This window comes from Cavia porcellus, unplaced genomic scaffold, assembly GCF_034190915.1.
Source record: "Cavia porcellus strain 051 isolate PalLab524CR breed Dunkin Hartley unplaced genomic scaffold, mCavPor4.1 scaffold_18, whole genome shotgun sequence".
Taxonomy (NCBI): domain Eukaryota; kingdom Metazoa; phylum Chordata; class Mammalia; order Rodentia; family Caviidae; genus Cavia; species Cavia porcellus.
The window spans coordinates 47,369,422-47,432,200 of record NW_026947501.1 but is presented as its reverse complement, the minus strand read 5'-3'; the positions used below and the strand labels follow the sequence as shown (position 1 = coordinate 47,432,200).

At 43.4% G+C, this 62,779-nt stretch overlaps 1 long non-coding RNA gene across 5 annotated transcripts; it reads left to right on the top strand.

Annotated features, from left to right (window-relative positions):
* The first annotated feature begins 7,575 nt into the window (after positions 1 to 7,575).
* On the top strand, positions 7,576 to 41,427 carry LOC106028066 (uncharacterized). 5 transcript variants are annotated; one of them, XR_010040745.1, is made up of 4 exons: positions 7,576 to 7,873; positions 8,239 to 9,468; positions 29,101 to 29,180; positions 39,477 to 41,427. It is a non-coding gene; the product is annotated as an uncharacterized LOC106028066 (long non-coding RNA). The 5 variants fall into 5 exon arrangements; XR_010040744.1 differs by lacking the exon at positions 39,477 to 41,427 and adding an exon at positions 36,100 to 36,959; XR_010040742.1 differs by lacking the exon at positions 39,477 to 41,427 and having other exon boundaries at positions 7,594 to 7,873; positions 8,239 to 8,691; positions 9,275 to 9,468; positions 29,101 to 36,959.
* Positions 41,428 to 62,779: the final 21,352 nt, after the last annotated feature.

Here is a 62,779-nt window from a genome sequence, read left to right as displayed (position 1 = left end):
GCTTGCAAGTAAGCACAAAATTCTAACTTTTACTCTGCAAAATCCTATAATACAGAGGCACAGATGGACAAATAAGGAGAAAATGATGAACAGAATGAGGACAAAAAAAATTCACCTTTTACTGTATTAGAATTACATTGTAAGACACATTCCACACTGTCCAAGATAACAAAATAGCTTGTATTTGTCTGTATATTTCTTAGTCTGCTTTTCCAATGCATAGTCAAGATACAAGTGTGGATATTCCCCTTTTGTGTGCTTTAAGCACAACATAATTTTTTTTTAAACAGGCTACCTCAGCTTACCCATGATTCTTAGAAAAATGTTTTCCAGATGACAAATTTTAGAACAAAACAAAAACAGCGAAGGTTTAAATTTGCATCCGGGTATTTCACCATACGTTGTTTTTAATCACGATGCCCACACTGCCTTGCACTTTATTTCCCATAAACCTTCAGGGCCAGTTCAAATATGAGCAGCATTCTGCCAGAACAGGACACCTAGTAGACCCCAAGCGGCCTCAGAAATTCAAATCGCATGAGCTGTTCCATGGGTAAGCCAAGGAGTTAATTAACTGGGTTCAGACAGCACCTAGTCCTCAGGACCACAGGCTCAGGCGGGGAGAACAGGGACATGGGTTGGAAGAGGAAGGCTCCAGGCAACTCAGAAAGGGCTGCAGAGCATGGCAGGAAGTCCTGGGGCAGCAGGTGGGAAGGAGTGATCTAAGGTGGGAGTCTAACCAGAAACTGCGGGGAACAGTTTCAACCAATGAGAGGGAGCAGCCAGGACGCAGCTTTTCTTCCTAGTTTCCTATCGGTAGTGACCACGTTGCAGTTTCTGATTTTTATGTCAAACCCTACACGCATGCGAGTACACTGGTATATGCATTATAACTTCAAACGAAAACAACTTTGAATATTTAAGTAAAAAGTCAAAAGCGAAAAGTTTCAAGAACTCTTTAAGTTGCAAACATTGCAGCAGGAAGATAAATTGCCTCCAAATGACTGCGTTATTATTTACATACACCTCTAGATTTTCATTGCTAAGTTTGCTAACTTTCTCTTTACACGATTCTGGTTTCTCATCATCAGTCTATAAAAATCATAAAATCACAGGAACAAAGTTTTGAAAAATAAAAGTAGTACAAAGAGGCAAATATTCTCCAAAGTGTAACTTAGAAAGGAACATAAGCCAAGACAGGGCTTCTGTTTATTCATCTATTCTTCCTCCACGTAATGAAACAATTAAAAGATGTTTTTGACACGGATCTATCTGTAAATTCAAATATGTCAGGGTTTAAAAGAATTGCATATTAGCTTTGAGTGGGTTAAATGGAATTATAGGTTTATTTACCAAAATAAATCATTCAAGGCAGCATTAGAAAAGGAAAATTTCTGTACCAAGAATTTTTTTCCAGAAAGATATGGATGAATTAACGCCATAAGCCTGAGATGGTAATTTTATGTTAATCATCTTTACATTTCAGAGTGCATCAGTACTTGGTGGGTTGGGGATGTGGTCTCGTGTGTGCCTATGTATGTGTAAGTGTGTGTGTATGTGCAGAAATGTTTGTGTGCATGAAAGCATCCATATAGATGCTAACTGTCAGTGTGCTTCTCCATACAGGCTGAGTGCATTTTAGCAAATTCCAGACCAAGGAATAAATGTCCTTGACATTCCATTTAATAGACAGTGGGTGGCACCATCTTAAGGAGCAGATGATGGGAGTGTGCATTTGGCACTGCTTTCTTTATTTGGGCTACAAACTCTATCCAAATTGTGAAGGACTTTCCACATTAGTAATTAATAGGCCCCCATTATGCTAACTATCCTCCAACTTAGGACATCTTAGAGGAAAGATAAGAGATGAATAATTTGAAGTAATTTTCTTGTAATCATGCCAATCACTTGAGCAAAGTAGTTATTAAAAGAAACAGTATTATGATGAATTATAGGACACCTAACACTCAATACCTTTTCTTATCAGCTGCTTATAGTTTCTGATGCTTAAAAAAAGCAAACAAGTAGAAGTCTATGCCGAATCACGCTCCTCTTACTGTAAATAATAGTTTGCTTGGTAAACCCCGAATTTTAATGAGGCTTGCAGGGCAGGCTTTACCTTGGTCCCTGCTCGTCTCCTGAAAAGGGGCTGAAGATCAAGGCTTCACCTCTCCTTCCAAGGTAGACGAGCAGTCACGAGTCACCTCAATGACTCAGGAGACTTCCAGTTCGGATTTACTGAAGTGATTAGACATTATTTATCTAATTAAATGTTCAAAACACATCATTATTGGAAGGAATAAATTCAGTACATTTGTGGAGCGGTGTTAACTGAAATGTAACTGCACATCATTTGACTTTTTAACATTTTATTATATCTATTAAGTCTTTCTGTGCTTAATTAAATCAACTTATTTTTTACAGTTAATTTAACGTGATTTCATTTTCGTTACAGAGTCTGAAGCAGATATTATGGAGAAAGCCAACTGTATACACACATCAGGCTCTGATTCCTCAGGTGTGTCTCACAGCCCTCGTGGTGATGTTATTCTCCCCCTGGTAGGAAGCTTCCTCCTGTCTCCATTGTCACTCTTTTTGAACACAGCTGTTTCTTAAGGCCAGAGTCATCCAGTGATCAGGTTTATGTTTTTCCCTGGTCCACTAGGTCACAGCCACCATTTGGATAATTTTAGCTTTTGGGGGCAAAATTGTCAAAAATGAGAGAATATGGGGGCTTGGATAGTAGTGCTACCTCGCCTCTGCTTCAGAGCTGTACTTTTTAAATTATCCTTCTAAGAACGGGGTCTCCAAAGAATAATGTTCAGCCCATGAGAAAGGGCAAAGGGTCCGAGCAGGGTGACTGGGGACAGTGCATGGAGGAAGTTATTTTGTGATTATTACTGTGCTCAGTGAGCGATAGTTAGCAGCTTTGATTTCTTCCCAAGAACCCCAAACTATAAAATAGGGGAGGGGGCGGAGCAGGATTGAAGCCACAGAATGTCTGCTGTCAATCAACGGCTGGGAATTGTGAGCTACGATTTGGAACATTCAAACCTCCCCCAAAAGTGTTCAAATGGAGATGGGGGCGGGGGCGGAGGGGGCTGCAAACAAATGGGGCAGGGACATTCAAAGGTTGCAAGTGCTGGTGGTGGAAAATTCTAATTAGACATTTACGTCAGCTTGCAAAGCTCCTTATTCTCCCCAAATGTTGGAGTGTTTCTTATTCCATCCGCTCCCATGGAAAACCCTAGAAGGAAAGGTTCCTGGGCTCTTGTGGACCCATAGGATGAGGAGTTTCAAAAGTGGCCACACAGGCACTGGCTGGAGGTTCCCTAGCTGCTTGGACACCAAATTGGGAATAGAGAACGACGCAACGCAAGGGAAGTCCTGTGTGCCCATCCGTCCATCCTCTCGGCCCACTTGCAGGCCTGCTGGCCCAGCACAAACAGCTCCCCACTTGGCCCCAGGTGCCCATTTCTGGCTACTTTATGGTCACTTGGCCCAGCTTTGATTCCCGGGAGTAAGTGTTCATGATCGCAAATTTGGCCAAAAGATTTTTTTCATTAGCCTCCAACATTTCCTTTCACCTCCAACCTCCAGGCTGGGCAGGGCCTTTCCCTTTGGAGCAGGGGGCAGAAAGCCTGGGGGCTGTGGGGCTGACCCGGAGGCCCTGCTGTCAATCACCCGCTCGCCAACCCCGCTCCCTTTCACGCCGGGCAGCTGGACCCATCGCTGTCAACCAGGTAACAACCCCCAGACAATAGGGGCCTGAAAGCCTGGTCTAGACACTCTTTTAGCCACTTATTCGCTGCTCTTGGCAGCTGTTGAAGCATAAATAAGCAGTTTGTAATCAGAAGGCTGACATCATCGCAGCTCTGCTGAGAGGGGATTGTTCCCCGGCACTGAGCAGGGCTTGTGTGTGTGTGTGACAACAGATTCCGGGGTGGGGATGCAGATTTGTGCCATGCTAAGCTGGCCTTTCTTTGATTTACAGGAGACAATTGGATCAGGTCCGCGGCTCCAGGCCGCACCGGAATGATGGTTATTATTTTTTTCCCTGCTCAGTGTTTGAGGAGCAGTAACTCGGGGTGATGTGCTGTTTGGGAGGGGGTGGCATGGGCTAGGCTTGGGGGAGCTGGCAGGCCCGCCAGCCAGGAAGTTTGATGCTAGACATCTTCTGGGCCTGGGGACCCACAGCCCCTTGGAAAGTGCCTGTGGGTGGGGTTTTGGGGAGACATCAAGGGCAGGTTTGGTACTGATGTGTGTGTGTGCACATTTTGAGAAACAAATCTTTCCCACAAGGCAGCCGAGGAGCGAGTGCTTCTTCCTGCTCCTATATATATGCCTGTGCTTCAGGATCAAGTTTGCCATTCAGAGTGATTGGCAGTCATCCTCCCACAAGGCACAGCCCTGACCCATGGCCGGAAACCCAGCTCTGGGTCACCTGAAGCACTGGCTAGGACATCCCCTGGCTTCTTCCCCCTCCTCCAGTCCGCTTTGTTACCAGGAGTAGAGATGGCAGACCTTCTTTATTTACCACAATTGATTTTTTTATGATTGTCTGGAGGGTGCTCCCGAAGCCAGGGCAGCGAGCTCCTCTGCTTCCTGTAACAGCATGGTTCGATTGCCCTACTGTTCCCACTGACCCTGACCCAGGGCCTGCCCGTACCTGGCCCCTGGTTACCTGCCAGCATTTCGCACGGGCTGCTACCTGAGTAGCCCATTCAGGTGGTTTTGCCCATCTCCAATTTCACTTCCTAAAAAAAAAGTCCAGTTCAACAAAAATATTGACTTTCGATCTCCCTGAAGGTTTCTGATGTTCGTTTGCTGTAAGTAGCTCGTGATGTGGAGCACAAAGGCATTTCCAGAGTGCGTGTTTCACAAAACGACACAGCAGATAATTGAAATTTATTTGCAATTTTCAAACTACAATAAACACAATTCTCCTTTTCTTTCATTAATAATCGCACGGCTAATGCATAGCAATCCCTCCACAGCTTTTACAAGCAAACTTGAGCGGCTGCGTTGTAATAGCTGGAAAAGTTAATGTAGCTTGAACAAGGTTTCTAATTGTCCCTGTCTCTGTCATATTTGTCTACTTGAATGGTCCTAAATACCACAGCGATTAATTACTACAGAGCAGGTATTACAAGATGTTATCATCTTCCCCAACTGTCTGGGTGAATGGAGAGAAGGGGAGATTGCCAGTGTTTCATCTTTGCTCTTCCTGTAAGGCACTTTAACCAGAAGATTTAACGTGTCAAAGTTAACTGCGTTGTCTAGCAGATATTCACATTCTAATTAAAGATTAAGAACGTAGTACATTACACTGTGATTTGTCATACATGGCTTGTTAAATAGGAAACCTACCGGGATTCCCTAACATTTTATAAACATTATTCAGGGCTTTTAATGTGGGCAAAGCGAAAGATTATTCAACTGCATTGCAGTATGGAAAGCCAATCGCCCCCGCTCTGGCCCCACACCCAACCCCCCATAAATAACGAGATGCCACCCCTCGTGCAGTTTGGAGACTGTTTTGCCACAGAAATTTTGTTCAAACCATGAATCACCTCTGGCTTGTCTCTGGCAGCGGAGGGAGGATGTTTATTATTAACCCTGGGCATTTGTATTTCTTTATTTCTTTTCCTTCGGCTTTCAGCTGTCGGCTGTCAGGGAGTAGAGAAGGTGAGAGTCTTTGTCTGTGTGCGAGGGCCATAGGACCCGAGGAAGAGGAAAGTGTTTCAATATGCAGCTGAGCTTTCGGCGGAGGCTCGCAGCCCGGCCAGCGCCTGTGCCAGTACCACCATGCCACAGGCCTGCTCACATCCTATGATTGCCTGAGGAATAAATTAATGAGGTTACTGAGACACCCAGCATTTGCATATTCACGGATGCTTATTAGGTAGAAAGTGGATACCAGGTGCGCTGAATTTGGGGGAGAGAGAGCCTGTTAAGGAGGCATACCTTCTCGTTCTGCAGAAAAGGGGTGTTCCGTCACCAGAAAGATACCATGCAGGCAGAACTCCTACTTAATGATAATCTGGATAATTGCAAACGAAAGGCCAAGCAGAAGAGGGTCCTGCCTGAGAGCAGCCGAGCAGCCTGCACGGTGCCCTTATTAGAGCAGACCTGATGCAGTGGTTCTGGGGCAGAAAGGAAACAAACTCCATTTGCTCTTCTTGGATTTTAGGCTATAATTATGCTGATGGCGTGCACAGATGAACAGGATGCCGAGGTACCTAATGCAACATTATCCATTTAAAGAGACCTTTACATTTGCCACTGTGATGCCAGACCGGTTCCAGTCCCAACTGCAACAGGAAAATGCTTTTCTAAGAACATGATGTCCAAGCCAGAATTACAGAATCCATCTTGACTGTTTCTCCGAGGGGTGTGGACCAGAGTGGTTTCGTCCTGCGAGTGCTTTTTGTCTCATTGTTGGAGGAAAGTTTCACTGCTGCTCTGCAGGGTGGCATGGGGTCGACTCCCTCAGATGCAATGTGGGCAGGTATTCCTGTCCTCCTGGGAACCCAGAAGCAGGGCAAGGATTGTCCACGCCGCACAGCACTGTGCAGTGGCAGGCCTGCCTTGCCTTGATTTTTTTTTAATTTATTGCTTTCATTTTATACAAGTTAGGTTTTCTTTTAATTTTTATTTCCTCTCTAAAGAAAATAATTGGCAGCATTCAACCTCAAAGACACGGTCTAGTCAAAACCAGGATGCATTTGGTTTTGAGAAATAGTGCTTGTTTACCTACAAGCTCTACCCTGCCTGTTGTTTCACCACCCCCTGGCAAGGGCAGGGGGTGACCCCAGGCTAAAACATGGCCAGCGTGTAGTACAAGCATGCATGCATGTATGTGTGTGTGTATACATATATGTACACACACACGCATGCATTTGGATTCCATGACATGCATTCTATATCCAGTCTCTTTTCTTAAATTTAAAAATAAAATTTCCAATTCTAAAAAGCATTCCGAAAAACTGTATCTTTATTTTTAAGTGATTTCTTTTATAGGAGAAAGCCAAAATAGAAATAATTTGAAAAGCAAAATAAAAGCAAGATGTGCCAAGAAGCAAGAGTTTGTGGAGATGGAAGAGGAGCTGGGGGAGGGAGAGGAGGGGAGGAAAAGTGACCAGGATGCCATGTGTGAGTGTGTCTGCTCCCCCTAACTCCCCCACGCAGTTATTGTGCATCACAAACGCATACCCGTAATAACAAAGGCTCTAAACACAAATGAAGTATCTTCCTGAAGAAAAGTCCAAGAGGCTTTTAGTGTTTATTTCATTGTTGCCTAAAACTTGTTTTTTAGTTTTTCAAAACTCAGAGGTCTAACAATTATTACAACTCTCCCCTGCCCTCCACCTCACCAAAAAATAACCTGCACATGTTCTACAATTCAATTTGTTTTCTCATACAAATTTCTGATGCACTTATAAATAAATAAACACACATCACAATTACTCCAGCATGGCAGCACTATAACCAGGAAACTATATGTTTTCATAAACTACGGTATTACCGGTTATTTTTTAGGATTAGTCGATCATATTGTTTAGGGAATATTTTTAAAATATATATATTCCACCTGGAAGGGCCTGCCTGGTACCCGCACAGCCGCAGCAGCAGTGGAGCCCAGGGTTTTTGTCACACAGAGCACAGATTTTTTTGATTATGTAGATTTCTGTTCCTACTGCAGTTTCATATGCAAAGCATGCGTCCGCCACATCCATGCTATCTCCTAAAGCAGTCGTTCTGAAACCCAATCTGGGGACAGTGCAGACTAAATAAAATTTCATTTTGATTTGGCCTCCCGCTGCGAATGGGACTGCTTTGTCTCAGCCGACAGAAGCAGCAAGCCAGAAAGGTATGTCCTGTTTTGCATGGCTGGTACTGTCTTGAGGCTCCTCCCTGGCAGCCCTGCTCCGGGCTCAGCCCTCCACTTCCTTCTTCTTTCTCTTCCATTTGCTCTCCCTCCTAGCCTGCTTGCCCTGCACCTTCTACCTGCAGGGCACAGCCATAGCAAGCCCACACCGATTGTTTACTGTGGCATATGCTTAATAGCTTGCCTGGCTGTTTGCATTTTCCCTGTCTTTGTTGTTGCTGGATTTTTTCTTTCTTTCTTTCTTTCTTTCTTTCTTTCTTTCTTTCTTTCTTTCTTTCTTTCTTTCTATTTTGGTTTTTGTGTTGTGTTGTTTTCCTCACCCACCTTGGCTTCCCATGTTTCTCCAGGTGTTGAATACTAAAATACTGACTGAAAGAAAATTGAATAAGTACTGCTCTGATGCTCCGGAGATTTTACTGGAAGATTTGTCGTGCTGAATTTTATTGTGAATTTGAAGATGCATTGAACAGCTTTGAAGGACTTTAGCTTTCATGGCCCTTGTGAGCTGCTTTGGCAGGAAAGCAATCGCCCATTTTAGAGAAGGAGGGAAAATAGGACATAAAGACTCTTCCCTGGGACTGGATTGCTTGGCTCTGTGTTTATAAAATGCACTGTGGTGTTTGCTGAACTGCTGTAGAAGATGGCTTCTTGTAAACAGTGACCTTCCCTGGGAGTCAGGAGAGGCCGCTGTGCCAGACTCTCTTCACATACTTGTCTCTTGTGGCTGGAGAAGGGGCCACCAGCCATGCTGCTCTCAGAAGACACTGCAGATAAGGTGGTGGACGCCAGGGGACAGACAGGTGTGGGAATTTATTTGCCAAGCCCAAATTTCCCCTTCGACTGTCCCTGCCCTTGACCAATCCGTCAGGTGCCATAGGGAAAGGTGCATTCTTCCCTGTCTTACATACTGGCATATCATTAATCTAAATTAGGTGACAGCAACCTGGTAAAGATGGAGATGGAGTAAATGAAAGATAAATTGCCTAAGAGGGGAGCAGGGAGTAACTTCACTCTGGCTCAGGAGTTCTGCATAAGTAATTCCACCCGGGATCTACATTAACAGACAAAAATACTAATTAGCTTCCCAGGGACTTGGTCCCCGGCCCCTAAGCAAACAAAAAGTAAGTCATGGTACACAGCTTCATACTGGGTCAGAAGCAAACTTTTTAAAATCCAGACTACCAGAGCCATCCCAGTATTTGGGGGTGAGAGGCTCCCAAGAGTGATTCCTGCCACTGCTGTAACTCAGTGGTGAGCTCTTCCCCATTGTAATACATTATGCTCTTCCCATAAAATCTCTAGGAAACTATATAGCCAGGAGCCTTAGGGGTGGGGGATCATCAAAAGCTTAGGCAACTTGCTGATAGCCTCTCTACTTACCAGGCCTAAAAAAAAAAAAAAAAAAAATCAAGAAACAAAATGAAAGTTAAAGATGTGGAAGAAACACAGTGTGAATACAACATGTAATGACCTTCAGTGGAGACGCAGGGAGGAGGAGGGAGAGGAAGAAGCCAAGCTGGACCTGGCTGGAGAGTTTGGTCAGCCAGCACAGGTGCAACTTCTAATACTGCTCAATGGTGAGTCTCTTTCTCTGGCCTGGCAGTGAAGGCCACACAGTCATTTCATAGCTGGTTTCTGATAACCAAAGGTGCACATTTGCTTTCCGTCCTGTTTGTAAGTGTGCTTGTAGGGGTCACTTTTTATAAATGTGGCCTCTTTTGATAACTGACTGACTATTTTAAGAAGTAAAATCTGTTCTATAAGTGTTTTAAAAAGTATTGCTATTTGGCAAGAATAAAATACATGTTTTTGAAAATTAGAATGCAAACACAAGGTATTCAAGGAGTATTAGTCTATAAAAATAGACAGCAAATACGCTTACATTTCAAGTATGTATATCTATATGAATATATGTACATGTAATATACAGAGACAAAATATATACATAAGTATAGATATATATGCAATGAGAGAGAGAGAGAGAGAGAGAGAGAGAGAGAGAGAGGCTGAACCAATGACGCTATGGCAAAAACTTGCAAAGCTTATCTTGAGGACAAAATTTAATAAACACATTTGAGAAGCAAACTCCGCACTGTGGTTCAGGATTTTTCTAAACCACAGCGATGCATACATGCAATGTCTTCCAAAGGCTGCCGCTAAGCAGCCCGACATTGTCGTGAACTGGCAGGTCCACAGTGGATGATCATTACAGTGCGACTGAGCCCACAAGGAGGTGTGGGGAGAAGGACCCGGATGTAGAGGGACAGTGCCTGGGCACAAGACACAACACGCAGGGCTCCTGGTGTGCGTTGTTCCACGAGGTCCAGCCCGCGCTCTGGAAAGCCAACTGCTCTGTGGGTCCGCGGGCCCTGAGCAGGGCCATGGAGAGAAACGCAGACCTGATGACCTTCCGGGCAGTGCTTGGCATGAGAACCACTGATGTGCAGATGTTGCCTTAGCTGGGTCTCTGTGAATACAAGGGAAACAACTGTGAGGTTGAATCTAAATTCCAGCCAGTAACAAAATTTTCTCTTCCTTTGCACCTTCTGCACTCTGGCTTCTAGTGATAGTGAGTTCTTTGATGATGGGACAAACGAGGAACAGAAGGTGTGGGCTAAGCATGACCCAGAGGCCCCTGCTCACCAGAGAGCCAAGTATACACCACCGGGTGGTCATTGATGAGGGAAGGAAAGGGGTTTGAAAGGACAGACCCACCCCTACCTGGGGCCACAGAGAGCAGCCAGGCTCAGGAGCCTCAAAATCCTTTGAGCATCTTCCCGAGGAGATAACTTACACACAGGACTCCAAATCTCAAGGATCCATGAGTCCCACAAAGGTGAGCTCTGACCAGCGAGGAGGCACAGGAGGAAGAGAGTCTTAACTCTCTGAAAATGCCAGTGTGAAATTGAAAAAGGGGTTCGGCTGACCTGCGCTCTGCAGCTACTTTCTGGTTACCCAGAAAGCATCTGCTGTATGGAAGCTAACAAGAAATAAGTGTTTTGAAAAACCTGACCAGGGTAATTTGGAAAGTTTGATGTTTTGTTTTTTGTTTTTTAAATTTCTGTAGGTGAGATAAAGACCAGAAACAAGAGGAGGCTAATTAGAATGCAGGCCCTGAGCTGGAGTAGGGACCCCCGAAAAAAAGTCTATGGAGCTGTCTGTCAAACATCTCACTGGACTTGCAATAAAATTGCTTACACTGCCTTCATGGTTGGATTTGATAGAAAGATCATTTGCCATGCCCGCTTTAGCCTGAAAAACTCCCCTTTTGTGTGGATATGTGTGAGAATGACAAAAACTCTACCCAGAAACTACCACGGGAGCTGCAGACACTTAGATCTTCTGTTTGCATTTAGGCAGCCTCAGAAAAACCCCAGATTCAGGTAAGATGAGTCCCCAAGTGATTTCAAACCCAGATTTGCTGTTGGCGAGCAGACTTCTGTAGGTCAAAAAGTCTGTGTAGTCTAACCTGAGTCTTCACTCAGCTTGGAAGTGAACTTAGACCTCAGTGTTTTACCCTTGGACGTGTCCTGCCAATTTTAAAGTTCAGGTTGGACAGCCCTCGAGACACATGGCACTCACCCACCATGGTAGCCTCCAGTGATTGTGGAATTACCTCAACTGGCCTTATAAGGCCTCCATCAAAATGGTCACTGTGCTTGTCACGGGGTTTGGCAGAGGGAGAGGCTCAGGACTGGGCTTCACTGGCTTCTCTTGGTTATGTAAGGTGTAGGTACTGCTGTCCTAGGTAAGGTGGTGCTGACCCATCGACCAAAAATGAACAGCTGTCCAGTGAGCCAACTGAGCTTAAGGAGGAAACTTGAGGTTCTCCTGATGGGGAGAAATGGGCAGAGGCTGTGTCCTAGGAAGAGCTGCAGGTTGTTTCCAGGTCATGCAGCCCAGATGAAGGCTGAGGAGCTTCTCTAATGCAGCCTGCTGCAAGGAACACAGGCACCCTGCCATACCTGAGAGAGAGTGGACAGGGCAGCCAGAAGGTCCAAGGCTAATGCAGAGTTCCTCCCTGTGAACCTGAGGGTTGCAACTTACTCCCGAGGCTACTGCAACTCATAGGTTGCACTTGCCTGTCTCCAGGAATCATCTTAGAGGGAGAAAAGGGTGGAGAAGAAAACATAGAGACTGGGCATGTTCTCAAAATGGAAGAATGAGCATCAACCAAGAAGGACGGCTTAAATGATCAAGCTTGACAGCTCTAAACTTGATTGGACATTTAATTAATTTCTCTCCCCTCTCCTTGCTCATTACTGACTAAGACTTCAGGAAGAAGCCCAGATAAGAAAGGAAAATAAATTATATTTTCATTTTATATACAGGTTGGATTGTAACTGAAATTTCACAGCCCAGCTACACTTGAAAGATCCTAAGCTGTCACATGAACATCAATCCTTCATGACCCACGGAAGCATTAGACACTTCATATACCAACCTTGGAAAAGTGGGGGAAGGAATGTTGGCTCAGAACTGATTGCACAAACCAAGCTACTCTTCTTCAATACCTGCCTGCAATACAACTTTAATTCCAGAGCGCCAAACAGCTCTGGAATGTTAATTTCTCACAAGGCCACTATCTCTGAAAGGATACTTCACACAGAGGCAAGGGCCCTGGTTCTCCTACCAATGTCCAGCACCTGCAGTCCTAGACCAATTCATGGATCAGGCTCAACAGAGGCCCAACGAGAGTCAGTCACTCTCTCCCAGGAATTCAGAATGAAAACAGGGAAGCTGCTTTGCTCAGAGCAGTTGAAATCAAATGTGCCACTGGGATGTGACTTCTTTCTAGAAAGCTGGAAGCTGATTTTCTTCTCCTTCCTAAGAGCTGGTTGGCCGACTCATGTTGAGTTCCTTGAAATGGGATTGTGTTATCTTAGCCAGCTCCTTCCCTTCTGCTTAAGTTTGATGGAATTTCTTTTTGTTGTTTTGAACTTAGAATAGTTGTGCATGCTACCAAAATGTATGTGAACAAAAAATTCTCAGAAATCAATGCAGCATTCAAGACATCCCACTGGGTTGCACCCAGAGGTAAGAGAGATGGTATTCTTCTCAAAATCTCGCCCTTATGTTCATCTACAGAAATCATGGGACTAAGTTTAGTAATTGCTGTAAATGTTCAGGATTTCATCTGAAATTTTATGGAAAGGTGGAGAAATGTCATTAGATATGCCACCAGTTTGCAGCAACATGATATAATGTTATACTTGAACTAAGGGCTCCAAGCTACTGTCTATGGGAGAATTTTCCACAGTTCTGTGATGCCCCTTCTGTTTATACTGTGTGTAACAGTATGAGTGTCCAGTGGAAAGTAAACAGGAAACAAACATTTCAGACAACAGCTCAGAGAGCTGAGAGGGACAACAGCCTAGAAGGATAAAGACAGAGCAAACCACGATTAGAAGACTCAAGAAATGACTTGGTTACTTTTCTGTCACTGCTGGGACAAAATGCCTGACACTCAAAATTAAGGAAGAAACAATTTATTTAGCTTACAGTTTTTGGAGGTTTAAGCCCGTACTCAGCAGGTTCCGAGATGCAGTCGCATGGCATAGGGACAGCTGTTCATCATGGCAGAAGGTACCAAAGATGATAAGAACAAAAAAGAGCAAAAGGGAAGAGTGTGTCCCCATATACTGAATGTGGGCCACACCCACATTGGGTGTCCTGCTTACCCAATGATCCCAGCACTGGACCGTGACTCAGCCACAAACTCTAGAATCTCCTCCTATGGCCACCAGAGAGTTGGGGAGACACCCAGACACGAACCACAGCAAGACACAAGAGGAATCTAATTATTTCTTAAACAGAGACCAGGGACTGAGTTTTACCACACTGAAGAAAACTCATGGAAATCTCAAATTTTTAAAATTTATTACTCTGAAAGTTTGCTAGTGAATTATGGTCTTTTGAGCTTGCCATTAAAACGAATCAGTGAAGTGATTTAGGCATGAAAATGAATAATGTCATAAATGAAACATGAAGTAAGACTGGCTCTTCACCTGGAAGGCCACTGTGATAGAACATGCAATGACAGGAATTGTTACTAGTTCTGCATGTATTTGTGTCACCATATATACAACATGCAGTATGATGCAGGGTCTCAGAATATATATATATATATATATATATATATATATATATATATAATATATATATATAATCAGACCTAGAAGAAGAATAAGTATAAAATAGACTACTCTGGGGGAGAAAGATTTCTTCCAATTGTTTCAAAGTTTTGCTTCACGCCTGTCTTAAAGGGCAAAAGAAGGTGAATCCAGCTATCCCATTACCACCCACCCACATTAAGAATGCATTTATTCCTCTTAGTCCATTATAGACTGCTGTGTTCTCCATTTAGAGACCTCTCCTTCTTCCTTCTTTCATTTTTTCTTGTTAAAAATACTGGAGTCTCTTAACATTCAAGAAGAACGCTAGGGGAAAATAGAGTATGTAGGAACCAACTTGTATTTCAGAGCAATAACTCATGGTCTGGGGTCTGGCTCAGTGATGACCGAGAGTGCTTTTTCCTTTCTCCGCCAGCTCTGAGTCCATGTGTGGAGCGTGTGCACACTAATGAGGGTGAGGACTGAGGTGGAACAGGGAGTAGGGTTTGGAGTAATGGCATGAAATTAAGAAGAGGGAAATTGAGGTTGATTACCAATTACGAGTTGAAATCTCCTTAATGCTGAGGTCTATTAGACTGTGGGGCAATCTTACAGGGGAGGTGGAGGGGCTCCCAGGGCTTAGATGTTTAAAACTGGAGTGGACAGAGTAGGGCAAGAGCACCCTGTGGTGTGCGATCTGCCCCATTGTGTTGAATGAGCCAGTTCACCTTGGCTGCCTTTATGGGCTGGAGCTGCTACTCACCCTGGAGAAGGGGGAGTCCTCTGCTCAGCCCCCAGGGTGATAATTTTACAACACTTTTTCTGCTTTTCACCTGGAACAGCCTTCTGAATGCTGTGACAGAAACCACAAAGAGGCAGTTCTGTGGGCCACAGACAACTTTCCAAGATGTGTGTCTTCTACTGGGGAACCTGACATCTTGGAGACGGATGCAAACCAGTATCTTGTGCTAGGCACCATTCTGTTTTCTGGTAAAGTAAAAATTAGAGCAACCAGGCAGGTGACATTTTAATCACATGGCCATCGAGGCACTCGGGGGTATATATGGTCTCTCATTCCTAAAAGAAGAGCAGATGGGAGGAATAAGCAATGAAAAAGTGAATTAGATACGGAAAGAGAACAGGTATCACTCGCAGTTGGTAAGCACCTTGCCGTGTTCCGCGGGCCAGGGAAAGTAGATGTGCATGGCTGCATGAGAGTGACATTTCCCTTTGTCTCCTTAAGCCCATCCTGGCACCTGGGAGTCAATTTCAGAAAGGGATCTTTTACTGAAATAGGAACATACCTGGAAATTGATATGTGAGAGCAGATGTGGTTACTATATCTGCTTATTTTAATAGCATACTATTTTGTGTTCTTTGATAGGGGCTTTCTGAGTCAAAATAAAATAAGGAAGACTATTAGATCCACGTGACACTAATCTGAATTTTAGAATATTTTCCCATTCCAGGTGAAATAAATATATCCAAGCTCACTTGAGCTAGAAAGTACAACAAGAGCTAACATGCACCTTGCTGTGGCTGGACGTGGTTGGTCTCTGTTAAAACTCATAGTGAAATTCAGTTGCCACTTGGGCCACTGGAAAGTGACCCTTTAAGAACAGAGCGGGCCATTGGGAGGGACTGGGTTTGCTGCCACCCTTGCAAAGCAAGGGAACCCCACATTGTGTCTTCCACATCCATTTTCTCACCTCTTCCACTTCTGACCCTGAGCAGAGGCAGCACAGGGCCCTGACCAGCACCAAGCTTTGGGCTTCCCAGTAGCCAAAAACACAAGCCAAGTCCTCTATTCAGTATAAATTCCCAACGGGAAATGGGACAAGACATCCCTAGACAGGACCTACCAGGCCAGGGGGACAGCAGGAAACAGAGCCCTTAGGGGATGAATGGTAGGTGTCCAGTGGGCACATCCTCTGCCATCTGGAGCAGCACAGAGAGGCCCAGGGCCCAGGAAGGGCCAGCACTCGTGTTCTGATCACCCAGCTTCCTCCACCAGGAGGGGCCAGGGGCTCCCTCTGCCCTCATCTCTGTGCTTCACCCTTCTAGCAGCCCAGGTGAGACCCGCAATCCTGGGCCCACAGAGACAGAAACTCAGAGCAGGAGGAGAGGACCAGATGCAGGGTTCCCAACCATCTCCTGAGCATAAGTCCATGAAGGAGGAAAGCTAAGAGACAAGACTGTGCCCTCAGAGCCAGTTCCGCGAGTGCCTCCCCCTGCTCAACTCTTCCCTGAGATGAATTCATTCTGTTTTTATCAGTTTATATTTTTTCTTGACTACAACTGTTTTGCAGTCTAAGTTGATCGACTAAAGTATCTCACTCCCACTCCTGACCTCATATATGAAGTGAGTATTTTCTAGGGAAACAATTAACCTATGTTTTTCTTTATGGGGGAAAACCTTCAGAAAGTTGCAGTTGCATTCGGGGGAATGTGGGTTTCAGCAGTCAGGCACTTAGGTGAGATCCGTCACTTAGATTGCTGCTGCAGCCAGAGTCCCAGGAGGATGTGTTAAGGTGGCCAGCATGGATGAGCACTCATGCTTTGCAGTCAGTGAAGCACGCTGAGATGAGGTGGTCTCCAGCACCCAGAGAGCTGCCCTGACCATAGCAGGAGCCCACTCAGGCCTGCAACAGTTTCCAGAGGCTAAGCCAAAAACAGAGACCAAACTGGGGCATGAACAGAGAGCACCTCCACTTCTGTTATTGGCCAAACTGGCAAGAGAGGCTGCTTGCTGACGAATTAGTGTCTTGAATGAGAGGTGGGCTTTCTTGAAAGTGGCTGCACTTCGTCGTGATTTTGGTGTCCCCAGAATAAGCCCTTGCTCATATTCTTATAAACCCCACAGTCCCTACCTGAGGCCTTAACGTCAAAATACAGAATGTGGGCAGCACTCATGCGAAATCAAAACCAGAAAATTTCTGTAGAAGAAAAGCAACCTTCTGAAAAATTTTCAAAGTTACTCAAATTTACCATGAAAATCAGTCATAGCCACTATTAAAATTTCCAAATTTTCACTTCATATGTTCAACTTAAAGGGATACTTTTCCCCCCAAACTTGAACATTGCAATGTACTCCTAAAATGATAATACTTTATATGTAAACATAATTTCAAAGCACTTTCATATATGGCATTTTATTTGATCATTTCAGAAATACTAGATTTTTATTACCAAAAGACAAATTCATTTTGTTATAACTCAGTTTTATTAACCAACTGGTAGAAGAAAAGTAGAATTCAAGTCCTGTATCAATAAAACTCAGATTTAATCATAAACTCAGTCATGATAACAGATCTTTAGACGCCAGCACCATGTGCTTGCAGCAGTGGGCTTTCAAACGGGAGTGGAATATTCACGTCCTACAAAATCCGATTTTCTCTGAGGGAACAGAGGTGGGAAATGTCTAGCATGTCTGTCTCGCTGCCCAGCAGAGTGGATTCTGTCTTTCTGGGCAGTGTGTAAGTTGCAGCCAGCACCCTGGAGTCTGGCTGTCCTGCTGAATCCCTCCTAGCTGCATGCTGCAGCTCCATCCTCGCAGGGTCCTAGTGGCTTTGCTTTTCCTCACGGACACAGCACCTCTCCCAGAGAACTGTGAAGCAGTGCAGAAGACCTGCCGAGCGGGGCAGGTGGGAGCGCAGAGTGGGCATCTCCACCTGGCGGGCTCCACGACCGCCTCTGTAGCCTCACAGGCCAGGTGGGCTGGTGCAGGCACAGCTCCAGGCTGCCCCCGGATGCTTCCCTGGGAGGTCCGAAGAGCCCTGCACAACCCTGCTTTCCAGGATGCTCTTTCCAACTCTGCTGGATACGGTCACCAGTGACCTCAGTTCACAGAGAAAGACAGAGGAACTCCCAGGAAAAGTGGCATTTCCAAGGTCCCAAAGACAGAAACGTGAACCTGCATTCAACCCACACGTTCAGACTCCTTGCACTGGTAGACTTACACTGTTGACCTTAAGCTATATCTCTGCCCTTCTGACTCACAAGTAGGACGGAAGCAGAGACATGCTGAAGGTCATAGACCACAACTTGGCCACCCAAAGGGGAGTGAGGAAAGGACAGAGAGAATGGAGGAGATACAGATGAGACTAGACAACCTACCGCTTAAAACGGCACTGCAAATCAGTACAATAAAGATAACCTCAAGGACAACACACACCTGTGATGAGATGTCTTCAGAAGATACTTCATCAGCACTCACTTCGGAGGGGGACTCAGCTGAGAAATTGTAATGCAAGAGAAGACCAAAGTGTGGAGTTCCTTATACCCAAGGTGAAGAGTTTCAAGACAGAGCTGGCAGAGCAACAGATCTGTGTGACCTTGTGGTCCTCACAGCAGGAAGCCTGCAGGGGGCAGTCCCTTTCCTGCATCCTGCCCAGCTTTGCCTGAGGGGAACCCCCAAAAAGGCTGCTTGTGAGGAGCACCGCTGCTGTGTTACTTGGTCGTCCCAAGTGCGGTTCAGTCAGAGCCTGGAAGACCCCTGGCAGGGACAGCGAAGGTGGGCTGACCCCTAGGTTCCCACAGAGCCAGGGTTCCTCTAAGTTCCTTTAGGTTCCTTCTCATGCTTGGATTCCCTGGGTCAGACCATTTGACACACAGTCACTGGGCATAAGGAAGGGTGCCTTTGCGTGTGAGGAGCACGTGTGTTATCTCTCTCAGCAGGGAGGACACTGGTGACAAAGGCAGCCAGGGAGTCTGGGGTAGCTGAGCACCTTGCCATCTCTATGCCTGCTGGTACCAGACCAAGGTCGGTGTCTCCTCTCGGGGTGTGTCCCCACCTTGCTGGGCACTGTAAGCCTCTGCTGAACTGCCACGTTGTTATACAAAGAGGCTAAGGTCAGGCAATGTGCTCAGGACGTATTTGGAAGTGTCTGTTGAAGCCATAATATTGAGATGCAAATTCTGATGATGCACTGTAGCTAAGAAAAGAAAAAAAAAAATACCAAATATGGTATCTTAAGCCTTCTGAGATTGATCAACAAAGAAACCGGCTCACTTATCCAGTCCAGCAGAAAACCATTCAGATCCTCAACTGCCGCTGGATGTTGGGACCAAAGTGACGAAGAAAAATATGAAGCTGCCAAGGTCCCGCCGTTTTGCTCAAGTAACAGAATCAGCAGCGATACCAGTGTCTTACATTTCCGAGCAGTCCTGGAGCTATTTAAATAGACTTCAAGTGAGTCAAACGCACCCTGGCCAGGAGTTTGGTTGGCGAGGCCCCTTTTATATCGAGAGCCATCCCTCAATAGCATTTGCCACTGCCATTTTGTTAATAAAATAGGGGCAACGCTGGCTTCTAGCATCTCGGATTTTTGTTGAACAAAGCAACACGGAGCCTGAAAGGCATGTCAAGAGATCTGACGTAAATGGAAATCGCAGAGGATCATAATGTGCACAACAGGTGCACGGAATAGATGTTCAGAATGGTTTCTATTCTTTGGCTTTTTTGGAATCAAATCAGAATCAAGAACAATGGTGGCCATTTCAGATAAATTACTTCTGCACATTCTTGCAGATTGAGCAGCTGTAAAGGAGGGGGAGGCCGGGGCCGCCCGCTATGTGGAAGGTGGATGGATGGGTACGAATACATTTGTAATGTGTACACACTGTGTGGAGTATATTAAATTTTTGCCTTTCCTGGGCAATGATAAAAGTAGTTTTCTTTGCAGGGTTGCATGTTTCATTAATACCAGGTTTTAATAATTAAAGAGCACAACTCTGGAGGCAATACATAGCGGAGATAAAAGTTTGCAGACAATCCATTATTTTTCAGACAGTCCCTCTGAAGGTCCCACATGGCGGTGCAGCTTAATGATTTAAGTTCTAAAATGGGTTGTTTAATAAAATATTGGGTGTTGATGTCCTGCTCTAGCGGGCAGCACTGGCCTACATCAGGTATAGGGATATCGCTGCCTGTGTGGAGGATGGGCTGATCCCCACACACTTGCACATGCACACTCACACGCACACACGCATGATTATCCACTTCAGCCCATTCGCCGGCTGTTTTTGTGGCATTAGAGTTACTGTTTGTAATGTTGAATGTTGGGAAGGGAGAGATTTGTTGTCTTTCTAATCTTCTTTGTTAGCACATTCTATTTTATTAGACATAATTCAGAGGGAGAAGAGACAGGGAAGCCGACGCCGGAGAAGGGGGCTGCATAATTGGGTGTAGTGGGATTAAACTATTATTAGAGTGCGCTCCTGATGGACGCCCATAAAGAACCCACGGCAGAGGCATTAATGAGAGGTGGAGGGAGCGGCGGCGCGGGGCAGCCCGACTTGTGCACGCCTAGCTCAGCAAGCCCTGGGTGGAGCCCCCAGACACCCCGTGTGCACACACAGCCTTTGCTCTCAGCAGCCCCTGCCTGTTCCGTTCTCCCACTCTCACTTGGCCGAATCTGTCTCGCGTGCCAATCTTGCTTTGCTTCTTCGATGCGGTGGCTTCGATCTGTAAAAGCCAACAACTGCCCCGCAAATTCAAACCTAGCAGAGAAAAACATATGCACGCATATCCACAGTGGCCTCTTCCCTGATTTAGAAAAGAATCAGCAAGATAGGTGAACACCAATGCCCCCAGGTGATGAGAGCAGGAAGTAAGTTAGGAGTGTTCTTTCTGAGGCATAAATATTCAAAAGCCAAGAAAAAAATTAAGTGTGAGAAATGATAATGTGCTTTGACGTCAGAGTTGAAAGAAAAAAAAAAACCCAGAGCCACATCCCTCGGTTGTGGTTTTCGCTGCTGTGGATGTCGCAGGTGAAAAATCAAAAACACAGTGAAAGCGCAGAGCACCAGCGAGGCCCAGATGAGGAGTTTAAGTGCGCTTGATGGATGCTCTTCGGCTTGAGCACGGTGTGATGGATTACTCACTACTTAAATTGTGTAAATATGTACAGTAAATCTCTCCCTCCTCTATTTCCCCACTCCTGTCTTTGCACAGGAGAGCGTGTTTTTCCCTCTTAAAGGAACATGTTAGAGATTTGATGACAACAGTGGAGAAGTCCTGACACACCTCAATTAGAGTCACTTGGGTGTGATATTTTTCAATCACCAGTTTTTGACAATACTGTGATTTTACCGAGGGTGGAATCCCGACTGCATTTTTTTGTGCTTCACAGTGGTATTTGCAAAATGCTCTCTGCCTCACAAAATCAGCCCTCCTAGGGCTGACACTGCTGATTCTGAGCCTTCCTTATTTTAAACCTGGGAAAGCACATTCTAAGTCCTGTTCAGCAGGAAAGTTTCAGATAATGTGCTTTCCCAAGTGAACGTGCCTTTAAGAACAACAGAAATCCTAAGTCCCCCACCGGCTGTGATGTTTTAAAAACCCACACTGTCCTCTGTGGAAACTGGCCCAGATTTGTGACTGGGACGGGTAACAGGGTAGGCAGCTGGAACATCGCCCCCTTCCCACGGGTGACGTGGACGCCCGTGGGGAGAACAGCACCCCATCCCTCGGGGGTCTAACCTTCCGCAGATGCATGGTTTCATTTTTGATATATACCTTTGCTTTTATAAAATGGGTTTCAGCGCTTACACATAAATTGCCAGGTAGGAAAATGAAAAGTTCTTTGCATGGAAAATGGTCTCCGGAGGTCTAGGAAGCCTTGGTGTCAGAAGTAATTTTCACTTTTTCTCCCTTTTCACTTTTTCTCGTTTTTATTGCTTTCCAGAGTGAAACTCCACAGGCTCAGAAGCCAAAGGGCCTTTTGAAAAACGCCACTCTCAGATTCCAGCCAGAGCCACAGCTGAGCCAGCAAGGCAGGCTTCTAACAAGACAGTTGCTCGCTGCCGGCTACAGTTCCTACTTTTGTTTCCTAGGGAAAGGAACACGGGGCAAATTGAAAGTGCGATTATCTGAGGCGCCAGGGTCTCCTCTCATCCAGCGTCCCCAGGGTTCCCACCCAGGATGGGTGCGGGGAAGGAGGGGGGATGTCAAGCCTGTCAGCCTGGGCTCTGCTCCCTGGCAGAGAGCTGAAAGTTCTGGCTTTTCAAACAAGCTGCAGAAATCTCTCTTCTGGTACTTGTAAGACAAAAATGGTAGCGGCACACCGACGTCACCTCTCCCCTCTCCCTGTCCTTCTGTACCTTCCTTCTGCTGCGTAGTCTGGAAAGAGGAAAATTCCAGTCAGTGCTGCTGCCTGTGTAGACTGCGCAGGGTCCCAGCTGGCTCAGAGAATGCACCCTGGAGTAAAGAGCCCCTGTGAGCGCCAGACCCTGGGTTTGTGGCTGTGAGGAACTGGCCTCTCTGGGGGTAATTTATTCCCAAACTTGGCTATTTCTTTGTCCCCTTCTATGAACATTTCTTCATTTATCACCCCCACCTTTTAGGAAGCAGGATAGAAAAAAAAATTTTTAGGCTTGAGGCGCAAGAAATAGCAGCTACTTAGAAAACATAAAATTATTATTCCTCATCGTCATGCTGAATTGGACTTAACTTAAAAATGAATGCTGTCTTTTCGCACGGGTTTCTCTTGTCCCTGGCCTCCCTTCCTAACTACTTATCTGGGTGACTTTAATACAATCACTACTCTTAAACTTAAAAAAAAAATTTCATGTATTTACTGACTCGGGTACCCAGTGCTGCCCACTCTTTATTTTAATCACATGATGTAGTTTAATAACATTGCATTTTGAGACACAGAACAGATCATTAAGTGAGGGAACGGTTTCTCGGGATGCTTCCCATTATCCTGGAGAGGGAATTCTGATGATTACGGCTCTGATAGCAGCTATCATTATGGTGAGCTTGCTACACGCCAGACACTTGACATGTGTCTTCCCAATTAATCCTCCCAACAATGTTTTGAGGCGCTTCCTGTTATCCTTATTTTGCAGATGAGAAAACTAAAGCTGCCCTACATAACTGCAAGAGAAAGGATTGCAAATCCAGGCCTTTCTGGCTCAGAGGCACTGTGCTGTATCACCATTTTTACCTCCCTTTTCGCTGTCTGAGGGAAAGGAGAGAAAATGATCCTCCACATCCTGCTTGCCCTTGTAGACAAAAGGAATGCCCAAGTTTCCGCTGGCTCCCTGGACGGCACAGTGTGTGCCTTGGTCAGGAGCTGAGGGTAATCAGGGAGGAGGAAAGCTGCTCCCAGAAAGAGCTAAAAATAGAGCCTCGGTTTGCATTCTTCCACCAGCTTGGGTGGCAGCAACTTCCCACGCTGCGCCTTCTCATCTGCAGAACAGAGGTGCTGTGTGCGTGCATGCATGTGGGCGTGTGTGTGTTTAGGTGCACTGTCCCCACCAGCTCTGCCCTGCTGTTCCCTAGAGCTGCCTGAATCCCAGGGCCTGGTTGTGACACAAGAGGGTCAGACACACAGTAGAGGAAAGGACATGAGACAGAGCACTAAATCCTGGCTTCCGGGCATCTTGGGCAAACAGAGAGCTGTAACGTCTGTATAGTGCGAAGGCTGTCCTGGACATGCGCCACACCTTCTAGAAATGACCTTCTTACACATGTACACACACACACACACACACACACACACACACACACACACACGTAGAACACCACAGTTCATGCGCATTTCAGGGGTACAAGTGACAAAGATAAGAAAATGTGTTTTCCTACAAATCATAATTAATACCATGCCCAGGCAGATACCTGCAAGGTCCAGCGATTGCTGTCCATCACGTGTGTTTAAAACCTGGCCAGAGACACACAACTGTTTCCCTGCTCCAAAGGCAAAGGGAGAGGAAGTCAGCCCAGGAAGACACTTGTCATGGGGAAGGGGGTCAGAGGCAGGCTCCTACCTTCCAGCCGGACTCCAGGACTCTGTGTGCACTGTCTGAGTGAGCATGTTTGTCAGTTTGAAAAGGAGAAAAGAAATCTCTGATTTTTAGTGGAGTAAGAAAGAACTGGTTCTAATCTAGCTATTGTGGTGGCTTCTCAGCTTCTATTTAGGAGAAATGAATCTACTATTAAAAACTAAGCTCTTCTATTGTTTCTTAGCAATAATATTTTTTAGACAATTTTTATACATTTCTTGAGAGACATTTTAGACTGTCAGAGCATAGCACTAAAATCATTTCTGAACTGTCATTTTATAAGTTAAAAAATACATAGCATTTACAAAAGGGAAATTTCTAAAATCTCTAGTTTTTAAAAATCCTAATTACAATCTGCAGTAATCATGATATCATATACACAGATTAGTGTATATATGTCTATGTATATACATATATACACATTTATACACAAGTCCCAGTTTACTAATGAGGTGTCCATTCCAAGTTCCCCAGTAAATACCTAAGACTATGGTTGATACCGAATGCTAAATATATTGTTGTTTCCTATACCTCTGGTACAGTTTAATTTAAAATTAGGTGATGAGAGATCAACAGTAATAACTGATAATAAAATATTATACCAAAACCTTGGTCAGTTTCACTACCTTTGTGATTTGCAGTATTTATTAATTAAAATGAGGATTCTGTAACTCAAGCAGTGCAGTACTGTGCTAAGTCAGTCTGATACCCAAGACAGCTGTGGAGTGATTAATGGGCAGGCAGTGTATACCGTGTGGATACATTTGGATTAAGGCATGACTGGATAGTGTGAGTTTTTATCATGCCGCTCAGAGTGGCACAGGATGTCAATTGGTAACTGAAATGGCAGAAAATGGAGGTTCAAATAAGGGGTGGGGACTACAGTATGCATAAGTTTTTCTTTTGGTGGATTGTGCAGGAGAGCAGAGTCAGAAGCCTGAGAATCCTGAGTGTGAGGCGAAGCCCTGCTGTTTTCCAGCTGTGTGAACCTGGACCCAGGTTCTTAGTTTCTTCAACTCTAGAATAGAGAACAGTACCAGACTCGTGACTCTGGCACAACAGCAAGCGTTGTGCATTTGTTAGATGAATGCAGTATCACCGGGATGCCAATCCTATTCACAACCATCTAACAAAGCGAGCACTCCAACCCCTGCTTGCCTGCTAGGAGCTGTGTTCTAATTCCTCCTTGAAGCTGTGTCCAGTAATGCAATCAATGTGGAGTGAAGTCCAATCTTTCTCATCCCTTTTCCTCCTGCTAAAGCCACCACTCTGCTTCACTGAGATTTGCCCATGAAGTTTCTTTCATGCACCTTCTGTTTTTAAAGTAATGTTTTGTATTTGAAGAGTGTTCATATATTAGGCATGTTAATGTTTCAATGATTCTATGACTCATTTAAAATTGCCACATGAATTGAAATATATACATATTTTAATATTATTTTTAAATTATTAACATAAAATTTATTTTTAACTATGAACAAACATAAGATTGTACCCATCTGTGAGTGCCGCTGGATGTATATATACCCTGAAATGTTTAAATCCAGTTAAGCTTTTCTAGTGCCTCAATTTACCATTTTTGTGGTAAAAAAATTCAAACTTCTTTCTTACAGTTTTGTGAAATATACAAACATCATCATCGTCGTCATCACCTATAGTCCTAGTACTACGCAGTAGCACCCAGAGCTTCTCACTAACCATGGTCAGCTTCCAGCTAACTGTAACTCAGCCCAGTGTCAGCTCCTCCACACCCCTTGCTCCCCACTACCAGCCCTGCCTTCTGATAAAAGTCATTCCATTCACAACTGCTATAGAAGTCACGTTTGTTTCTGTTTTACAGGTGAATGAGATCATTGGGTGTCTGTCGTTCTGCACCTGAGTTACTCTTGACTTAGTGATATCTTTTTCCACCCCTGTTGCCATAATGGTGTATCATTCTTTTTGAGGTCAAATAGGATTCCATTGATGGTTTTGTATCGTGTTCAATCCTTTTATCAGTATGTGAACACTCAGTTCTTATGAACACAATGCAATAAACGTCAGACTGCAGTTGTTTCTTCAATGGGCTGATTTCATTTCCTTTGGATACAGACCTAAGGAGCAGAATTACTAGATAATAATATAGCTCCATTTTTAATTTCTTGAGGTTATTTCAGGTGTTTTTTGTTTTGGTTTGGTTTTGGTTTTTGGTTCTTTTGCTTTTTTCTTGTTTCCGTTCTTTCACTTTTGTGATGCTGGGGGTTAAATCCAGGGCCTTCACCTTGAGCTACACTCCCAGCCATTCTGTTTTTCTTTTTGAAATGGAATATTTCTAGGTTTCTAAGTTGCTCGGGCTGGGATCAGACTTATACTTCTTTAGGTCCTGGTTCATTGAGTATTTTAGTTGTAGAGTTCTTTATACATTCTAAATATTTATCCTTTGTCACAGGCATATTTTGCAAATACTTCCTCCTCTTATGTAAATTATCTCTGTAATATATTGATTGCCCATTCCTTTGTTGAGCAAATACACTTTAGTTTGACATAATCTAATTTGTCTATTTTTGCTTTTGTTTTCTATGGTTGTTTTTCTCCAAATACTTGCCCATTCCAAAGTCCTGAAATAATTTTCCTGTTTCCTTCCAGGAATCTTATAATTTTAGGGCTCTTGTTTAAGTCTTTAATCCATTTTGAATTTTTCAATTGGCTAGAGATAGGGATCTACACACAGGCACACACACACACACACACACACACACACACAGGAACCCAGGATAGAGCAACTATATCAGAGTTGAGATGCCAAAGATGGAAAGAAATAATAGACTTGTCAAGAAATGATTCAAGGACAACTCACATTTTCTATATATCAGATAGAATCACATTTAAAATCCAAAAGTCAAAACTAAACATTTTTAGTAGAACATGTAAGAGAATATTAAACATTGAGCTTAAGAATTCTTAAATGACGACAACAGAAAACACATTGTCTCCATTTTAAAAATCCATGAAATGCGAGTTCATAGTTCCTGATTCTGCTCTCATAGTCTGTTTGTTTAACCTTCCATGAATACCACAATGATTTGTTGCTATCACTTACAATAAATTTTGCAATCTGTTTTCCTCTTTCCATTATTCTTCTTTGATGGTTGTGTTGCTTCTGTCTGCATGACTTTAATTCCTTTTTGCAGTTCACTGCTTTCTTTAGGGTTTGACTTTTTCTGAGTGAAGTGAGTCTTCCTCAGTGATGCTTGTGACTGGAGAGCGATCTGAATCTTTGTCTGAAAATGTCTGCTTTTCGATCACAGTGTCAGGTGATGATTTATCTGTATTTGCAGTTCTGGATGACAGTTTAGTTGTGTCCTCCCAGCCTGCTTAAGATGTTTTTCCATTGTCTCCTTTATTGCTGGCATCTGAAGTGTTTGCACTCCAGCGCTCAGCCTTGTGCTAGAAAGAGTGCTCGCTAAATCTCATCTTGCTTTCTGGAATCTGTGCCAGGAGGACAAATGAGTTGTGTGACCCACCAAGCCCTAGCTCCAGAACCCTTGGGGTCCTCACCAGAACTCAGCCAGGGGCCACCCAGAAGAGGACAGGATGGAGACAATGGTAAAATATCCAAACACCAAGAGAGTCTTCATCCTTTTTTTTTTAATTAAGGGATGTGATCAAAATATACAATATTAAAATTTTTTAAAGTTGATTAAAGTAAAAGACACATTGCCAAGAATGATGCGTTCAGTGTGTTCAAGGCCAGGGAGGACATCTGGAGGGAGACTGATGCATTGTGTATTTTACTGTAACACATTGCTAAAATTTCATCACTCACTGTATACTATTTTGGTGATCAATGGCTTATGGAACTTTCTGTCAAATAAAAATAGGACACTATGTCCTCATCCACCTTAGTCACCAGATATAGCACCATGTGACTTTTGGCTCTTGCCCAAAGCCAAAATTACCACGAAAGGGGGCATTTTGAATCAATCCAGGACATCAAGACAGCCCCAACTACACAAGTAATGACACTCATGAAAGGGCACTTGCAGAACTGCCCGACAGTGGTGACAGTGGTGAGATACCCGTGTCTAAAGGAAGGAGGAGTGTTCTGCCGGGGATGAATGGCAATCTGTTTTTAGCTACAATAAAATTTTAGAATTTAATGCCTCTCCTTATGTTTCTACGACATCTTGCATGGGTTTCTGTGTTCAGTGACACAGGCCAGGTGTGTGCTCTCATGTCCATTTTTGAAGGGACTTCTGGATATTTGATCATTGGCATGGTCAATGGTCCACAGTGTTGAACAGTTCCAAAGCAGAAGAGCTCTAGACCTGTGCCCTGCTAATATCCAGGTGATGGCTCTCATTTCCCTTTGGGAGCTGCTGTGGTCTTCGTCACTTCCAAGAGGACTGAGTTATACTCTACTCTTCGTCTTCTCAGTCCAAAGCAGCAAGTGGTAGAAAGGATATTTTGAACATTTGTTGAAAAATTAATACTTTACAGTTAAGTGGAGGAAACATCAATAAACCAACACAAAGCAACCCTAAAAAGTTGCACTTATACGTGTGCATAGAAAGCTATTCCAGAGGAAGAAATATTGAACATGAATTTTTTTGAAGAAAGATATTAAAACTAAGATTTCTTCCCTAAAACTGAAAAGGTATTGTTGCCTAAGGGCAGGGAAATTTGGGGGTGTGGGTGTAACCTGTACACAAAGGAAAATCTACTTCAGAGAATCAGAGTTATATCAGGAAAGGGAATCTGATAAGAAGAAGCATATCTGGACTGCAAAGCCTGGTGCAAGTGGTTCCCACTTGGGAAGATTAATTTTTTTTCATGTAAGAATTTAAGTCTGAGAAAAGGTACTGTCAGCATATCAGCTTGGGGAATGATTTAAAGGTATACACGTAAAGTAAGAATTTGCTTTAACTAGCTGGGGATCATTCATGTTGTGCATATATGGCTCAAGAGTTCGTTGTTTTCTGTTGTCCGGTGGTACTGGGCTCCACTGCATCAATATGCTGTATCCTGCCTCTTCAGGAAGCAGCTGAGGGACATTGGGGTTGTTTCCTGCTCAGCGTTCTTTCTGACACCTCTGGATGAACATGGATGTACAAGTATGGGTATGGACTTATGTTCCCATTTTTCACTTTATTTCACAAATATCTAGTGACTTGGCTGTGTTGCAGGACTGGCGTGTAGTTCTTGGTAGAATATGTGAGGAGAAAACCAACAAGATACTGGATCATGTGACAAGAGACTATCTCTCTCTGTCTTTCAAGAAAACTGCCAAATACTTTCCAAATATTTATCATTTTGCCTTTTTATCAGCAGACCGAGAGTTCCGGTTCAGCCACATCTTCATCAGCACTTGGAATGACCAACCTTACGAAGTCTACTCATACGAATAGGTAGGACCGAGGATATAATCCTCATTCCCTAATCATTAACAAAACTGAATGTTTCTTTCACCTGCTTATTTGACATCCATACACCTCTACAATAAAGTGTCTTTTCCAGTTTTTAATAAAATCTTTATTTCAGATACATGTTTTCAGATATATGTCTTCCTCATCCTGTCTTTCATTTTTCTACCAGCAATATCTTTTAGGGAGAGGAAGTTTTTAATTTTGATCAACTCCAAGTTTTCAGAATTTCTTTTCTCTTATGGATACTGATTTTCCTATTGTATTTGAGGATATTTAGCAGACATGATTTTTTTCTTATGTTTCCTTCTAAAATTTGTAGTTTTAGATTTTACATTTTGTGTTTGGGGCTGATAATTTTTTCAGATGGTGGGATATACTGGTCAAAGTTCACTTTGAAGGATACAGATATCTAAACATTTATGTTTACAATATTTTGTTGTATAGAATTTAAAGATTTTTGTTTCAATTGAACTTTTGTTTCCTTTTTTGCCTCCATACTTAGAGAAGCCTTTTTTGACTGGAAATCAAGTGCATAACATTTTTTCTCCAAGAACTTTTCAATTTCTTTTGCATTTCTTTAATCTATATTTTAACCTAAGTAGGCTTTATTGTGGTAAAGAGTGAGAAATCTGTCTATGTATCTGTCTAGTATCTAGAGACAGAGAAATCATTAACTAGCATATTGATGTACTTAGGACCCTACAAGACTCCATATATCAAAATGATTTGATTTTAAGTGCTACATGGAAAAACTAAAATTTAAAACACAAGTGTATACAGAATACATATACTCAGGTTAGTGTCATATGAAAGTGAGACAAGAAATAATATCACAGAAACAAGAAAATTTAAAAATTAGAATAGAATATCAGATAGAAACTCAATGCTAATGTTTGGGAGTATTGAAGAATCTAAGAAAATATAAGATGACAAAATCAGTCAAAGAAGTTGAAAAACTGAATGAAAAATAAACATGGAAAAATTGGAACTGTTTCCAAAGAATTACCTTCTTCAAGCACTATAGGTCCAGAACACTGGGGGTGAATTCTCCCAAAAATGCAATGAGTTCCATGGTGCATAAACTGAAGTCAAGCATACAAAAAGATGGAACGTTTCCTGGTTATTTTTGCAAAGCTAGTGAAACACCCAAAAACAAAACTATGGATTAACCTCAAGTGAAATGTATGCATATAAAAAAATCTATCAGAATGGAAGATCAAATCAATCAAATCTAACAATAAGAGAAAAGTAAATGTCACTTCCAATAGGACTTTATTCCAGAATATGAGTGGTTCATTATAGGAATTCTATCATATTAAACTAGCACAGCAGAACCGTATGGTTACTACAAAAGTCCACATAGATCTATTTTTTTTTAACTTTTACAACGTTCAGATCACTGCATACTCACACACAAGTGTAGGAATTAATACAGATGATGGTACAGTGATGATATGCCCAGTTATCCCAGTGTAACACTTTGCACAGCTACAGCACAACAGAGCACTTATACTGCAAGTCTCTACACCTTGTTAAAGTTTGCACACATTCAGCTCTGCCTGCAGTTTTGTCCCCAGACACTTCCCCTACAGACGAGCTGTGGAACAGCTCACCCTAAGAATCACAAAGGCAACACTGAATGCTTCTATCACCAGCCCCTTCTTCATTTCTGTAAATTTTCTCCTTTCACTTTCAAGAAAGTTATATTCATAACATCACGAAAAATGCAACCTGAGATTAGCTTTTTCTTAAACTCAACATCTTTCTCTTGGGAGCAATGCAGACTGTTGTCTGTATTAATGGTATGTTCCTTTCTATTGCCAAATGATATTCCATTGCATGGATGTACCAGAGTTACAACAATTCACCGGCTGAAGAATTAGCTTGGGGTTATACTACTGTGACAACTTGGGGACGGGTTTTGCTGTGAATGTAGGTTTTTATTGTTCAAATGTTGTAAAGGAGGGTGCAACTGCTGGGTCACATGCTCTGCCTATGTTTACCTTTGTGATTTTCATTTTTTATCCCCACACTGATGTGTAAGTACTTCACTCTCTCTGCCTCCTTCCTGGCATTGGATGATATCACAATTTTTTCTTTTCATTTCCGCCATTCTTCTAGGTGTGCAGTAATATCTCCTTGTGGTTTCATTTGCATTTCCCTAATGGCTAATGATACTGAACATCTTTTCATGTGCTTATTCGCCATCTGTGTATCCTCTTCAGTGAAATGTCTATTCATATCTTTTGCCCATTTTCTAATTGGATTGTTTGTTTGCAAATATTTCCTACCAGTCTGTAGCTTGTCTTTTCATCTTCTTAACAGGGTTTCTGTAGAGCAAAAGTTGTATTTTTGATGGGCTAATTTATTAATTCCTTTCTTTATAAATTGTGCTTTTGATGTCATGTCCAAATACTCCTTGCTTACCCTGTGTTTTAAACATAAACCATTGATCTATACCGAGTTAATTTTTACTTGAGGTAGAAATTAAGAGACATGGGTACAGGTTCATTTTTATGGCATGTGGACATTCAGTGCCTCCCAAACCATCATGGACCTGCTTTTGTTCTTTTGTCAAAATCAGCTGCATGAGTGTGCATTACTATTTCTGGGGACTGTATTTTAATCTACTATTATATATGACTCCCTCCACCAATATCGTTATCTTGAATAAAGCTGGATTCAGTATGCTCCTTTTTTGTTCTTCTAAAGTATTATCTTTAGCTTGTTTAGAGCGTTCTTTTCCATATAAATTAAACCTATATATGTTTGTGGAAAACACTGCTGGAGTTTGACAGGAGTTGCTTTAGACCCCTGGAACAACTTCAAGGGAATCCATGGATTCTCTCTGTCAATTATTACAATCAATAAACATTGTGTATTTCTTCTTTTGATTAAGTCACTGATTTCATTCATCAGCATATCATAATTTTCAGCATTAAGTTCCTATATAACTTATGTTACCGATGTGTAACTATTTCATTTTCCTCATAGCATTTAGACAACGGGTTATACTTTTAATATTGGTTTCTATTCATTAGCTTGTAAAAATATGACCAATTTTTTTCTATGTTGAATTTGTATCCTGCAACCTTGCCAAACTTGTTAATTAGTTTGGCAAAAAACTATTGTAATTCTTTGGGATTTCCTACCTAGAAAATAATGTCCCTACAGTTAGGGACAATAGAGGGTGTCTTCCTTTTGGACACGCATGGCTTTGATTTCTTACACTGACAGAAAATCTAGCAGCATGTCAACAAGAGCCATGTAATGCAATATCTTTCCTGTCCTTGACCTTAAGTGGAAGAATTCAGTCTTTCACTGTTAGGCATGCTGAAGCTACAGGTTGTACATTGAGGTGCTTTATCTAATTGAAAATATTCCTCTCTTCCTGTTTTTTGGTGAGTTTTAATCATGAATAGTATTGGAATTTGTCAAATTATTTCTCATCGTTAATTGATATAAGCATATCATTTTTCTTTCTAGCTTGTTGATGTGGTGAATTACATTGACTGATTTTTGAGTGTTGAACCAGCCTTGCACATCTGGAAGAAATCCCACTTGGTCATGGTGTATAACTCTCTTATGTGTTTCTAAATTTGATTTGCTGATATTTTGTTCAGGGTTACAGATGAGGGTCTGTAACTTCTTGGTTCTTTTTTGTTGTTGTTGTTGCTGCTATTATTGATATCAAGTATTGATACAAGTTTCATAAAGTATACAGAGATGTGCCCTCTCCTAGTTTGTTCTCTTACAAATACTGTGAAGTGGTATGGCTTCTCTAAACTCCTCACAGGGTTTTGCAGGGGCCTGTCTGGTGATGAAGATCTCTTTGAGGGTTTTGAATTGTTTGTGACTGTGCAGATTGTCTGTTTCATCGTGGTTGGCTTTTGGCAGCTCATGGCTTCCTCTGTGTCCCTGTGACAATGAACATCAACTGCCCCAGAAGGGTCCCTTGCCTCTTCCTGAACGATTCTGTCCCCGTGTCCCCCACCATGCCCGACCCAAACAACGATTACCATCTCTCCTTCTACCTCTGTCAATCTTGAGAAATTGACACCCAGTTACCCACTTTTTCTTTCACTAGTTTTAGCCACTGTATCCAGCTTTACTTTCCTTGGCTTCTGCCCATGTATTTATTATTCCTTTCTCTCTGTTTTCTGGTATTTCGTTGCTCATATGTATTTAATGTATGTTTTTAATGCCACGGACTTTTTCAACTCTGCTTTTCATGTTGTACATCTAGCAATTAAGGCGAGAGGGTTGCTGACAACTGCCACTGCCACTATGGAATGCCACTATGCCACTGGCACTTTGTCTTTCCAGTGCTATTAATTTTGCTTCACATGCTCTGAGGCTTCATGTAACCAATGCACACATTTACTATGATTATGTTTTCTTTGTGGGTTAATCCACTCATTGTTAGACAATTTCCCTCTACTCTGAAGCTGTCTCATGTTAACACGGGCACCCCCAGTTTTTAGGTCAGCATATGCATGGGATACCTTTCAATCCTATTGCATTTCACTCACATGTGTAATTGTGTGTATTTGGAGTGGGTTTCTTATAGACAGCATATGGTTGGATAACTTTTTAAATCTATTCTGTTTTGTTTTTTAATTGACATTTAGACCATTTACTTTTAAAATAATTATGATGTCATAGAGTTTAATCCTGACATTTTATTACCATTTTCCATTTTATTTCTTGTTTTCACTCCTCTGTCTTCCTGTGGTACCTGTGTACATTTCTCCAAATGCCATCTTGGTTTATTGATAATTTGTTTGCTTGTGTCCATTTGTAAAGTTTTCTTTGAGGTTCCTCTACTACATCTTATCTGTAAAACATGTCTCAGTAAAATAAAATTGAAAAGCTTCTATTCTTAATAAGAGATATTATTTTAAAAATTAAAATCAGGAATTCAGGGTATTACAGGATCCTTGTTATTATCATTAATATTTAACTTTTTGAAGCCTCTACCTAGCACAATAAGGTAAGAAAGTAAATAAAAGAGTTAATGCTTTCCATGGAACAGACACCTTTATTTATTTATTTATTTATTCAAATAATGTGATTGACTTCCTAGAAAATCGACGAGAAAACTAAAATTTTATGAATTGATAATATATTTCAGTCTGTGGCTAGCTATAATCTAAATATTTGGCAAGAAATAGGTGGTTCAAAAGTCAAATTTTTAGAAAAAGAATACAAATTTCTGAGGAAACATATAAAATAAAACTCCTAAGAACAAATACATGAATATATATTTTTTTAAAGAAACATTCAGAACTTTGTTAACATAAAGTAAAATTAAAAACATGGTGGGCTATACCATGTTTTTGACTGGAAGAATATTCGCAAAAAGAATACTTGCAAAAATTTTAGTATTTTCAAAATCAAATAATTTACTAGATTTCAATGAAATTATTGAAAAAATAGACCAAATCATTCCACAACAAGAAATGAGGAAGAATGACTAAAATATTTGTAAAGAATAAGAGTGAAAGAAGACTTAACCTAGAAGCTACCTATGTACCCTAAAAAATTGTAACATTTGAAGTTGTTGTCTCTCCTGGAATGGGCAGGCAGAATAAATATATGGAGAGAAAATTCCATAAATAAAATGTAAAACATAGAAATAGAACATAAAAAATGCATTGGAGGGCTGGGGATTTAGCTCAGTGGCATAAGTGTCTGCCTGGCAAGCACGAGGTTGTGAGTTCAATCCCAGGTACTAAAGAAAGAAAGAAAGAAAGAAAGAAAGAAAGAAAGAAAGAAAGAAAGAAAGAAATGCTCTTGAAAATAATGAGTTAACTATTTAAACTCTTCAAAATTGTTGGCCAGATGATCTATTATATATTTTCATATACGTAATTTCTTTTGAATCTGGTAATACATAGCTTTCTTTCTTTCTTTCTTTCTTTCTACCTGGGATCAAGCTCACAACCTTGTGTTTTCCAGGCATCTTTTATTTTCTTAAAGACACTAGAGCTTATAATTGAAATTACTCTTTTAACAATTATCTCCAATTTCTTTATCAAATTTGTCCTATTAAGTAACTTTTTTTTCTTTAGCCTTTGGTTTCTTTTGCTTTGTTTTTTCTAAGCTTAATATCATCATAAAATTATATTAATTGGTCCTTTTTTGTGTAATATCCATTTTATGCCATACATTTATGTCTAATTAGAACTGTGGCAACATTTTATGTTTCCATATACATGGAGTATTATTGTAGCTATTTATTAAACAGTACTTTAATTAAGTTTACTGGTACAATTTAGATTTGCATAATGATCACATTCATAGGGAGTTAATACCTGTACCTGTTACATTTTAGTTCCTTTCTCTCCCCACTCCTCTCCCCTCTCTTCCACCTCTCTTCCCCTCCTTATTTACAAAGCTTTGTTTTTAGTTTACCCCTTTTTTCTGATTTTTTTCTTTCCTTTCTATCCCCATTCTCCTTCTCCTTTGGACAATAGTCTCCTATTTTACAGTGTCTATTATACATTTTGCTTCTTATTTATACTTTCAGTTTCTCATACCAGAGAGACAATGCTATATTTACACATGTGTCTGATTTATTTCATTTAAAAGTATGTGCTGATATAACCATGGCTGTGCATACTTTGCTGTACTGATGCTTTTAATTCCTTTGGGAGGATACTGACAAGGGGAATAGCTGAGTCAAATGGAATCCCTGGTTCTACCTTTTTCCGGAATTTCCACACTGATTTTCATAGTGGTTGCACCAGTCTACACTCCTACCGATGGTGGAGAAGAGTTCCTTTTTCCCCACTGCCCCTCCAACATTTATTATTGGTAATTTGTTGATAATAGCCATTCTTTCTGGAGTTAGATGGAATCTCAGCATTGTTTTAATTTGCATCTCTCAAACGACCAGTGAGGGTGAACAAGTTGGAAGAAGCAGAAACAACTTTAAATATACCAGCCATCTGATCTTTGACAAAGTGGCCAGACAGCCTCTTTAGTAAATGGTGCTGGAAAAAATGGCTTTCCACATGCCAAAGATTAAAACTAGACCCATGTCTATCACCATGCTCTAAGCTAAAATAAAAATAGATTGAGGATCTAAGTATTAAAACAGAAACAATCTGCTGGAAGAGAAAATAGAACTCTTGAATACACATGTGTAGGTGAAGATTTCATGAACAAAACCCCAACGGCATGTGAAATACTATGAAGAATCAACAACTTGGATCTCATCCTATTAAAAAGCTTTTGTACAGCAAAATAAATCACCAACAGAGTAAAAAGACAACCCACAGAATGGGAAAAAAAACATCTTAGCCAGTTCTTCAAACAAAGGACTTCTATCCAGAATATATAAAGAATTTAAAAATCTCAGACTTCTCCAAATTTAAAGACTCAGTACAAAAATGGGCATCTGAGATGAACATACACTCCTCAGAACAAGTGCAAACAGCAAATAAATACATGAAATAAAGCTGTTTATTAAATATTCTGATACCACCTTTTCCCCTATGCTTCCAGCATGCATGTTTTACATATCTTTTTATTTATAAAGAAAGATAAGTTTTTCTAGGTATACATTTATATTTTTGTTACTAGCTCTTGGTCTTTTTCACTGTTGTCAGAAAATATGTGACAAAATATGCTTCTGAGTAACTTGACACTTGTCTGTACCTAATGTTACCATATTCACATTATCTGTACTCACTTAAAAACATGCAGTGTAATTTTATATGTAGCTGTATGATTAAAACCTTATATCTTCATTAATTTTTGGCCCATGTGCTCTATTAAGAGTGTATAAAATTATTTCAAAGTATCTTACTTAGATTGTAGCTTTGTGCATACAATTTTGTAGGCATTATCATCTTCAGTTATGTCTTGTCATTATTTTTAAAGGAAGAAAAAACTCTTGATTTTGTTACCTGCTTTTATGCTTTCAAATAGTCTCTATCTGATATTAATACAGGCTGATTTTCATTAATGCATTTTATCTATTTTCATAAGGGATATTCCTGACCCCTCTTTGTTATTATGGCATTTTCATTTTATTTGCTTCTGCCTTTGATTTTTCCCCTCTTTTTTTTGGTAATATAAACAATGATTTATTTGATTAATTTCCTTCTAGTGATTTTGAAGTTACAGATCCTGTTTTGACCATACTATCAAAAGCTGTTTCTTTTTTCTTCTGATTTTTTTTTCAGTGTGGTACAGCAGACCCAGGGAGTTACATTTGCCAAGCAAATGCTCTTCCCTGAGCTGCACACTCAGTCTGTGCTGCTGTAAGGCACAGCTCTGGCCCTGGCACCTTGCTCCTGGTTCCAGACCCCACCAAGGGAACCTTCTGGAGCCTTCCACGCTGTATGAGGCAGCCAGGCCTGAGCTCCCCCAGCTGGAGAGCTGGAGAGGCAGAATTGGAATGAGTGCCACCCATCTCATCTGTGCCCTGATCTTGCCCCTGTAGCTGGAGCAGTGAGTTTCTTTCTAGAAGCACCGCTTACACTTTGCTGAAGCACATTTCCATGGAAAGAAAAGGGACAGATTTCTTTCAATATGTTCTTCAAATTCAGCTCCACAGCACAAATTTCTATCCTTTTTCTATTTTGCTTTTCTAAAATAAAGAAAAAAAAATCTTAATCAAACCTGAATTTCTGTAAGTTTCCAAAATGCAACCAGCACTGGTGTTTCTGCACCTTCTTTCCTCTTTCCCATCCTCTGTTTACGGAGGCTGGACCTGTGGGGAGAAAGCTAGCATTTTACATCTGTAGTAAGCTTGGCTCATGTTGTCTGCCTCCTGACGCTCTGCACAGAAGGTGCCCTGAAGGAAAGCAACCTGCAAGCTACAGAAAATGTGACAAATCACATTTTGAGCTTCAACACAATGCAATTTCTCTTTTAAGACTAATATTTAAATACATGATGAAATTTGTGTTTATCTCCTATTCTTCCATGAGAGGACTTTTAAGGAAAAATTTAGTACTTTACAAATGATCAAGTCTCACAGTAAGATCAAGAGTGCTATTCCTAGACCATCATGATTATAATTTAATACATGTAATTTTATACCGTCTTTCTAATTTCTCTAGAATCATTTAAGTGATCAGATCTCATCGGCTTGATCTGATATCCATTTTGAGGTAGTTTTAAAGGACATTAAAAAACTAACAGTCTCCTAACTTAGAATCTATGTCTGTTACAAAAATCGCGTATCTCTGATTTCAACAAAGACAGCTGTAGTTTCTCTCCGCACAACTGTGGTGTGGAGCTTTCTCATCATGGTAGTTTCTTTTGGGAGAATCAAACTGGCAGACCCAGATCTGGGCTGGAGGTTTTCTTTTAAAATGAAGATAATAATTTTAGTTCTTTTAAAGATAACTCATCTCTCTTTCAACCTTACATAGTTTTTAAACCTAACACAGCAAAACATCCAAACAGTAAATAAAATGATTCCTGTTCCTCTCTCCATACTTCTAACTGAAGTCAAACTACAATTTTATGTAATGTGTTGAGTAAATTTTAGGAGCATGCAACTGTCATTATAATTGAACGTTTATTTTCCTATGATTAATTCACTCGTAAATGGGAGGTACCAAATATTACCATCATGGTACACTTTGGAAGGTAACTTGGAGATCATTTATCAAAGTAGCTCATTTACAGATGAGAAACTGGGTCCCAGAGAAGTTCTATGAGTTTTGTAATGAAAGGATCAAAATGTTTGTGGGATTTGTGGTTTCCAAGCCAAACAGAACAAGGCAAAAAGTTGAGTTGGTTCCCTGAATAATTCAGATCAAAACTGCTGAGATGTCTGAATTCCAAAATGCAGATTGTGTGTTTGCCCTTAAATATCAGGACACACTTTATTCATTGTTTCAATGTCCATGCTGTTTGCAAACTTTCTGATTAAACGTGTGGTCAATGGTGACTACGCACATGAAACTCACTGCTCATTTCTGTTAACATCTATTAATGATTTATTATGTGCAGACAATGAGCCAAGTACCCCATATACATCATGTCACTTAAGCCTTGCAATTCCTCAAGGGAGGCAATGTCATTCTCCTTTGCCAATACTAAGAACTCTTGAGTTTTTCTATGTGAGAAAATGGAAGCACTCGCTCAAGTTCACACATCCGCTCACGTTTCCACCCTGAAAACAGCACCTATACAGCTGGTTCCTCGCCGCAGCACGAGGCTTGGTGCATACCTTGGTTGCTGAAAACGTTTTAGAGGACTCTGGCCCTGCTCAGCTGTGCTATCTTCATGGTGTTTCTTTCTCTTCCTCAGCCATTATCCATGTGTACAGGGGACTTGCTTTCAGGGAACTGCTCTGGCTCTCCTGGGGCTCCTGGGTCCCTCACTGCAAATGAGTCCATCCTCAGCCTGGAGTCACACTCCTGAGCTCTTGTGTGACCAGACTGAGGCTGTGGCACCAGATAAGACACCTTCACCTGGGTCTTCTATCTTCCTGGCCCCCCGGCCGACCCACCCCATCCTGCATCAGTTTCTACAGGAACCTCTCTCTCCGGCATGCCTCATCTGATTCTCCACACTCCATGCCAAGGTGCTGAGCATTGGTCCCAGGCAGTAAGAAGTTATGGACAACTCAGCAGATCCTTTTGTTTTCACTTTTGAAACCGTTCTTCCAGTGACCAGCAGAGAAGCTTCCCAGTGCTCTCGAGAGCAGCTTTCAAAGGGCTTGGATTCTTCTTTGAACTCCAAAGAAGAAGACTCTTTTGAGTAAAAGTCCTACAATTTATTCCTTTTCAGCTTTGCTACACCAATCAGCCCATCAAGCTTCCATGATGAACCTCAGCATGAATGAGGGCTGCATCCAACTGCAGGGGAGACCCTGCTCTGTGAAATAAGTGGCCAGGAGTCTCTGACATTGGCCCTTGGCAAGACCTCTGTGTGTGATACCCGGAAGTCCTGGTATCAGCCATAAGGACCCTGTGTGCATCTGTCACCCCTGGATGGCAGCCAGGGACTGAGCCAGTCTGACCATGTCCATACTATAGCAGGATCAGGGAAGCTGTTCTTTTTCTTGTCTTGGCCCCCATACTGGCTTTCTGTCCTTAGTCCTGTCTGGGCCCCCACACTGGCTTCATCTTCTGTCCTCCCTGCCTTATATTTAACCTGCCTTTCGATGACATCATCAGTGGCTCCCCAAACACAACTTGATACCAACTTTGCTGATGGCCAGAGATCTGCTTTCAGGTCAGCCCATTCCCAGGCATCATCACAGAGATCAATTTAGTCCTTCCCCAGCTTTGAACAAAAAATCTCCCTCCACTACTCAGAGAGCTGAGTCTGAACCCGTGTTATCTCCTGGACACCTCATGGTGGTTGAGATCATTTCAAACAAGTCAGGCTGAACTTCCAGGAGAACATGGCAGATAGATAACAGCAGCTATGGAAGCTTTCTGAGATACCCAGTTTAGAATCCAGGAATGGTACAGTGTGAGGACTCCTAAGCAAGGGGAGATATACCCTGCCAACCCAGGAATGAACTAAGCTGAGACAAACCAACTGGAAATGCAATCCCGGTGCTATAACTGGAACAGATAAAATCTCAGTACAGAAGCTGGAACCTGTGCCTCTGGAAATTGTAATTTGAATTTCCTGCCACCGCCACTGCTGCGTCCCATTCGGCGGCACAGCAGGGAGAGAGACGCGCGAAAGCTCTGAGAGTGGGAATTGATGAACAGAGTTGAGAGCGGGACTGGCAGAAGCCCTGCATCAAGTTGTGGTGAGTGAAAGGAATGGGGACCCTTCCATAGAGTAGGAGGCTCCAAAACAGGACACTCCAGGACCGGGCAGGCTAGCGGGAACAGGACACTGTAGTGACTTTAGTCACATATTCCCCTCTCAAGTGGGATTGATTCAGAGCGTTTGGCCTGGAAGACGCCCCTGACTAAAACCCAGTAGGCTAGCCCATACCAGGTCCCAGTGCCTGGCAGTGCACCCTAGCAGTGGAGCCTTCACTAGGTTGACCTGGAGGGGTGGGCCCAGCAGAGGCTGCCCAGGTCTGTGTCTCCCTAGTACACTGAAGTGTGTGTGTGTGGGGGGAACACCTAGCCAGCAGATTAAAACAAACTGTAACCCACAAAGAAAAAAACCGGGCCTCCTATATATATGCTTGTATGGAAGGAACAAAAAGTATGGGAAGAGGGAGAAACAAGAAAGTGTCCTCAGTCCCCAGTCCTGAGAACACTGATCCAGGAAAGGTAAATGCAAAGGAGAATGAGGACAAAAAACATGCAATATAGACACGGCACCAATAGACATAAAGCAATATCTTCAGAGCCTCATAGATGAGTTCAAAAGTAAAGTATTTAATGGAATAAAGCAAGATATAAGTAGAATAGAGATACGATAAGCACCACCCAAGAAAAAACAGATGGTGGAATGGAAGAACAGAAAAAAAGGGGAGAATTGCTTGATGGAGAAAATAGAGAAAACATAGAATACATGAAGTAGGTTCAAAGAGATTCAGGAAACTAAAAGTTCTATTGAAAACTGGCATAACAGCTTGAAAGAGACTAAGGACAGATTATCTGAACTGGAGGGCAGATTTGTAATGTGGGAGCATGAAATGAAAAACTTCTTAAAAATAACAAGAAAACAGCAATAATACAAAGGTTAGAAGATGATAAGAGGATCTATAAATTAAGAATATAAAAGAAGAAGTAGGGACATAAACAAATGAACTACAAAAGCTATTCACAGAAAAAATCCAGGAGAATTTCCCTAATTTAGCAAAAGGTAAAGATACTCAGATGTATGAGGCATACAGGACCCAACCACCTACAACCCAAACAGAGCTACACCCAGGCATACAATAATCAAAATTCCAGAAATCCAATATAAGAACAGAATATTAAAAGCCATCAGAGACAAGAAACAGATCACTTACAAGGGAACACCCATCAGAATTACAGCAGACTTCTCAGCACAAACCATCAAATCACGAAGAGCATGGGGGGAAATAATTCAAGCTTTGAAACATAATAACCTCCAGCCAAGACTGATATATCCTGCATAACTGTCCCTAGAAATTGATGGAAAAATAAGTTGCTTCTAGGATAAAGAGGAACTAGGGGAATTTGCAACCACCAATTCAATTCTACAGAGAATACTGCAGGACATTCTAAAAAAAGAAAAATACCAAAATTCCAGAAACAGTGGTAGACAGGCCACAATGAATGGAGCAGAAAGAGAAATGAAGAAGACAAACTGACAACTAATGACAGAAAAGGAGCTCAACAGAAATGAGGCAGAGAAGGTTGGATAGTAAGAACAGCTATTTTGGAGAAAACAAGACATCATAATAGCTAGTGCTGATTTAATATGATCTTGTTTTGAAGTCCCATCAAGCTTTTGTTCTTCTCTCTCCATCAGTCTTAACATGTTGTATCTTATTGTATTTTATTATATATGATAACATAAACAAAAACTTTTATAGACAAGGAGATTATAGAGAAGCCATTGTTCATTTTCTGTTAGTTGATTCTGTAATACTGTAATACTGTCATTCTCTTGAATGGTTTTACATTGTCTTGATATGTTTGATGCTAGAGTACCTGAAATTATAGTCAAAATTTTCAAGGAAAGAGACACTGTGGTAACTACTTTTATGTCAGAATATCTTATGGTAAAACACTATTTTGCTTAAATGGTTATGTTTTGACCTGCGCTGTTTTGTTGTTATGCCCTCTTTTTTATTATTTACTTTTTTATTTTTATCTTTTTATTATTTACTTTTTTAATTAAGGGAAAAATTAATTAAGGGAAAATAAATAAAAAATAGCAGGATATATTATAGTAACCCACTTTGATTTCCTATTAACTTGATTTGAAACCCTTTATTAGTCTTACCATCATGTTTTGACTGATTTTCCTCTATTCTGTTTTGCTTGATGGTACCAAGTTCGAAAGTATAGGCAACAACTGTGAAGACAATAAGATTCATTATGATGCCCATTCTGGTTGACTATTATCTTTTTATGAAGTCCTGTAATGTCTCCAATGTTTTGGTTTTATTGGTTTTGTTCTTTACTGTTTTGTTCAATTTTATTATAAGTGATGATATAGGCAATTCTTTTTAAGATAGCAAGAAGCAATATGGTAACCATTGTTGATCACCTTGTATTTTTTTTTTTAACTTTTTATCGGTACCAGGGATCAGTCATGATCGCCTGCTTGCAAGGCAGGTGCTTATGCTGCTGAGCTAAATCCCCAGCCCCTGTATTTTGTTTTTACATTATGTATTATGTCCATCCTTTTGATTTGACTGCTCTGTTTTGTTATGTCACATTTGGTTTTACTCTGTTCAAAAAAAAGTAATAAGAACTGTGAGAGTAATAAAAACCAAAATGTGTAATTGTCATCGTACAAAAGAGAGGAAAAGAAAGTGCTCTAAAGGATATAACTGCATGTATATTTAAATATATAAGATAGATAACCATATTACTGAGTTTTGTTGGATCACTGAACAGAACTGTTTGCAGTCTCACTGTTTGAAAGTCCACTTTATATGCTTTAATTTTGTAACTTGAACAACTATTTCTAAGATGACAATATGTAATCTATTAACTAATGATTTCCTACTGTCTATTTTTTCTGAAATTCTGTATAACTTGTACCCTTTTTCTGTTTTTTTTTTTCTTTTTCTCCTTAAATAAAATTAAAAAAAAAAAAAAAAAAAAAAACAAGTCAGGCTGTTTGGAGCAGTTGGCAAACTCTGAGTACTTATTGCTTGTTATGGTATAGAAAGAGAAAAGCCCCACGAAGGCCTCGTATGCAGAAGAGGCTTTTGGAAGGTGATTTGCTCATAGAGGCAGTATAGTAGACTTGGGGTTAGAGGCAGGGCCTGATGGGAAGAGGTGGTCACTGGGGGCGTGGCATGGAAGGGTGCATCTCCTTCCCTGGCTCTTCTTCCTCTCTACTTCCATGATGTGAGCAGCTTTTCTCCACCATGGCCACCTGCCGTGCTGATTCTACCTTGGAGCCAGCTGACCATGGGCTGTACCTGTGACCCAAAATAAACCTCTTCTTTAGGTTGTAGGTGCTAGATATTGTGTTCCAGGAACAAGAGAGTGACTAAGACACTGCCTTTCAAAACAAGCTTCTCTGTCCAGGGCCTTCAGACCTGACTGCCTCGCAGTCACACCCTCGTCCTTGGGAAGGAAATTCACTCACAATTAGAAGCTGAGCCGTGGGTGACTGAGCCATGGGTGGATCCAGAGAATCTAGGGAGCTTTTGTAGACACCACCTGGCCCAGCCCCCTACTGGAGAGGTGAGGAAACAGACTCAGACAAGACAGGCCCTGGACATGTCTTGTTTCCTGAGACTTGCATGAATCAAGGCCTCAGTAAAGAAAGCCTATGAGAACTGACAGGGGATGGTAGTCATCGTTCCTAGCACTCACCCTGAAGTCCACCTACACTAGGGGCTTAGGTCAGCCATGTCACAGGCTAACCAGCATGGCTCCAAGCCAGAAGTTGGCCTGTCTCCCTGCCTGGCAGTGTTGATGTGTCTGTGCCTCGCAGAAGAGAGTATTCAGTCAGGTCTCTTACAAAACCTTGGCTTAGGTGCCAGCACTCCTGATTTCACAGTGGAAACACACACAGCAGTGAGAAGTGACACCCTAGGCTGTGGTCACAGCATTCTGCCAGGCTGTGTAAATGAAGTCAGTGGAGAATTCAAGACAACGGGACTTCAGCAATGCATTTCCTGTTCCTGGGAGGGGTTTATAGCAAGCTGGAGAGAGAAGACACCCAAGCACAGACCCGGAGACAGTGGCCAGGGCAGCTGTGGTGCAGGGAGGGCTCATGGGACAGGACATCTGGTATCGTCGGGGCCAGGCAGGGGCTCACGGATGCTGAGCATTTACAGCTCCACCGGGGCCAGGATGCTGCATAAATTCCACAGCAGCAGTGGCCCTATCTCCTGAAGGGCAGCTGCCACTGTGGAGTGGGGCCACTCCTTATTTTGCAGTGGTGACCCAATATGTAGCAAAAGCCTGAAATTCTGAGCCTAGGCAAAAATGTACAAATTCTACTGTGTAAGCCACACTGTCCTCTCTGGCTGGAAAACTCCTACTGGCTGCCATCCCAATTCTAAGGCCCACAGACAGTCAAATAAGACCTAGGACAGGATTTTCCCTTTCTGGGCCCAGCTTGTGAGGAATACAGATCTGGAAACTGCTTCCCGCATAATCTGCAATGGGTACGATGCAGGGGTGAGAGCCACGGCAGAGTTTCTGCTGCAGAGAACGGGCTAGAAGACAAATCAGTCCACACGCCTGGGAGCCTGGGGGATTTGCACAGCAGACATTCACACCAGCTCTGAAACAGCCGTGGAGGGAGGGTGCAGTCAAAGGGACTGTACACAGAGACCCCGTCAGAGAAGCTGCCTGCATGGGGACAGAGGACCTGGTTCCAGGCAATAAAGCTGGCCTCTCTAGGCTGCACGGGTGTCCGTGCATGTGCACAAGGTGACCTCCTGTCCCCAGAGCAAGCATTCCTGGGCATCATTTGCAGAGTAAATTTACATATGTTACCAGGCATTGCATTTAGTTTTGCCACAGAAGAGTGTAAATGAAGTCACTAAAATACGAATCGCGGCTTTGCCATTTTTTGCTTAAGGTGACTGTTAAGAGCATCCTTCCTCCTTGGTGAGGAAATCAGAAATGTGTGCTTCCAACAATGAAATCGAAGGCCAGTCACATCAGCGAGCATCCTGCAACCTGCCCGTCCCAACAGAGACCACACAGAACTTCCTGCCCGTGCTTCGGGACTCACGTGTCCCAGACGCATCCACATGGGGGACAAAGACCCTTTTGTGTACAGCCCCACAAATGTGGAATCAGTTACTAGTGGGTTTAAGAACAATCGGAAGCTTTTCCTGTTTTAAGATGGAGCTGAAACAATACCTCGTGATGACTAGAAGTTGTCTTAATTGTTTTAATTGATGTTATTCTTGTGTTATCTTGGTTTATTGTGTATTTATATGCATTTGCTTATCACAGGTCAAGCTTGAAAATGAGCTTTCAGCTCCATTTACATACAGAGCTAACAAATCAATCGTGGCAGGAATGTGGGCTGCTCGGCCCACTGCTTGTGTCAGATGGGTTACCACATGCGGCCTCTCTGCATTTCTTGCTTCCATGTTTATATCACGCAGATAATCCATCTGAGGTTGATTTCAGCTTCACTTTTAAGTCCCTGGGACTGACAGAGCAAATATGCTTCTTGAAATACAAGCTGAGGTTGCTATTCTGCAGTACAAGAACAAAAAGAGCTAGTGTGTGTGTGTGTGTGTGTGTGTGTGTGTGTGTGTGTGTGTGTTTAACTCTCTGCTGTGACTCTAAAAGACTGTTCCTATGTTTGGCTCCTAGAATTTTCTAGAGAAAAACATTACCACAAGGATGTTATGCTCTCTAATTTCACATCAAGTGTTTCTCTCACCACCACCTCGAATTCCCCTACATCCCTGGAAGCAAATGTGGACAGGGGCGCATAAATAAACAAAGCCACAAAAACAGTAGCCTAGGTAAAAATGCTTTGTGACACCAAGCATTGATACCATGGCTGATAGAGAAATGCTGTGTTCAATTTACACCCTGTTTATAAATGATAAGCATCTGTACCCACATCCCTACCTGCCTTTCATAGTCCTGTATCCAAAACACAGTGAGTAAACCAACCAGTACACACGAGTTTCATGGTTCCAGCTCTTCCATTTACAAACTCAGAAGTCACAAAGACATGTCAGGGAAATGTATTTTCCTGGGAGCTTTATAACATGGATGTGTTCATTTAGACCTAACTAGGGCATGTGCAGCCCCTGCCCCAAACCACCACCTGTGCACCCACAGCTGGGCCCCTGGTCAATGTGCAGAATTGGGTGGGAGCAGACTTGGGAGAGCAGAAATTCTGTGTCCTGGGAGTGGGAACACTGCCTCCAGACATCTGGGCTTGCGGAGCAGCACACTGGTGTCAGCAGGGAAGCATCTCCTTGAGGGGTGGGTCCTGAGGTGCTGATGGACTCGTGCATTTCACTTCATAAATGTCCAGACTCACACACACCCCATGTAGTGGAGTGTGAGTGAGGCTTTAGGGAAGCGGACATTGTGTGCAAAATAGTAGGAAAAGCTTGAAACAGCTAGGGTCCATTATGTCATTGCAGCTCCAACAGACACATACTCAGGCCATGTGTGAAAAATTCCTGCTAGGTTTTTCTCTTAGAGGAAAAATGAGCTGTGAGTATACAGTGGCATTTGTGTCTTTCAGAGCTGCGTGATCCTGGGTCCCTGTACACTCACCGGGAGGGGCACTGGCCCTGCACTAACGCCCTGACTCCTGCTCTGTTCAGCTGCACACCCAGCTGGCAGAGGTCCCAACAAGCTGCATGCTGTGCACCTTGGCAGAGGCCACATCAGCCACCACCTTGAGAATCCTCCTCGTCACACTCTGGTCGTGTCATTGTGCTCTGGTGTCACCATGGACATCATTTCCAGACTCCAGGCAGTACCGATGATGGGATGCAAAGGCTACAACCACAGCCATGGGCACCCAGGAGGCTGCCCTGCCATTACTCAGGGCAAAAGCCAAAGGGACAGGAAAAGGAGAGGAAAGAGATGTGATGTTACCACAAGGAAAGTAACCAGAGCTGGGGCAGATTATCAAGCGCTCAGGGAGCAGAACCATTCCATAGTAGGGATGGAGGAGACCTCACGGGCAATGTGGTTTGAGCAGGGCTGGAGGGAAGAGGCAGTTAGTTGTAGGAAACTGCACTGTTCATGGCCCAGGGCCATGTGAAGACCCGGGCCTCCTAACTCAGCATGGTGCCCCTTGTGACTGGGGTCTCAGGCTGTCTTTTGCTGCTGTCACAGGACCCTGGAGATAGAGCAGTGTCTGAAGGGGAGAAGTGTATTTCAGTCCATGATTCTGCAGGCTGGGAACAGCCTCAGTGTCTCGCCAGACCCCAGCAGGATCTGAACTCAAAAAGGAACAAGTAAAACCAGGCAGGTGGCTGAGCAATAAAAGAGAGGACCCGGGGCTGACGCTCTGGAGTGACACATTTCCCAGACCAGCAGCCTATTCCCAGGGGGACCTGTGTCAATCACCCCAGGACCATGGAGTCCCCATGGCCTCGCTACCTCTCCCCTCCTTCCCTCCATGGCATTGAAGAGCACAAATCATAATCAGACCTTGTCACCAAGCTGCCGTAGCTTCTTGCCACACATACACAGGCTAACACACATGCAAACACGCACGCACGCGCACACACACACACACACACACACACACACAACTCTATACAACTTGTCTAGATAAAACCAAATTGCACCAAGTTGTAAGTTAACACACATCAGGACCAATGTACTATGTCCATTAAAATACCAATTTCCTGGGGGAAAAAAAGGTTATTTTGAAGATTTTTCCAGTGAGTTCCTCTCTTCTTTTTTGAGCCTATAATGGTTCATATCATGACAACAATATTTCTCAGGGTACACATTCCCCTAAAATATCCAAATAGTGTGCTGAGGATTTAGCTCAGTGGCTCCAGCACTTGTCAGGTAAGTCCAAGTTCCTGAATTCGATCTCCAGTATTTAAAAAAAATCCAATTAGTCTACTGCAGATCTATGGTTGTCAACTAAATTATGTAATTCTAATGATTTTCTGATACAATCCCTTCAATTCAAGGAATGAACCTGGATAGCAGAATGCATGTGTAGTGTCACAAATAAGAGATGCCAACTACAGAATGACAGAATTTACTGCCTTTCCTAAGAGAGCATTGTATGCTATGGAGCCCCAAATTTGCAAATGGAAGCTTGTCTTTACACGGCCTATTTGAGAACCCTGAGGGCTTGGTAAATATCCTCTATCCACAGATACCCTGGTAGGATCAGCATAGCACATGGTGGAAATATTTTTATTTCTTATGAATGACTCCAATTCACTTGATTTTAGTGAACAATTGGCAGTTGAAAGAGTTTGGGATAAATAGAAATACGTAAAACCAAACGGGCTTTCTAAAATGGTTTTCACTCTTTTGCAAAAGAAAAATCAGATATTGTATATATTCAAAATCAAAGTTATGGGGAACTATGAGCACCAGAGACTGAGCAAGTGCTGCCTGCAGTGGAGAACGTAGTGTGTTTCAAAAGTAATGGGATTGTGTGGCTCCCACCAGAGGGGACCAAATGAGTCATTATGAAGACAGTCATTACCATGGCTTCACTTAATGGTTCCACAAAAGGATGTGGTGAGGCTGCAAACTTTGTGACCAATGAGAGAGTGGAGAAATAATGAGGTGAACTTGCTCAATCTTGAAGCAGATCGCATTCCAATGAGCCACAATAGGGGGTGAGGGTGTGCGGCCATACACATCCTTTAGTGCCAGGTGTGAAGGGCTTCTGAAGCCTGACTGGAATCAGAAAATGTGAAAGAGAGAGAGGCACAGAGACAGAGACAGAGACACAGACAGGCAAAGACAGACAGAGACAGACAGAGAGACAAAGAGACAGACAGAAAGACATAGGCCTACTGGTGATAGCATTTTATTCTGTATAGAAAGCTTGTTTCAATGATCTTGTCACATGCTTGTTTAGACATTACTGAGTGTTGTGTTTCTATTAAACATTTCAAAGGTTGATGGAAGTTGTACATTTCATGGATTATGAAATAGTACACTGCACTCTCTAATAACAGATATAATAAATGTGTTTGGAAGAGTATTTAAGAACAATGCTCCTTCTCCTGACACTGTAATATACATGAGTATGAGGGAAACCCTGACACATATGTAATATACATAGCTGTTCCCATGTCGGGTGCCAAGAGTGAGCAGAGGGAGCAAAATGACTCGAAGCTGCATTCTGCTGCCTGTGTCAGGGTCAGGTTGAAACAGCGCAAACCCATCCTGATGAACAAGGTGATGGAGTCCACTTCTGCCCTTTAGGGAAGACAGGCTTGTGCAAACCAGGCTAGTTCACATGGAGGTCCCCTCATCCCGGGGTCTCACCTGAGTCTGCCCCACTGCAGCACAAGCCTATCACTTCTTGCTTTGTCCCACTAACTGAGAACACTGGCCTTCATCTCTTCATAATGTCCCTTATGTGGGAGTGGAATAGTCTTTATGTCTCCCTCAGGTCTTCTTGCCTGTGGATTGAATTGTCCACTTCTCTTAGCCATTTCCCATGGGCCACATCAACCAACCTTTTTATCATTTCTGTCACTCCCTGAAGAATGGCCCCCTCTATCCTGCCGGGAGAAAGATGGGCACTGCACTGGGAGCTCCACAGAACATGTCCACTTCCAAGCAAATCACATGCTCGGGTTAGCCCCGCGTGCCACTGAACATAAACTGTGATAGCTCAGCTTTTCTTTGGCAAACAGTGGTCCTCTTCGCTGGCATTTTCCTACACCCTAGATGGTGACTGTCCACCAAGAAGGGGAATTAATCGCCTTTTTGCTGAGAAATCTTCAGAATCTTTGTGGAGAGACACTTGATGGAATCTTTTCACTAAGGGAGCCTCTGTTTGGACAATGTCTTTCTTCAAAGGAAGCTCTCAAGTTCAGTAGCAAACATTCATGTTCCAAATTGTGTTAGAAAAATTGATCTGATGAGCCTTCCAAGCAAAATTTTTTTAAAAAATAGACTGGTTTAGAGCACTTTTAGTTTCACAGAATTGCTCCAAGTTTCTGCTATTTCCACACAAACAAGGGACACACACACACACACACACACACACACCAGAACCAGAGAGAGACGATTGTTACAATCAGCGAACCCTAGTGAAAATCTGACATTACACACAACCCAGAGTTTACATCAACTTCTGTCTTGGTGTTGTACATTCTGTGAGTTCTGAGGAGCATGTGCATCCATCCGTCATAGGATCCTACAGAATAATTTCAGTACCCCAAAATTCACTGTAGCCTATGTTTCCATTTCTTTCCTCCATTAGCCCTCAACAATGACCGGTCAACTTAGGGTAGCCATAGTTTTGTCTTTTCTGGAAACTCACTGAGGTGGAACTGCAGAGCGGATAGACCAGTGGTAGCAAATCTATGGATTGTGTGATTTTTTTTTTCTAAATCAAAGATGCTAATGTAGGAGTTTTTTATTCTAAACTAAAACCTCAGTATCCAGGTTTAACTGCAGTGTTGGTGCTTTGTGATAAATAAGTGAGCTTTGGGGTTCAGTTTGGGGTTCATCAGTGCTAAACACAGGGTGGATGACACTTTCTTAGTATTTGCGGTAAACAGACAGGCATCACTGGGCTCTCAACACCAAGAGAAAGGGAATATTTACTTGTGACCAAGAAGCAGATCCAAAAATTTGCACTTTCTTCCCCAATCGCACCACCAGTCATCCCAGCTCCTTGCTAGGTGAGAATTCTGTGAATTTCCAATGTCGCATCAGTCCATTTTATTGCCTGACAATTCTACGCTACCACGTCAGGAAAAACAGCAAAGCTTGTGGCTGCAAAACTCAGTGAACTTTGAATGATCACATTTTAAAACTTGAAAACAAAAGGGACACAGTATATCACGTACTGCTTTTACATGAAATAGAATGGGAAACTGCCTCTAAAATCACAAGGAGTTATGGAAAAAGGTTTCAAGTTTTCCGAGTCGAAGTCCTTGCCTCACTGAGACAGCAGGCCTTGCTTGCATCTCTTCTGAAATCCTGGCCCACAGATTTTGCTTGCATCATAAGAAAGGTTATTTTTAAAGACTGACTTCTGAGTAATGTGCCGGATACCCATGGATTGCTGGAAAATGTATCTAACAGTTATGAAGCACATCAGTCCAGTTAAGATGAAGAGATGCTAAAATTCAGATATTTGTAGTTCCTAACTAACCAGTACATCTTTCTCTGGCAGTATGTAGAACGATAGTGTAGACTACTATTACATATATGTACAGATGACTCATCTCAATGTCTGTAAAAATATTCCAAAGTTCTGAATCCAAACAAAAATTCCAAGTAAAACATGATTTTTGTATTTCTGGGAACTGAATCCAGAACCTCACATACTCTGCCCCTAAGCAAACTTCCAAACCGAAACACCCTTTCTGGTACCAAGGCTTACTTCTAGACAGTGGAGGATACATCTCTTTCCCTAAAGGCTTTCCTCCAAGAGTCTAAAAGCTAGCAGTTTCCTACCTCATGCTCACTCTTCAAGGACGTGGGCACCAGGGTACCAACCCAACAGTTGATCCCAAACATCATTACGGATTTTTCCTAACACCTGCTTTGGTTGCCTCCATGCCATGAGCTCACAAACAACCAAGTTCATATCCGAGCCCAACCTTGGTCTCTGCTGCCAGGCTTGATCCACAGGAACTGCTCCCTCATGCTGTGGGCCAGGAGAAAATACAGCCAACCCCTGTGAACTGCCACGTTACTTGCCAGCCCTGACTTCCTGCCTCTGTCCTTTCCTGAAGAATGCCACCAGCCCGGAGTCACGGGGGACACTTTACCTTCACTTTTTCCCTGCATCAACGTTCTCCTCCCTCCTTTCTTTCCTTTAAAGACAAAAATAGGGTACAAAGCCAGGCAAGCTGGAAATGGCCTTTCCTTTGCTGTCATCATGTACATGGAGCGAGGTTTTGTTTGCTGAGCCATGGAATCTCTTCCCCTTTCTTTTCCCTTTTTTCCTTTTCAGACCTTTGTGCTCAGTGCCTGAGCGCCTCAGAGGAGCTAAAAGCCACATGAGCCCCCTGCTGCGTGTGGTCCCACATGCCACCCTTCCCCTGGCCACCATGATTCGAGCTATTTAACTTTGGAAATGACATTTCTTCACAGCTCTTCCAAGATAGCAATTTATGTCAATCATTCGAGAACCCCTTCTGCCGGTGACAGTGGCAATGGACTTGCATTTCCTATTAACACTGGGGTGAGAGGGCTATCTCTCTGGCACCTCACACGAGCACCTCTCCTGTCTCACAGAAAAGTTTACTTCCCAAGGAATTGTCCTTGGATCTCACAACCAAGCTGACCTCCTTTCTCAGCCTCAAAGAAAAGGCAGCCGTCTGCACAGGGCTTATTGCCAGGAACCTCACAACTTGTGACTCTCCCTGCCGTGGGCTCCTCCACGATCTCACTCCAGAGAACCTCAGCTACACTTCGTGGAGGAGATGGTGGTAACCATTTCCAGGGCCCGGCCTGGGGAATATCGGAGTGAGTCCCAAGACTAGGTATGAAAATAGACTTGCAAAACAGCTTTACATGTATGCACCATGCTAAGCACCGTGTCTGTGAATTCATCCGAGTGAGGGTGGAGTGCTGAGCCAAAGTCTATGCCTCGGGAGGGGAGCCTGGGGCTGGACTTACCTTCCTGTCCACTCCGGATTTCCCCATGGGGCCCTGAGTGTGTCACTCAGACAAATCAAACTTCCTTCAGCAGGACACAGTCTAAGGAACAGAATTACACTCCTGAGGAAAAGACAGTGCAGAAATATTTACATTACTCATCCTTTACCTCTTCTTTCTCCTCCTCTTACTCCTCCTGTTACTGGGGAGGGAACCCAGGACCTTCACATTGTACAGCAAGCCACATCCCCAGCCCTTTATTTTATTTTATTATTATTTTGATTCAGGGTCTCCCTAAGTTGCTAAGTTGCCTAGGCTGGGCTCAAACTTTCAACCCTCCCAGGATGTTGGGATGACAGGCATGTGCCACTGTGCCCATGTAGATGCCTGAGCATTTTGATTTCACAAATAGTTTGCAAATTCCATTTTGAAGGAGTTGGAAAAGATTCAGGTCTTCCTCATTTAGAGACGCAGATCTGGTTGCCCTGTGACTAGGTGTGTCAAATGAATTGATGGGCAAATAAGAAGTTGTATGTGATATGTATAATACAATATTCAGAACATGGAAGTGGTCAAAGGGTGACTTTGCTTTTATCTGCATGCTTCTTGCATGCAGGGCTGTAACATGTGACTAAACCTGAGACCACAGGACTGCAGTGCAGTCAGTGGAAATGGCATCGAGGTATAAACAGGCGCACAAAACCGAAGCTGTGGCTCTGTAAACAAGACGGGTAGAACCATACCCAGAAAGAAGTGTCGTAAGGCCATAGCAGCCATTTAACAAGTAGGTCCTTAAAAAGGAACTTCTGTATTTTGACCCAGAGTTGATGTCCCTAAAGGACAGTTAGAGAGATTCGAGCCAGGCAGTCACCCTCTGCCTGTGCCAGTCCCCACTCCCCAGTGGCAGAGGGTTCCCTGCTTCCTGGAGCCACCCTCTGGCAGATGTTTTCTCCCTGCCTTTCCCTCCTAGACAAAGGATCAGGTGTGGCTGAGATAGTTTGGACAATCTAGGTGCTGAAGGAGGTCCCTGCTTTGCTCCACCTGGGCCAGAGGTGGGCGGGTCTCCAGTCCTGGCCATGCTGCCCTCTCCGGGTCCTGCCTATGCCACAGCAGAGGTCCCAGATCCCTTCTGCACACCAGGCTCTTTCTCTCCCAGACAGACCTCTCCTTCCTTTACCCCTTCCCTGCCCCTTGCTGCTTCTGCGTGGGGAGGCCCCTGCATTGAGAGACAGGAGCCTCAAAACTGTGCCATCACCCTGGATTTGTCAGTAGTTAAGCATGGATGCTAATTGAACTAATTTAGGGGTATAATCAATTAGCTCCCATTTACTTCTTTTCCTTGAGAAAAAAATAGAGAGAAGGGGTGAGTGGATAATTCTGCTAACCAAACTCACATTTTTGCTCCCCTAACAGGGCTACATTTCAGAAGCCGTGATTGTAGGTGTATAGGGTATCTGGTGAATCCAAAGCCCATTTCAAGGCATGAGCAGAACTTTGCAGTGTCTGTGTTCTGGAAACCAAGCTTTTGTCCTCTCCCTTCAAAAGAAGAATGCATTGTTAGTCAGCTTCCATTGCTGGGCTAATCAGCTGCCTGAAGAGGAAAGGCTCATCTGCATCTTGTTTCTGGGGGCTCCGCAGTAGCTGGGCCATGGTATCAGCAGCACACAAGGCAAGCAGTGGGTACTGCTCAGCACACAGCATCTGGGAAGGGGAGAGGAGAAGGCACTTGTCCCATGGTCCCTTTGGACACACCCAGGACCTCCAGCTCCTGCAAGGCCCTGTTTCTTACAGCTTCCAGCCTCTTCCAACAGCAGCATGCCCAGGCTCCAGCCTGTGACCACAGGCCTGGCCTTAGATCTAAACTAAAGGATGTTCTGAGGACGAACAACCCTGCAAATCACACTTCCTAGACTGAGCATGACTTTCTGAGCAGGTGCCTCAACCTCTTGGGATACGTTACTAATGCAAATGCAAAGGTGGTTCTTCGGGGTTCGATTTTCCAGTTCAAATTTTGTTTTGGGGTTTAGGATGGCAAATGTAAACCCCAACTCACCCTCCTGGTTTTCTATCTATTAAAATATCAGACACAGGATACAGAAATGCAAATGAAAGTGTCTGCTAGACTACCACTAACCTGATCTCAGATGATGGTTTAGATATACACCCCTTCCTCACCCTGGCCAGTCCAGGGCAGGGCCCCACGGGGTGCAGCCAGCTGCTCTGTTTCTATGTGCTCACCAAAGCAACAACCCGGGATTCCACAAGAGAGAAGCTGTCTGCATGGAGCCCACCATACTCAGCTGGTCTCCCCCAAATCACGGCTCACCCGAGTCTCATCTCTGCAGCCAGGAAGCAGTGATGAAGGAACAAAGCGGGAGATGTTTCTCCTGTATTTTCCCATTCTGGAAAACACAAATTCCCTTCCCTCTGTGGAGAAGACCTCTGATTACAGAATTCCATCAACAGAGAATTCATTTTTTCTGACAATGATCTGAACATTTGTGTTTTTTCCAAAATGCGTGTACCGAAATCCTCAGGCCCAGAAGGAGGCTTTGGGGAGGTGGGGAGGGCATGAGGTGGAGCCCCTGTGAAAGAGATGAGCTCTGTTTGCGGAAGCAGCCCCAGCAGGCTCCCGCCCTTCTGCTGCGAAGGCCCCGGAGGGAAAGTCCATCTACAAAGCAGAAGTGGGGGCCATGACAGAGGTCAGATCTGCTGGCACCTCTCGATTCTGAGCTACGCCTTCCTGAACTGTGGGAAACAGATTCACCTCTGCAGCCTGTGGCCACAATTACAGCAGCCCACACACCAAGACACCCTTAGCAGCAGAACCTCAAACACCACTGGGCAGTAGAGCCCCAAGTTATCAGGCCTCATGACAGGCTTCGTGTGCAGTGTCTGCCACACAAAAGGCCTCAGTGCAGTCACTGTGGCAGTGACCATGACCGCTGGGATTACTGTCCAGCAGGAGAGTGTAGAGCACCTTCAGATTCAGAAATACTTGGTAAACAAATTAATGCATCTGGCTTCCTGAAAATGGTGCAAAGCTTATTGGGAATCCTTTCTGCTCCTGCCTGGTGAGAGGTCCTGGCAGCCCCTGCCCTCTGCGATGTCCGGGCCCTGCCCTGGGCCTCTCTCTTCCACTTACTCTCATGGCAGGGGAAGGTCAACTTAGGGTATTTTTATTTCACCGAACAAGGTGCTGTCACACAGAAACAGGCTGTGCAGACCCCTTTGCCAAGCTATACCTTTGAAGTTTCCATGACGAGGCTCTGGGGCCAGGTCACACATCTGTGCAGGTAAGGGTAGCATGGGGGTGATGGCGGGGAAGGTCAACTTAGGGTAACAGAGCCAGGGTGTGAGTGGCTGAGTGCAGATGGAAGAATGGCTTTGCCCAGCTGCATGCTTGGTGAGAGTTTTTCCAGTACGTCCCAGGCATCATAAGCAATTTCATTCTTACCAACAGTGTTTCAAAGATTCCACGCTGCTGTGTGCTTCACAGCACAGGAACCCGTAAGAAAATCACAGCTACTTCATAAGAAAATATTCTCACACTTATGCTCTGGATGGTAAAGTGCTTCTCTTTGACTGGAAATGATTTCACTAAAGATGGAAGAATACTAGCTAATGGGGCAGGTTCATCCTTGTCTAACTCAAAATCAGGTTTTATTCTTTTCTTTGGGATTGGGGACCATTACTGGGGCCTTGTGGATCCTTGAATGTGTGCTGGGACTCTGCACCTTGTGTATCTGGGAAGGAGCTATGTTGTTTCCCCTGAGGACAACGGTATACCAGAGAGCAGAGAGGTCAGGAGAGGCCATCCCACTGTGAGATCACTAGAGCGGTATGGCTTAGGGGAGGTGAGCCTACAGAATTCATCCAAGGCCGCTGCTCTGGAGCACAGCTAGCCCAGGAGCAGAGACACAAGAAAGGGCTGGGCTGGTGGAGTGTGCAGAGCTAGAAGCTGCTCGTAAGCCAGCACCAGGCAGAGCAGCAGGGCGAGCACCATCCTGAGCTCAAGGGCTGGGAGGAGGAGGTTCCAATCCCACCCACAGGGCAGCAGGGCCCCTAAGGCTCGTGGTCTATGCAAGCTGGGTGGCTGTGAATTGGACCTGGAGACAGAGGCAGCAGACAGGATCATCGCAGCCCAGGACCAAGCCTGGGAGAGATGACACGAACCAGTGTCTCTTCTAGCATCTGATTGCTTTCAGGACAAGGACGTATATCCAGTTGGACTCATCCATCTTCAGACTGGGTTAAGCTGCCTTCTGTCCCAAATGAAGCCCAACTGAAGATCTCAAATGTGGACACAGGCCCTCCTGACATGCATGCGTGGATTGGCAGCTTCCACCCTTATGACAAAGGGAGAGAGAGATGTGCTCTCAGTGGACATCTCCCTGCTTCCAGTTCGAATTCAGCCCATCGCTGGGTTAGCAGAATCTTTCCCCCTCCATCCTGGGGAGGGGCAGGAGCCTCAACTCCCACTCTGCCTGGAGACTTTGGGGGAAGGAAAGGACCGGACCTGCAGGGAACAGCATTGCTGAGCAGTATCTGCAGTCTGGAGGCGCAGTCCGTGGAGCTTCCACTTTCGGTGTTTCCGACTGAAGGCTGGGTATCGGGAGGCGACCTCAAGACTCAGTCCCTGAGCAGCTCCACAAAGTCTAAAATCATGCAAATCAGGAGAACCTACATTGAAAGTGATTAGCACCTGATAACTCCAAGAAAAAAGAGCTTGGGTAGCTGGTGAATTTGATGCTTAAACAGAACACTGGAGCAATACACACAAGGCTTGTTTTGGGGGGAAGTGCATGTCCTTCCTGCAGAGGTAGGTGTGCACGGAGGGAGTACCGTGCAGGTCCCCTGAAGAGCGGCAGGATGTCACAGTTCTTTCACAAAGCTGATTTGACCAAGCAAATCCCAGGCAAATTTTGATTCTGATTCCCTTGGCCTCCAAGGAAGCCATCAATTTAAGCCACCTTCTGTCTGGATTTCCCCTGCCAACAATTTGCTGGTTGATCATTGTTTCCAATTGCTAAAGTGACCCTTGGCTATGGTGGCCAGAAAATTCCCTGGTTCCTGCAAAGTGGGGGCGAGATGTCGGGACAGGTTTCACTCTGTGCAAATACCCAAGTAGCCCTGGGCCCACAGAAGTCACATATGAAAGGATGAAGTCACTGTAATGGCGAGAGTCTATGAAGACCCACAGCCCCTGTCTTTCCCAGCACCAGCCATTCCTAGCTGTGTCCAATGCCCAGAATGCTTTGGGAGAAATCTATAGGAAAGAGGCCAGAAAGAAATATGACTTATGAGTATGTCCCTGCCTCATGTCTGTGTGTCCCTCTTTCCTGCTCCAGAGTCCCCATGTGTGCCTCATACAAAGACAGTACCCAGCCCTGGATATGCTACTTCTGTATATTCACACATATGGTAAACTTTCACCTTTTGCCTGAAGGAAGTACTTCACAGCTTCTCTCTGGTGGGTCTGAACTGCCAGCTCCACTAGTGTTATGCTTAGGGGTCTCTAGTGAATAAAACAAAGATTTCTGTTATGTTGGTCTAAAATGGCCCAAAGTCTCGTTCGTGTATGTGGAAAGATTCTGGGACCTACAACTAACTTCCTGTGGGGAGATGGAGTCTTGTTGACTATGATCTAGAAGAGATAGGTCTCTGTGGCTATGACCCGGAAGGGTATCTTTCTCCTCCTGGCTCCTCCCTTGACTCTCTTTGTTTCTAACTGCTGTGATATGAGCAGCCTTCCTCCATTCAGGCCATTCTGCCAGGCCACCAACCATGTAAGGACTGAGACTTTTAAAACACCAGACTAAATAAACCTCTCCTGATCCTAGCAAAGAAAAAGTGATTAATACTCACACAAGCACTGAGACCATCCAGACAAGATAAAGTGGCTCACAGAAGAACACTCAGTGTGGAAATCCTGGACAAGGTAGCGATTTACATCCCCATCTGGAACAGAGGAAGGGACACATTTCATCATGACGCTCCCATGGTGTGCAATTTGAAACTGATGAATCCTTTCGTTTTGGAATTTTCCACTGAATAATTTTTGGATCATAGGTGATCTCCAGTAACTAAAAACATGAGTAACAGGGGGCCTGTCTTGTCAGTTTATATCATCTGGAGAATTAAGCATATTAATTTACAGAACAACGTCAAAGATCAATCAGTGAGCTTCACTCAGGTAGCAGGAGTGAAAGAGAAAGAGTCAGAGAAGGGAGCTCTTGGTCTGACCATTTTTACATCTCGGTTCTCACACCTCTCCCTTCTCTCCTCGGGCTGTCACAAGTGGCCTGGTGGTCAGGACTCTGCCTCTGTGAATCATGTGGAGGAACCTGCTTTGGGTTGTGGTTGTTTTAATTTCTCTGGAAGTAACTTCAGAGACAGCGCCGATGAACCTCAGATGCAGAGGAGCAATTGCCCCCTCACGGACGCACTCAGCCATGGGGCATCTATGTGGCATCTTCCACAAAGCAGGAACCGAGGGGACTGTGGGCCACAGTCTTGGTCCTCTGCTCTGGAGGTATCTGGGAAATACACTGTGATGAAGCTTCCTCAGGATACTGACTTCCAAGAGAGGGCAGCACCATGGGCGACCTGCATGCTGGGACCCAGGGCCGCTCCAGGAAGCTGTGACACCCGGCCTACGGCTCTACAGAGTCACTCCATCTGGGGAAAAATGATGGAAATTCTTTCTTACTTTAGTCAATAAATGTATGAATATATAGCTGGCATCAATATAAAGCACACTGTGAGACTTTAACTTACAGGTATAAAATATCCATGAGAAGATGAAATTTCTTTGTCTAGATTTTATGATTAGTTGAAAACTATATAGCCTAAATATAGGTTTTATTTAACATTCCAAAACCAAAGAGTCAAGATAGGTGAAAAATTCAATAAAAGCTTAAATTTTAAAAGTTTCAGTAAAATACACCCTGACATCAATTCCTCCCAAACACTCCCCTCCTTCAAACACACATACCCCATCCTCCTGGCCACTTTCTGAAAGCCTGGAAGTCCTCTCTCGTGAGTGTTTTCAATACTATCATGGCCGCCTGGGTGTCCTGAATGGATCCCAAATGTTTGCTTTTCCTGGTCACCTTGAACTTGTGGAAGAGCGGTGTTAGATACAGTGACCCAGATAGATGAGGACACACTGCGCCTCATCTTGGAGGAACCTGGTCTTCTCTCCGGTGGCAGTGGGCAGCCTCATTCACTGTATTTTTTATCACACCTCATGAAAACACTCAGGAAAGAGGATTCCAGAACTGCTTCAGAAAGTGGCAAGAACAGCGGCAAGAATGAGTGGGATTAATGCTAATGTGTAATAGATTTTTTTGAAAAATTTAAACATTCACCACATAATTCCATTACACCTTGTATTTTCTTGTTGAGACCATTAAAGATTCTCACACATGAATTAAAAGTGCCCATGGACACCAGTTTATTAAAAAATTCAAATTGCACATTCCAGGAGGAGGCATAAAACATATTTTACAAAATTTCTTTAAAGGAAAATATTTACTACCTAATGTCAAGATTTTTTATTAAAATTAAAATCCTGAGGGTTTATCGTAGCATCTGCACCACACCAGAGGAACATTAAAAATAATAAAACTTTGAAGGGCCCTAAGAAACATTAAAATGAGGTTAAATTCAGTTGATGACTAGTGTTAGCTATATTTAACTGAGCAGAAATTCCCTGAAACATATTTCTTCAGAATGTAACTGCCATCATTTGTGTTTTGAATGTTTGCAGAGCCCTGTGTGCCCCGCACTCCTACCACTCACTGTCTGTCCAGAGGCGGTGGATCCTTCAGGAGGCGGGGTTTAGCGGGAGGTCTTTAGGTCACTGGAGCTGTGACCTTGAGGGAGGTCATGAGACCTCAGCACCTTTTTCCTTCTCTCTCTTGCTTTCTGGCCACGAGGTGACCAGTTTTGCTCCTCTGCATAGCTCTCATGACAGATCCAAAGCAATGAATGGTGTCAACAAAGCATGGACAAAACCTTCAAAACTAAACCAACAGGAACCTGTTTTTTTTACAAGTTGGTCGTCTCAGGCTTTCTGTTACAGTGGTAGGAAGCTGACAAACACAGTGACTTAAGCAGTCTTATTGTTAACCTATCTCTTACCTGTTGGCTCAGACCCCTGTGCCCTCAGCTGAAGGTCACCCAATCCTTCCAAGTGTCCTGGTCAGAGATGGGCACCCCATGTGAATCTCTTTCTTGATACTCTCAGTAAATGTATCAGTAAACGCTTGCTGAACAGATACAAAAGAATGCCAATGCAAACTCTGTTTTTCCTGTTATATGCTGACAACACAGCTCATTTTGGTGACCCTGGCGTGTGTGAATCCCCAAAATTATTGGGGATAGCTTGCAAGACCTTAGTCTCTGAACTGTGTCAGTAACACATCTCTCCTTGCCTGCACACTACAGCCTGGCCACACCAGCCCTCTTGTTCTTCCTCATCAACCCAAGCCCATCCAGCCCGGACTGGGTGCAGGTTCTGTATAGTGTGCCACCATTCACCAAGATCTGCCAATTCCTGCCCTCTCTCCACTCACTGTTCAGTGCCACCTTTGCCGTGAAGGCACCCTTGGCCATCCTGTTAAAACTACAAGTTGCCCGTGGCCCAGCCACCACTGGAAATGTTTACTCTATTTTCCCAAACACGAATGGGCCCCCTGTGCAGTATAGTCTCCATGTACCATTTATTGCCTACCCCTTTGTCAGAATGTCAGAATTTCTTCTTCTTGTCCTCCTCCTCCTCCTCTTCCTCTTCCTTCTCTTCCTCCTTCTCATTTTCCTCCCTTCCTCCTCTTTTTCTTCTTCACTGAGATATCTCTGGAACAGCTCTGACAGGCAGGAAGTAGTCATTTGGTGTTTGTGAGGCCTAAATAACTCATCACTGTCACACTTGCTTGCTGTTACCCTCTTAATTTCCACTCCAACCCTTCCAGTCATGGCTCCATCCTCTGGACCTTTGTGGCTTGCTGGTGTCACTTTTTGGATTCCTTTGTCAATTTTCTTCTTTGATCCACATGAAAATGAAGTTGGAATGCAGAGAAGCCATCGCTGCGTCTCCTGCCCTCTCTGTCCTCTTCGCTGCCTCTGTGCCTCATCTAACCCATGGCAAGAAACACCAGCACCCTGCTACCATCTCCACTCTCCTGCAGCTCACCTTCCTCCCACAGTGGGTGGCACTGAGCACCCACTTCACCAGTCATGTCACCA